Genomic DNA, 72,089 nt, shown 5'->3' on the forward strand with positions numbered 1-72,089 from the left:
AAATCAAATACATATAACCCGAAATCACAATTGCCCTGATGGGCCTTACAGATCAAGAAGAAACATCACAATAGATCCACAACAAAAAAACATCAAATCCACAATTCTACAACATGCCCAGACTTTCCCCAATGAAGATAAGTTACAACTCCCTAAAACCTAGCAATAGGAAAACAAATAACAGGGGGAGAAACCTCAGATGGGCAATTCAAAGGGGATCCCCCATCAGTGGGATGTAGTGACAAAATTTCCAGCAAATGTGTACAAGTTTTTAATTTATATTTGGAAAATAAGTTCCACAAGGTGTATCAACAAGTTTGCAAAAATACAAAAACACAACATCCATTGCGTAACAAAAGGTGACTTTTAAAGAAAATATGTCGTGACGTAGGCATTTTTTCCTCATACATACATACCGTACATGTCATACACTAGGCAGTTGTTATACTTGTCTAAGTCATGCGATCGCCATCTGTGTATGTAACGTTAAAATGCACAAGTCACATGAGTGAGTTAGGCAGATGGGGATTTTTGAACATAACAAGCATTCTGATTGGCTGAGGACATATGTACTAAGCCAGGGCGATGCAGCAGTGTGAGGAGAGTACAGTTAGGCAGAAATCTTCATTTGGCCAAAACATTACTTAGGCAATTATCGTATGAGGCTAACGATATGCATAAACACATATACATACATACATACATACAGTAGTAGCAATAGTATAAGAACATTTTAAAATTAAAACAATAATAGAACTAAGAACAAAAAAGCATAGGAATACAAGCACTGGTATGAACAATAAGATGATGTCTCAAGGTCACTCTCCCCAGGGGGCAGGAGAACAACTCAGATCCAGTTGAAGTAGAGTGGGCATGGTTAGACGCTGTAGGTCAACTGACGAACTGAAATGGAAAACCGAAAATGCTGAGTAGAGTAGAGTAGAGTCGAGTAGGTACCATGCAGTGGAAAAGGGAAAGTCAGCATTCGAGCTCTTCATAACACCATCAATTGAGAAGGATATACTTGAAATGACGAATTTAGAGGGGAGGTGCGCGTATGGGGACAATTGGAAGGAGTTGGATGGGATCCACTTGCAAGCCTACATTGGGTTGCTTATTTTAGCAGGAGTGTACAAATCAAAAGGAGTAGCAACATCAAGCCTTTGGAATGCCGACACTGGACGGGCAATATTTCCAGCCACCATGTCTCTAAAGACATTCCATATTATATCTTGCATCATACGCTTTGATGACAGAGAAATGAGACAGGGCCGATGAGAGCCTGACAAACTCACAGCAAAGATCTTTCTTTATGAGATTTTATGGTTATTTATATATTTTCTTTCGATAATCACATAATAGGTATTCTGGATGTATAATGGGGTGGGTGGGGGGGAAGTGGGGGTGATATTTTATTTAAATCGTTATTTAGGTAGTCAACAAAGAAACCAAGCACCCCGAAACATATTTGGATAACAGTTTTGATTATGATAATTTTCTGGAGGTATAAACTGCTGGGGTCGAAATGACCCAGAGGATAAAGGGTGTAAAGTAAATCTGAGGATAACAGGAGAGTTAAGGGATATGGTGTTTACACATATCAACTCAAGACAAAAATCTTGACAATCCTGAAGAATATTGTTCCGTTGACTTGTGGGAGCCGTCATTATTTCCCCAAGGGGATCAATAAAGGAATATCTTATCTTATCTTATTACTATTAAAAATTGCGAGGGGGCAATTTCTTTCATAAAATAAATTTTTATTTAACCACACAATAGCTTCAGAATGGCTAAATAACACCAACATAAGGCTACCTTTTCAAAATCAAAGAATACATATATTAAATCAGAGCCAGTGTTGGGGAAGCTACTATGAAAGTATAGCTTTACAAGCTATGAATTACTTCCCACTGGAAGGAGTTGAACTACAGCAGAGCATACCTTCAAGAGAGATAGTTTGGTTAACTAAAGCTGCTTAGAAAAAGTAGTTCAAACTATTCCCTTATAATTTGGTGTTAGATTTCATATGTGGATAGTTTTTCACAAACATAATATACTCAATTGAGTTTATGTAAAGTGCATGCTTTACTTTACTTTTATAGGATGTGGATGTCTACCAGTGAGACAAGAAATAACACCAAATAACCCTATCAGGGTTCTTCACAGAAAATAAGTCAATGGAATGTTATGTGCCTTGCACAATCTCAACAGGTAAAACACAATGTTATTGCACCCTTTAGAGTTTAGACCATTTACCAACTTGATCATAACAAATGGTCTGAATTGAAGATTAGACAAAAATGTATCGTCATTATTGTAGCTTCAGTCCTAACCTTTTCGGCCAACTTGTAATTTGTGTGTTGTTGTTTTTTGTACATGCTAAATGGCTCGAAATAAACTTCATTCATTCATTCATTATACAGTACAACAAGTACAATACCACAAAAATAAAAGTTTGGCATCCAACCAGAGTGCAAATGTTACAGTAAAGTGCAATAGTAATATACAATGTACAGGTGATTCTAACTGGGTATACAATATAAATTAGTACTACAGAGTGTAGTGCTGATCAGATGTATGTACAGAGTTGTAATATTAATATGTACAGTGATACAAGTATAAAGACAATAGTAGTCATACTGGCCAGCAGCCTAACTAGTAAGAGTAGATAAGTCAAGTCAAGTCAAGAGTTTTATTTGTCACGGCATACGAGTATACAATGAAATGTGGGTGGTCTTGCCCGCAATGATGTGCATAATACAATAGTAATAACATATAATAGAATCCAATAGAACGACATTGTGCAATAAAACAAGTAAACAGAGTAGGGCATATCGGTATATGTATGTAGCTGGTTTAAGGCCACTCTCTTTAATGTCGGTCGTGTATGTGAAGTGAAGACAGCCATGATCCATTTCAGCATTTATTTCTGTTGGGACATCCAGACAGGCACATATTTAACATTGGCCAGCAGATGGCGTCAACAGCTCACATGCCCTTCCAGCACCCTGACAATCTGGCGTTTAGAATCATCCACTGAAATATCACATTAAAATGAAACAATACAATGAAATAATACAAAATAAACAATAAGACATCTCAAATTACCTGTTAGGACATCCAGACAGGCACATATTTAACATTGGCCAGCAGATGGCGTCAACAGCTCACATGCTGCAATGGGAGAATATCAGGTCACATTTCAGACCGGGCAGCCTCATACACTTTGCTCAGCCATTACTACTAGCTCAACCACATGTGTCCTTACAACAGTTCACCACCACAGCTAAACCACATCACAACAAGTACAGAATTGCTCATTATTAACACAGTTACCATTATATATAACCCGGTTCATTGCCCGGTAACTTATTTACAATATTTTAACCATCATACGTTCTTTTAGACCAGATATATTTACAGACACTGAACGACCATCTTACCCCTTCCAGCACCCAGACAATCTGGCGTGAAGGGGGAAGCGCAAGGGGAAATACGTCACTTCGGCAGGAAGTGACGATTTCAAAATAAAAGACTTTGAGAATAAAAAATAATAAAACAAATTAAAATAAAACGTGAGGGAGGGATTCTTCGTGGAATACATAACAGTATATTTTATATATACCTGCTACATACTCCCCCCCTGAATTCCGCTAAAATCCCGAACCGACAGACATGACACACACTAACAGGGACCTCCAACACTACGTCAGAACCGGCACGGGTTTACATGAAGAAACATATCTCCAGAATCAGCTAGAAGCTACCTGTCACACAGGTTCAGAGAAAACAAAAGGTTGATCAGGCCTGCCACGATAACACATTTTGCTGGGCGATTAATTGCCCCCGAAAATATCGCGATAAGCGATATTATTGCGACCGGTTAGAGATTTTTTTTTTGAGAAATTTATTTCCCAAAACTTTTATTTTGAAGCCCACCGCTCCGTCTTTTCCGGTGTTTTAGACTTTTATTTTGAAGCCCACCGACCGGACCGGAAGTATTGTTGTGATTATCCTAGCAGAACCTATGAGCTGACAACTTGTCTCGTCCGGTTCTGTGTTTTTGAGCTAATGATAAAACAAATATTGAGATTGTTGGTGAACAACTAACTTTAGGTTAGTTTTAACGTTAGCTACTAACGTTAGATGCAGCTACTACAGGCAATCAACGATGAGGAGGAAGCGTCAAAGCAGTATATAATAGAATAGCTGTGGTGCGTAGGCACTGTAGCACGACTCGAAACTACCTACTACGTTATAATAAATGAATTCATGTTTAACTTGTCCCCGTGTCCAGTCCTTTGACTAGCCCCACCCGTTCATTGTAAACAATGATGCATGTAATTGTATTAACGTTATTCTGTGTTGTAGCTATGCTATACGTTGTATTTCGTTTGTTAGCTATTTAGCTAATGTTGTTAGCATTGAATGAGAATCAACACTCGATCTTTCATCTTTATTTAGCAGTCCAGTTTCTCCGGGCAGTAGCGAGTAACTACTTGGGTCTAAAAATAGCTAACGTTACACTATAAATAACGCTACTTGGTTAAAAGGAGCAACACTATTGAGAAATGTAGTTAAGCTATGTGGCGTTGCCCCACGGAGCTCCTGTGCTGTGCTCTGTAGTAAAGCCAGCGGCCCGCCTCCCAACACGGACAGTGACTGACAAGGGGCACTGGTTCCGCCTCATTAAAACAAACGCGCAAATAGCAATTAATCGCGCCCGTCAAAATCATTGCATTAATTTTAATTATCGCGGCAATTAATCGATTTATTGCTTATCGCGGCAGGCCTAATCAGGCCTCTGTTCCTCCTAGAATCGCTTGGTGCCTTATACACCAAACCTACACCCGGCCTATACGAGTCCCCTATCTCATTTGTGAACACATGCAGCAAATACGCTACTTACAGTGACACATCGCAAGATACAAGTGTACACAGACTAAACAAATATGCACTAACTACAGTAACTACAGTATACTGCCCATTGACCACACGGTGTGAGCTAACTGCAGACGCCACAGTACACTGCCCTGCAAAGGCTAACCGCAGTCACTACAGTACACTGCCCCTTGACCACACGGTGTGAGCTAACTGCAGCAACTACGGCAACCCGCCCTGCAACCTAAACACCTAGATACAAACACAGGACGCGAAAATCAAGGAGCGTGAAATCCAAAAAAAAAATTGGCCTCTGCACAAAGCACAGAGTTCCCGTGACATGACCAGGGGTGCAGTGCTGGGCATACGCGGTCAAACGACGTTTGGGCTTCGTCACTGAGGCCGAAGTGCGCGCATCCTATTATTATGCAAAGTCTAGGTGATAAGTGCCTGCGCGACGACACAAAAATGACTCGTCGGCCCGTATACCCCGGCCGCCGGCACTTATCACCTAGACTTTGCATAATAATAGGATACGGACAACCAAATACAAGCCCTGTAGGTGGGGGGGTTGCTTGATCTCCCGACTGGAAGGATGAGACAAGGTGTATCATCTGTTCTGTGCGCAACCGAGGGAACATGTATGCGCGTGCGTGCACGGGCGTTTGGCCTTCGCCCATATTACGACTGCACCAGAGAGTTCCCGACTCTGTATGCTGCAAGGCACCAGCTCTGCACCAAGCAGAGAGTTCCAGTGGTTCGACAATAAAATTCCAGGCTCTGCACCCTGCCATTTTACCACACCACCGCAACTGCTGTCAAACAGCTAACCAAATAACAATCAACAATCCCACATCCCCAATTATACTATTTACATGTATACAAATCACCATCAGAAAAAATTATGAACTCCCCTCTACAACATAGGGATCCATCTTCCTTCTCTCACTACAAAACGAGCTATCAGGAAAGAAGGGAAAAAAATTATATATATTCCACTAATCACAAAAAAAAAAAATCCAAATGCTTCAGCACCTTTAACAAAAACAGAAAAACAAAAACTGACCACCAGTCCTTTCCAACAACTCAACTGTCCTCTTTTTTCAAAAATAACACAATGTCCTCTTTTCTAGAAAGAACACGATGTCCTCCTTTTTTAGAAAGAACACGATGTCCTCTTTTCTCTTCTTTTTAGAAAGAACACGATGTCCTCTCAACTGTGACACAGTCACTTCGACACAAACCTCCCAAGGGAACTTTTTTTTTTCTTTTTCTTCTTCTTCTTCTTCTTCCTCTTCCTCCTCCGACCTCCGATGATCAAGCTGGTCTTGATCCTTATTGCAAAAAAAATGTATAGTGATCACAGCATTTTCTTCTTGGCTATTCTTCGTCGACGACCCTTCCCGGCGACCAAGCTGGTGTTGACACTTGCGTCGTCCTGGTCAACGGCACCAATGTAGCTGGTTTAAGGCCACTCTCTTTAATGTCGGTCGTGTATGTGAAGTGAAGACAGCCGTGATCCATTTCAGCATTTATTTCTGTTGGGACATCCAGACAGGCACATATTTAACATTGGCCAGCAGATGGCGTCAACAGCTCACATGCCCTTCCAGCACCCAGACAATCTGGCGTTTAGAATCATCCACTGAAATATCACATTAAAATGAAACAATACAATGAAATAATACTAAATAAACAATAAGACATCTCAAATTACCTGTTGGGACATCCAGACAGGCACATATTTAACATTGGCCAGCAGATGGCGTCAACAGCTCACATGCTGCAATGGGAGAATATCAGGTCACATTTCAGACCGGGCGGCCTCATACACTTTGCTCAGCCATTACTACTAGCTCAACCACATGTGTCCTTACAACAGTTCGCCACCACAGCTAAACCACATCACAACAAGTACAGAATTGCTCATTATTAACACAGTTACCATTATATATAACCCGGTTCATTGCCCGGTAACTTATTTACAATATTTTAACCATCATACGTTCTTTTAGACCAGATATATTTACAGACACTGAACGACCATCTTACCCCTTCCAGCACCCAGACAATCTGGCGTGAATGGGGAAGCGCAATGGGAAATACGTCACTTCGGCAGGAAGTGACGATTTCAAAATAAAAGACTGAGAATAAAAAATAATAAAACAAATTAAAATAAAACGTGAGGGAGGGATTCTTTGTGGAATACATAACAGTATATTTTATATATACCTGCTACATGTACATAAGTTATTTACAGAGCATGGTAGGACATGCTAGGTCCTGTGGTAGTGTAATACACTGTTAGCTACGGATGAGGCACTGGGTCTTTCTGTACATGCTATATTATACAATCTCAGTTATACTATACTATTCTTAAAGTGACCTTTCCTTAGTGGCCATAAGTGTGGGCGTGTGCAGCATGAGTGTGTGCTTGTGTGTGAGCGTGTACAGTGTGTGTGTCGTGTGTGTGCTCATGTGTGCTTGTGTGTGGAGAGTTCAATGTTCAAGGCTCTGATGGCCTGGGGGAAGAAGCTGAGCCGAAGTCTCTCTGTCCTAGTAGCTGGTGTTCGCAGGCGTCTGCCTGACCTCAGCAGCATGAACAGGCTGTTGTTGGGGTGGTGAGGGTCTTTCATTATTCTGCAGGCTCTGGATTTGCACCTCTTGTTGTATAGAACCTGCAGGGGTGGTAGTGCAATACCCGTGGTACGCTCGGCTGAGCGCACCACTCTCTGTAGGGCCTTCTTGTCCTGTGCCGTGCTGTTTCCATACCAGGCAGTGATGTTTCCAGTCAAGATGCTCTCTACAGCTCCGGAGTAGAAGGACTGGAGTATCTTCCCAGATACTCTGAACTTCCTTAACTGTCTCAGGTGGTAGAGGTGCTGCTTCGCCTTTTTTACGACTGAGTCTATGTGTGTTGTCCATGTCAGATCCTCTGAGATGTGGACCCCCAGGTACTTAAAGCTGCTCACCCTGTCCACGGTAGCCCCGTTTATAAGGGATAAGGGATATGTACAGATAGGATATGCAGATATGTACACAGATGTGGATCGATATACGGTAAGAAAGAATAAATATATACGGTATACAGAATTATTGTACATGCTATCATACAGAGTTATATGCAGGTGTACAAGTAGGTATATAGAAGGATTATATGAGTATAGGCAACAGAGTTCAAAATCGTACAGTATGTTTAACTGAGCCTAGGGTGTAGGCAATAGAGTCAGCATTCAGAGTTGATATGGTATAATGGGGGAGATGACAGCTGAGGGAAATAAGCTGTTGAGTCTGCTTGACTTGGAGTGGAGGTACCTGTAGTGCCTCCCAGAGGGGAGGGGGGAAAACAGTCCATGATTGGGATGAGAGGTGTCCTTGACAATGCTGCATGCCTTCCTCAGACACTGTTTGTGATGGATAGACTCAATTTAATCAATAGTAGGGAGTGATGTACCGGTGATGCGTTGGGCGGTTTTCACCACCCTATGCAGTGCTTTCCGGTCTGAGGCAGTGCAGTTGCCGTACCAGACTGATGCAGTTGGTGATTCTATGTGATTTTATGGCACAGCAGTAAAAGGTGTCATGTGCCTTTAGTAGTGTACAGACTTATCTGTTCATCCACAGCTTCTGATTGGGGAATGTAGTAATCCAACCTCTTAAGCTGCAACGTCCCTCATATGGGAAGTTTTTCGGATTTTTTGCAACCGGCACTTTGGCGACCCCTAGTGGCTCGAGTGTGCATATTTTGTAATACAATATATATATTGAATTGAAGGCTTATTTGTTGCCTGTCGATAGCGACAAAATCCGTTCAGCGGTTCTCGAGTTAGATGCCGGTATTTGAGGCTTGTGCAAAGTACACGCCACGATATTGCGCAAAATACCACTCCCGACTCATGCTGCAGTAGTTCCGTCAATCTAGTTCCGATCTCGAAAATGATTGTGGATCGTTGTAACCAATGAGTGTGGCTTCCAATGATAGCCCACATGGGGATCTAAAAAAAAAGAAAAACGAAAAACACGAAGAAACACAAAAACAGGAAGAGCAAAACAGCCGAATGAATGGAAGTCTATGAGAAAACTGAGTTTTTCTTTGTACACAGTTTACCAAAATCACTCCTCATCACTAATTTCTGAATGGATCTTTATGAAAGGAGGGGTGGGTGGGGGACACTGTACAACTGTACAAGCAAGACTGTACATTGGAATATTGACAAAACCATATTTGGTCATTTACTGTACATTGGAGGGGGTTGGGTTAGGACATTTACAGGGGCCAGTTTCGAATTGCAGTCTCCCGTAGGTGTTCTTTTAAGGGTAGTGACAGTCAAAGTTGGAGATGATGTAATTCACAACGGAGGAGATGTAGGAGTCTGCCCTCTCGGGCCATATTTTGATTGTTCCAACTGAGGGCTTAACAGTTTGATGAGTGGGGTGTACTTGGGTTAAAGGAACAAAAAAAAATTTGATTATCCCAGGCTGGGGGAGGAGAACAGCTTTGTAGGAATGATTCAAATCTCCTGCAACAATAAAAGCCAGACTGTGGGTGCGAGTTCCGTTTGCTGATGGCAGCATGCAGTTCCTTCATTGCTAGCTTCAAATGAGCATCCGGTGGCATGTATGCTGTAGTCACAGTGGTAGCTGCAACTCCCTGGGCTGATATTTAATCATGATTTATTCCACCTCATCAGAGCAGTGACTCACGCTGGTGGTATTATTTGTGCACCAAGTTTTGTTTATATAAAAGCACAAACCTCCACCTCTGCATGCGCCGCCATCTTGGGTCTAGTCAGCTTAGCCGTCAGAGCAGTCCATCAAATTTCTTGTTACTTCCTTTATAGACATTAGGGCTGACCCCGATTAGTCGAATAGTCGATCGAAAGGAGCCGTATTCGACTGCCAACCTCTTAGTCGAATGCAAAAAAATATAATATATAATAATAATAAAAAAAAAATGTATCATTCTTTCCAAAAGCAAAGAGGCCTAGAAGCTTAGCTGACGCTAATGGCGCGCATACCAGCAGAAAATGGGCACAGAAAGAGGTTTTCACCCATCTAATGAACACACTAGACAAATATCAAGATGTATCCATCAGTGGACTAATTGCATGCTTTTGCAGAGGACAAGACGCCTTCAGTTGACTCCTTCAGACATTAAGCACCCCCCACAGCCCAAATAGAACAGGGGGGGGGGGGGGAGTTTTGTCCAATCAAAGTAGTATCTAAATCCTTAGTCGGGGACAGCCCTAATAGACATCACTCAAAATCAACAGGAAGGGGCATAGAAACAATTGCCATTTGCAATTAACCTTCCATCTGAATTGCTACAATGGGGGTAAATGGCATTAGGGCAGAATGGTTTTTTGTTTTTTTTAACCAAAAAAGCAAGCATGGTATGAAACTCAACATTGTTATGCATTGATCTCTGCTCCATTTCAGTGCCAGCCCCTAGAAAACTAGCCCTGCTATTTCGACACGTCAGACCTACAGAACACTATACAAGCTAGCGCCAATGGAGAGCTATCTTGCGTAGTCCGCCGCCATCCGCTTTGCCACCAATGCAGCCTTTAATACACATCACTGTGACCTTTACAAACTGGTTGACTGGCCCTCCCTTCACACCCACCGACTCCAACATTGGTTCCACGGCATTTACAAAGCAAACTCATCAAACTAAACATCCCAAGATCAAAGACCACCTTTTGGCAGAAACTCCTTTAACTTTGCAGCAGCTTATGACTGGAACACTTTTCAAGACACCCTTAAACTTAGAGCTCTTACTTCACTGACTGCCTTCAAGAATATACTCAACACTCTTAGTAGATCCCTCCTGCTCTTGCTGATAGCCCAGTTTCACACTTGCATACACTCACACAACATACAAGCACTCATTCATCCTCATACTCACACCTACAGTAGACACACGCATCGGTTTGCATACACATGCACGCGCACTTTCACCCCCCCCCCCCCCCCCCCCCACTCCTCCCGTTTATTTCTTTATGTGTATGATTCTTAACAGTTTGTTTTATTAATATTGTTGACAGAGTCAGCTATGGGGCGACAATAATATGTTCATGAGGCATGGTTTCTCTCTTTAGCCATTAAACGGCGTGGTTTATTTCACATTGGTACACAGCAGTACATGAGTCCTTCTCTTATGAGAGCGACGGTGGAAGAGACAGAGGGGGAGTCAACATCTCCTTATATACCCTCTACCTGGCAGCATTAACAGCTCCGCCTATAGCGCCCTCTTGTGGAAACAGTTAGACAGTTACTTGCAATCATACATAACCTCTAACTAACAAATATATATTTATATTTGTATTCCTGTTGGTGCCTCTTGGACCAGATTGACATTGTAAATAAGAAACCCGTTCTTAATGTTTTATCTGGCTTAATAAAAAAGGTAAAAAAAAAAACAGGTTGAAATAAATAGAAATTTTACCTCAAAATGCATCGTTATTCTATAATAAAATCACATTTAAATCGTTTTCCTTGAACGCTTTTGTTTTGTAGCAAGTAGTTTTGTTGTTGCCATCTTTAGTATTATCGATTTCTCAATTTAAAACTCCTGCAGTGCTCAGTCTCATTATATAGACAGTCTCACTGATCCTCGTACATGCGAGCATGAGGCAGGGCTTGCTATAGAGCAGGGGTTCCCAAGGTTTTCAGGCCGCGACCCCCAAAATAACGGTGTCAGAGAGCCGTGACCCCCACTATTATAGGAGGTAAAAAAATTATAATTTTTTGTTTATTTTTTTATAAATGGAAATGTATGGTTGAAACACGCAAACGTTCAAACGCACACACACTATTAAGCATTGGAGGCTTTTAACCAGGGCCGGACTGGGGAAATCATTCAAGCCAGGAAATATAGTGCGAAATATAGCCCCAGTCAGGCCACTTTTTAAGCGGGACAATTTTTTAACCAGGAATTTTTTTTTTACAAAGACTTCATTTCCTGCATTCTGGTGTAGGATTTTTTTTATTTGTACCCTTTAAATGCCAGTGTTTGTGATGGCATCACAAATTATTGTTAATTAGCAACAACACTGATTTGATGGATTCTGTTTTTTTGTAATGTCAGATTGAAAAAAATACTCACTCTTACCATAAGGGACTACATTTTATGCCTGGTCCTCTTCAAAAACGCCATAAAAATATTACTATATGTTGAAATACCACTTTTTTTCATAAATCTTTTATTCAACTTCAGCCCTGATCATAACACCACATATTCATTTTATAATTCTAACCCTTTAAATGCCAGTGTGTGTGATGGCATATATTTGCATTATATATAAAGGGAAAGTAGATTTTTCGGGGGGGGGGGGGGGGGGGGGGGGGTATTACAGGCTAGCATGTGTCAATGATTTGCAACACTGATTTTGATGGATTTTTTGTAAGGGTCCCGCCTCCACCAATCACATGCGGCTCCCTTTGTGTGTGTGTGTGTGTGTGTGTGACCGAGAGAGAGCGAGAGATAGTTCTCCAACTTGTGAGAGTTGCAGTGATCTCCTGGTTGTTCCCCACCTAGGTTATCCAACTATTTCGCCGCTGCAACTAGAAACACTGGCCTGGCCTGCTTCTAAGTTCAGTGGCCTGACTGCATTAAAAAAATATTTAAAAAAAAATCTGGTGACCCCCCCCACGGCGGCTCACGACACACTTTGGGAACCACTGCTATAGAGCATGCGTCTTCTATGGGGGAATCAAGGGTTTGAAAAATTTACTTCATGTCGTAGAGAGAAAGTATCAGGTTCATCCTACACTCTTATTACAACAAAGACAGTCTCTAGGACAAATGATGATCCCAGAGTCCGACCACCAATCCATCTCCACAGTAAAGACTACCGTCTACAGTAGCTGTGGGGAAATTAATTACTTTTGGGGGCCCTTTTTGGGCAGGGCCTTTCTATGCTTTTTGGGGCGTATATTGAACTATAATAATCAGTGCAGGAGCTCACTTATCCTTGAAAGACACTTTTATCACACTTAAAAAAGGTCCATACATCTCCACAAATGTTCAGGGGTGAGGGAATAAGTGCTTACCCTACAGACCAAGAAGTGCTGTATATTCTGTATTGTTTAATATAAATGCATTTTCTATTCCAATCCAGATTTGTATTTGAGATTCCCAAATCCATCGGACTTGACTTCTTCCTGTCCCTCAAGTGTACCAGCATTCAACTGTATGCGCCACAGATGTTGGAAGCAGGTATTGCACTGGGAAGTGATGAGTGCTTCAAATAGTTTAGACTTCATGAGTCGACTATTGTTCATTATTGGTTATTAGCATATTTGTACATACAGTAATTTTTTTTTAATAAAGCTGCATAAAAAGGGCACTTTTTTTATTAGGCACAAAAGGGCAGGTGCTCGAGCACCCTTTGGGCTCTATGTGCGCACATGCCCTGGCAACCAGTGTATCTGGCGACCCGTTCTGTGGAGCGAACTGGACTATTGAGAAACGAAAATTCCTCCCAGTCCACGTGACCATTTCTTGCATTTCCATTGGCTATAGTGACAGACATGATAAGATGCAACAACCAATCTACATATTTCAAGATTCTATGCTTTACTTCCGTGCACCGTCAGATAGCCAGTGGGCGACGGAGAGACACTAAATATCTTTGGATCAGTTTGTGAAGACTCATCTAAATTTTATGTTTTGCAAAACATGTGCCCGGCTTTAGAGGGTTAAAAGCCAAATTGTATTTAAAATTTAGTTAATGAATGTCTCATTGTAATTCTTATATACCTAATGTAGCACTTCTTCTTGAAGCGGATTTTACCTTTTTGCTCTGATTTGACATCAGTTTAATAATGGCATCATTACTGTTCACATATATAAGTAGAGATACAATTTGAATGACTTCCTGAACTAGTTTGCTATTTCAGCACCAGGCGCTGTCCAGACTTTATTCATGTTGAGCAAGCGCTACATTGCAACTCGCTGCCTATAGCTTACCTGTTATTAAAGGATAAAACAAAGTATAGTTTCTGTTTGGCCATTATACCTTAAATATAGCCTAGCCTATAGTCTGTCCAATATATATATACACAAAAAACTCAAAATAATCTGACTAGCCAGATATTATTGCTGGCGGGCCGTTTTCGGCCCACCGATGGTCTTTCAACATCTGTTGAAATTTACAACCACTCAAAAGACATGTAGGCTGCTGTTATTACCAACTCCTTGCAGTTATCTACATTAACAAAGATCTACTTTATAGTTTCTAGAAGCATCTTGCTCAGGGGACTGCAGTTGAAAATTGGCTGGCTAAAACGGGTACATTTACATTGTTCCAGCAGCAAATGCATAAATAAAATATATATAGGCAGCTTAATTTCATGACAAGTCATTTATTAAAGTTCAGGAAAACAGGAAGTACAGTCTATATCATGTATCGAAGTTGATGGAGGTAGAAGGGTTACAGTTCATTTCTTATGATAAACACTACAGGATCTGCTGGGCCTAGAGGGGCGGCTTTGGTGGAGAGTCTTCAGAAAACACCTGATCCTGGGAGGAGAAAAGAGAAGCTGCAATTAGATAACCTGACCCATCACATGGTCAGTTACACAGAGCCATCTGGGAAGTTGTCCTTTGAAACTGTGGAATAGGGCCAGCAATATATAAAAAAAGGTAGTTGGTAGCTACTCACAGGGCCAGAGATAAAAGTAGAGCGGCTGCTGACCAAATTTTTTGGTGAAGCACAAATGAAATTATATTTTTAAAACATCCCCAAGGCTGCAACACCCCCATTCCTCCCAGGTGTCAGGCTCCTCATTCGCACATCACCACCCCTCCTGCTCCACTGCCATCACCACCCACCCACTCATGTTGACCACAAAGTCAACGAACCACACTGCGACCTTCCCGGGCCGAACAGACTACTTTCCCCGAAATCGGACTGAAAAACAAACTTCATCCAAGAAGATATTTTTATGAAAAAATATATATAAAAAAATTAAAAACGTTTTTCTGACTTCATTTTTCGGGACCTCCATGTTTTGGGGGTCTTCTCGGATCCGGGATTCAGCTCCAAACAGTCTGGCAAGAACTGCGGGTTTTCAGCCTCTCTCCAGGCTCCTGGACAGAACGAGCCGCGTGATTTCTCCATAGCCTATGTTTGCGAAGAGGCTACGGAAAAAATTTGTGTGGCACGGCGTGAACGCCAATCAGTCTTGTGCGCAAAGTCTCACTAGCCCGCCTACCCTACTTTGATTGGATAATTACAGAGTGATTGACAGCTGGCCATTACTGCAGTTATGATCAGGCCAGATCAGAGAGCTCAGAGCCGTCACTTGGCCAGTTTTGAAGAAATGTCACTGACTTTTTTTACAGAGGATAACATTAAAAAAAATAAATAAAAAATCTTCTTTCTGACTGAGTGAAGTACTGCCTCACATGTTGTCATGGAATAACCTCCACTAAGGAAGAAAAAGCTGAAACTGGGTGTAATGCGTGTGTCAATCTTTTGATAAGTAAACTTTCAATTCATGAAAATAGCCAACATTTCAGATTGTTTAGAGTAGACTAATCAATTTATAGCTACTTTAAAGCAGTTTCTCTTTTTGTCTCTCGATAAGTCTTTTCCACATGCTTGTTCCGATTCTAATGAGACTGTATTCATCTTTGTTCTCCTGATACGTTTGTCTCCTCATCCAACTCTTTTTTTAGGAATTCCTCAAATTAATGTTTATGCTCCTCTTGCACATATATGAAATATATATATTTGTAAACAGCTACCGCTTGAGTGTCGCCTCTTACCGCTAGTATTTCCCCCATGCATGCTTTGTTTTCTGTAACTCTTTGTAAGGGGTGGAGTCTGAGGTGCATCTTCATCTTTGCCGACACACATTTCTCCATCTTATTCAGTCATTTTAGTACCCTCTCCCCTCGTTTCTCAGACACCTGCCATAGTCCTGCGTTGCATTTAATGATTAGTTCAGCTGATCGATGCCACAGCAGCCCTGCTGCTACTGATCCCATTCGATCCTCCTGATCCAACAGTGCAAACAGACCAACACTAACTCAGCCAGTTAACGTTACTGTAAGAGAGGACAAGAGCCCCCCTTTTTTTTTTTTTTTACAGTCTAAGCTTAGTTATGTTTACAGTCTACGCTCATCGTTTTAAAGCATGCACGCTACGGTCATAGACCCTCTTTGCGATTGTAACGTTACTAGAGCTAGCCACTAGCATGCTAGTGAAACTCCTTTTACTGTAGTTCGCAAAGCCAAGATACATAGCATGCTAGTCTGTAACGTTACCACTCTGCTCCGATGCAGTGTTGAAAGGGATAACGTTCACTGTGGCAGCCAAACAAACAACATCTCCCGGAGATACTCTGTATGGAGGACAGGGCGGTCTACATAGACATACCTCTTCATCGTTAGGTTCATAGAGGTCATTAGGGAAAGACTCTTTGTTTGGCCGTTTCAACTGGTCCTTAGGGAAAGACTCTTTCTTTGGCCGTTTCAACTGCAAGAGAACAGATCACAGGGATTTTCCATTAAAATCTGAGCTGTTGACTTGGAATATCTGGTCTGATGGTCAAGAACTTGATGATGATGATGAATAGTTTTATTTTCGGTCTTTGTTTACAGATAAAATCAAAACACACATGTGGACTTTCAAAAAGAAAAATCACAAATGTACATTTTGTTTAACCTTTATTTACCCAGGGTAGGTTCGCTGAGCACAGATGCTTCTTTTCAGCTACGCCCTGCTTCACATCACAGTTCCATTCATACCTGGGAGTTGTCCAGTACAACCACAGTCTGACACCATTGGCCATTGAGCAATTCCACTGGAGCAGTTGGGGGTTAGGTGCCTTGCTCAAGGGCACTTCTTTTCCTGCCGGTCCCGGGGATCGAACCGGCGACCTTCCGGTCACAAACCAGCTTCTCTAACCATTAGGCCACCGCTGCCCCAAATGTACATATTCAAAGTAAGCTCACACAAAATCCAAACTCAATGACCGAAACAAGGAATAGGCTGAAGCACATGCTTATTTTTGCCTATCCTTTACGAAATATACTTTAATATAAGAAAGAAAAATGTACTCCTGAATTATTTTATCCTTCAGGGCCTTTTAAACCCCTGAGAGGTACACAACTTCAACCCGTCACTAAGACTATTCCACAATTTAACTCTCAAAATTGAAACACATCTAGCTTTTACATTAGTTCTTACCTTTTTATATGTTTTAACTTGACAATGACACTTTAGAGAAGCCTTTCATACGTGAATAGTAACACTTGAGACATGGTTACACGCAGATATTCCTGGACTGTATGCTTGCTTTATTAAGAGATTGTGTAATCCTGGTCATATAACAATCAAAGAGGGACACTGACCCGGATATAGAGATGTTAGCTGTTGGACTCTGACCATATTATTTCCCCTGGTGATCCCCCACGTTATGATGGTGGTTTACACACCCCCTCGGCAAACCCGACTGCCCCGTGTGACGTCATCCACGGCGCTATTGCACGTCTCCAAACTAAACACCCGAAGGCTCTAATCCTCATCTCAGGGGATTTCAACCATGTAAAACTGGACAAATCGCTACCAAATTTCACACAGTATGTCAGCTGCCACACCAGGGAAACAAAACCCTGGACCTGCTGTATGCCAACATCAAGGAGGCGTACAGCTCCTCACCACTACCACAGCTGGGCTGAGAAGGTGGTCGGAGGAGGCCCAAGAGTCTCTACAGGGCTGTTTTGAGGTCACAGACTGGCAGGCACTCTGAGCCCCATGGAGAGGACATTGATGGGCTCACTGATGCATCACAGACTATACACTTGTGTGGACTCCAATGTCAAGGACTGTTACCTGCTACCCTAACAAGCCATGGGTCACTAAGGACATCAAAGCCATACTGAATGAAAAGAGGGCTTTCAACACAGGTAACAGAGAGGAGGTCAAAAGAGTTCAGGGGCTTCTGAAAACCAACCTCAGAGAGGCCAAAGACAATTAGAGGAAGTTAGAGGGCAAACTCAAGATTTTATTTTTTTATATTAAATCAGTTTGGACTGGAATGCAGACCATAACCAGCATTAAACCAGCGGGGGGAGGAGTCGATGGAGACATGGACAGGGCTAATGAGCTAAACCTGTTTGACACTGGCCCCGGCTAGTCTCTGGCTCCGCCCCCCCTGACATGACTAGTTGCCCTGTCCACCCTGCGATCTGTGCAGAATTTCCCTTGGGATTTTTAAAGGATTTCTATTCTATACTTTGCCCAATTTCTCTATATACATATCCTCCTGCAATTATAACAAGTGTTTCAGAAAATGCATTCGTGTCGAGACCTATATACATTTGCTATATACACTACAATCAGACATTACACTGGAGCCAAAACGGTCAATATGATTTTGCCATTTATATTTTTTGGGGGAAATATTTGCCGACCTAGAACCGAAATTGCACTGAAAATTACCTAGTGCAAGGAATTGTGGAGCAACTATCCCCTCCATATTTCAAATGTTGGAGCTTATCGTATGCATGCAAAGATTATTTGCATACTAACTGATCACATACTGAAAATAGCATGTAGTATTTAGCATAGACTGTCCTCCATGCTGTGTATGCGTGTGTGTCACGAGACGTACCTCTTCCTCCTCCTCAGATTCATAGAGATCATTAGAGAATGACTCCATGTAGACCGTCCGGTCGTCCATGCTGCTCATCAGGGTCTCCTTCATGTCTTTGTTTCTGTCTGCCCCTTTCCTCCTGCAGGATGTGGTACAGGGGGATTCAGGCTGTGTTATGGTGCTTCTCAGGAACTGGTTAATTTATCACGCAACCAAATCACAATAGTATGTTCAGATACAAAGCAAAAATACATTTAGAGGTTAGGGTTCTAGTCATCAACAGTCAAGCCAACACAAGAGACAATGTCCTTTGTATTGTATCGGAATGTACTGCAAGGCAGCGGTTCTCAACAGGGGTGCCGCGGCACCCTAGGGTGCCGCCAGGGGTGCCTCAAGATATTATTTTTATTTTTAATTCTTTTTAAATTACAGAAAATTATCATTATCTGTTGCAGCTGCACTGTTTTCCATGAAAATACCATATTTGGATAAGTTCGATCATTTCTCAAAATCTGAAATTCATTATTTAATAAAACACAGAAAAGGATCACCAAATTACTGTCTCAATGTAGTCTGTAAAGTTTTTTTTTATCCAAAGCTTCCTGACACATCTCCATCCAAACTCTTGGAAGAACTCATCGAAACTAGTTTCAGAGTGTGGTGCTGAGTACCAAGTATCTCATGATGCAGCAGTTGTTGATACCATTCAGCACCACATATGTGTGAAGCTGGCTTTTCATCCATGACAGCTCTGAAAACAAAATATAGGGCCAAGTTGAGCCTCGAGGATGACATGCGTGTTGCCTTGTCAAACATCTCCCCACGTATAGACCGTATTATTAGCCAGCAGCAGACCTCACATTGAGCTAGAAATGTCCACTGAGTGAACAAGTGCTTATTTTCTGTATTTATTTTTATTTTTTGAGAAATGGTAACTTGGTGATCCTTTTCTGTATTTAAAAAAAAATACATGATTTTCTGTTTGAGATATAGTCAAACTTATCCAAATATGCTATTTTTATGGAGAACAGTGCAGCTGCAACAGATAGCACTTTAGTGACCCTTTTCTGTATTTAAAAAAAATACATGATTTTCAGTTTGAGAAATGGTCACCCTGGTGGGCGGTCGTTAGTGGTTAACATACCGTTGCATTAGTTTGGTGTACTACACAGCCGTTCCGTAAGGTACACACAAACTGTTCGGTACGGATACCTTTACACTCCTACAAGGTACTGCTATTTTTTTTTATCTACATCATTTCATAGTGCTGGAACTAACACAACACAAGCATTCAATGTGCCTGACGACATCACTGGAGGCCATATTCAAACTAAATGAATGTGGGAAAAATGTTTTTGGATGAGTGTGAGATTAATATTATGTGAAAAATAAACCGCATTGTTTTGTTATTTGTGAAGTTCCAACTTTGCCAACAAGTGAAGAACGGTGGCGGTCGAGACACCAAACAACCAACAGAGCGAGCTATAGAGCTGCTGGTTTTAGCAAAAAATTCAAAGAAAAGAAAACATGCTTTCCAGCCTATTGTTTACCTCCTCCTGATAATGAAGAAGCCGGCGGCCACCAATCCAGCGATGAGGCAGAGGATGCCCAGGATGACGGGGGTGTGGCTTCCCTGTGGCCCCGCCCCATCCTGACAAAACCGTCCTGTGTATCCTGTCGTACACTGGCAGCGGGTCACTTTGCCTTCCGTGACACAGTTGCCGTGGCCACTGCAGTCACACGACGCAGAGTCTCTCAGAACCGACGGACCAGAATCCCGAGAGGGGGATTTGAATTTAGCGCCGACCGAGGCCGTGTTTGTGTAGGAACCTAGAGGGTCAAAGAAATGTTAGCAGCAATCTCAGTAATTCTAATTACTGATGTCATTAATACTAGGAACAGACGAGACCAACACTCCTGATGCAACTGTATGGATAGTGATGGAGCCTAAATGGAGGAGTGGCCAGTGAGCTGTGACCTTCAGTCAAGGTCCTTAGAAAAAAGGTCTAGACATTCAGAGCTCCCAGGACACCAGGACTATATTTAAGTGAATGAAAAGTTTAGAATGCTTTTTAGTTTCTGATCTATAATCGCACACGTTTGTCATTTTTACAAGCACCGGTGGCCTTTTCCGCCCCACCTATGGCAAGAATTTATGTAATTTTGTCATTGATACAGCATGTCATTTATCCAATCGGGTGCATTCCACATGGGGAAATGGAAGTAGGGAGTGGACACATGTATACATTTGGACCCGCATTAAACAATATTTTTGGGGAAAAGCAATAATTTTATTCCATACATTTCTAAAAGCTCTGGATGTATCATTATTACTACTACTATTTTTTTTATTAAATGATTACTCTACATACAAATCTCATCTATAGCACCTTTAATGTTTCAATTTAAAAAAGTTAAATTGCTAACCCTAAATGACCAGATGTTGCAGAGAATCTGCACTGATGCTGGTGTCCCCATCTGCAATGTCAAGCTATTTTTGGCTAGCGATTTAAACAGCCACTTCAAAATTCTAAATCCCCTGCTTTAGAGAGAAATGTATTAGAAGGCCTTATTTTCAGGACCACAGCCTGCATGAACCACAGACAAAGCTAGGAGCGATTTATTAATAGTCCATTAACTTTCTTATAGCTGCAGCAAAGGTCGGAGAGATGGGAGCAGCTAGAAATATGTCCCTACGTCAAACAGCGACCTCTAGGAAAACGATGCAAAGTCCAAATATGGTGTGTAATGCATGTTTGTTTGAGAGAGGGGTGGGTAGTTTGAGGGGTAATCATTACCCAATATTATTTTCTAGGTTATTTTCTAAATAACTAATAAAGTGTGTGCTTGTAGAGTTGAACTCACATTCCTGTTCATCAGAGTGGTCCAGACAGTCAAAATGTCCGTCACAGAACTTGGCGCTGGGGAGGCACCTGCTACCGTCCCAGCATGCTTTGCTGCCTGCCGGGCACTGAGGGGAAGGGGCACAGGAAGTGACATTGACAGGGTGGAAGTCCCGCCCACATTTACAGGTGCGTCCGTTGGGATAGGGCAGACAGAGCTGCTCACAGTGCCCGTTCCTGGCCGTGCAGCTACTGGATCCTGGAGGAGAGAAAAGCTTTATTATAGCATGAACATTTCAATAAATTAAACAATACAAAAGTATGATATTCACCGTGGCTGCTTTAACCTTGGCTGCTCTACTGATGCTTGCCAACTATAAGTTATAAAGGCACATGTTGACACTAAATTTGAATATAGAGCCATATGGTAAATGGACTGAATTTATATAGTGCTTTTAAAAAAATTTTGCCTCACATTCACACACACCGATGGCACAGGCAACCATGCAAGATGCCAACCTGCTCATCGGTAGCAGTTAGAAGTTAAGTGTTTTGCTCAAGGATACTTCAGACCCGTTGCTGGGAGGAGCCAGGATCTAACCAGGAACCTTCCGATTACTATATGACTGCTCTACCTCCTGAGCCGCTGTCGCCCCCCCTGCATTTACAAGCATGGTGCAATTTTTAAACCTTCATTTACCCAACGTAGGTTCTGAGCATGGATGCTCCGTTTCTGCAATGCCATGCTCCACACAGAGTTCCACACATTCACACCTGGGAGCCCTCTGCTACAACCACAGTCAACACTGTTTGGGCGTTTAAGTGCCTTGCTCAAGGGCCGAGTTATTCATTCACTTTCCCACCCAGACTCGTTCTGGCCTGTTTGGGGGGGTTGAACCAACAACCTTCCAGTCAGACCCGCTTCTCCAACCCTTAGGCCACTGCTGCCCATAGCAACGTCCATCTTTCCATCAGGTTAGTCTTTGATTACATTTGGCCCCTTCCTCCATCCGTTACAGAAGCAAATATCGTCACCTGGTGCTGGGAGGAATACTGAATATGAAGGTATACTGTATACCGTCATGGATCCATGCAAAGGTATGGTTTTTACCATTAGTTATCCATGATATAGCCACTGTAAAAAAAACGATATTTTGAAGTTAATAAAAAAGATGAACCTTAATCACCTAAAAAAAAGGGAGCACTACAAAGGCCAGAGAAGGCTGGTCGTATTCCTCCCTACGTCATGGTGACGTAGCTCCACTATGAACAGAGCCCTCAGAACCTTGCTGCCTCAGGTCCTATGCGATAGTGGTATACAACAGGTATACCTGGTATAAATCATTAGTCATTTTTAGTTGGGATGCCAAACGAGACACGTTTTACAAACTGGGCAGTACATTAGGTAGGCAGTGTTCCCGACTTCAAAAAGCACAACCAATTAATCAAAGACTAAGATTTTTTTTTTTAGGTCACCCTTATTGATGCCAAAATTATAATAGTGACCCAATATGATTGCCAACTCTAATTTCCCCCATGTAAGCTAGCCAAATATTTTCCCAATGCAAGCAAGCAAAATAACTGCCCCATGCAAGCTAGCTAAATAATTGCCCCACGCAAGCTAGTTAAATTTGTACCACCAGGCAGTTTTGACATTGTTCCAGCAAACCACAGCAGATAGTCCAGAATGTGACCTAAGATCAGTGTAGTGTGGTAGCTTAGCCTGCGTCCTACAGACAGTGTGGCTGTTGAACAGGTTCTGCTATTCTAGACCACGGCACAATGCAGCACTCAGTGGACTGCTTTCAAAAGAAACCCATGTGTGTGAAACCGGTCTCATTGGACATGCCCTGAGTGAGAGTCGAACCCTGGTCTCCCGCACCGCGGGTGACATCGCAGACTACTATACCAAGAGGTGAATTCACTTCTAAGTAATGGGTCTGGATGCCTTTTAAGGAGAGTGAGTTTACTTGCAGTACCGCTACGTGCCACAGTCACTTCACAACACACAAAGTCCATCGTGACTGGATATACTCACAGACCTCAGTTACATGTGCATATGTGAGATATAAGTTTGGGTGCGTGTGTTGGAGACGATTGAATAATGCAATCTGTGTATTGCATGCACATGTGAGGAAGAGTTTATAAGAAATTCAAAGAGAAGACATTGAATCTGAATGCACCATACTGTGCATGCATGAGAGAGGTTGCGAGTCTCTGTGCGCTCCATTCACCTGGTCTCTTGTCTAGTACAGGAGACTAAACAGAGGCTGGTCGTTCACAGCGTGCCAAGCTCCATCCCTCTACTACAGGCATCATTCAGCCACATCAAACCCTCAGTAGGCCTTCTCAGACCAGAGACAGACTACACTGACCAGCCCTGTTCCCCCTGTATACGTTCAGCTGTGGTAGGTCACAACACAGGACATAGCTACCTCCATTAGAAAATTATTAGATTAATTATTTGCCATTAATAAAGCATTCATTCCATTATTTTAATCAATAGGTTGGTAGGATAACCTTATGTCAGGTTAATTTAAAGGAAAATTCCAACATTTTGGGAAATTAGCTTATTTAACATCTTCCCTGGAGTTAAACAAGAAGATGCATACCTTTTTTGTCTCCGTGCATGCATTTAGCTTTGGGAACAGTCGCTCCGTTAGCGTAGCTTAGCTTCATCACTGGAAGTGGGGGAGACAATAGCCTGATGTTCCCTTACAGTGTATACAGTCACCAAATACACTCCAAAACGTTCATGTAAACATGTTGTGACCTGTGTATTTACCACGTGGAGAAATAAAAAATTGAATTAGACAATTACATTTTCTAAGCAAATATGAAATAGAAAACGTAATTGTCTAATTCAATTATTTTTTATTTCTCCACATGGTAAATACACAGGTCACAACATGTTTACATGAACGTTTTGGAGTTGTATTTGGAGTGTATTTGGTGACTGTATACACTGTAAGGGAACGTCAGGCTATTGTTCCCCCCCCCTCCCCCACTTCCAGTGATGAAGCTAAGCTACGCTAACGGAGCGACTGTTCCCAAAGCTAAATGCACGCACAGAGACGAAAAAGGTATGCATCTTCTTGTCTAACTCCAGGGAAGATGTTAAATAAGCTAATTTCCCAAAATGTTGGAGTTTTCCTTTAAAGGATCAAGAGTCTTTCATAATGAGTAAATATTTAGTGGCAGGTAAGTTAGTAGAGTAAAGCTTTGAGTCAGGAACACAGTGGTGTTCTTTATATACTTTGATTAGTGGGCTAAAAAGAAGTGAAGTTCAATTTCCAGCATTTTATTAAAAACCAAAAAGAAAGACGTACAGAACTTGTAAGTCGCTTTGGATAAAAGAGTCAGCTAAATGACTATAAAACAAAAAGCACTCTATACATAATTATAATGCAGGACCTGTTGCAGAGGTCTGCATTTGTTAAAGCAAGTCTGTTTGAAAGGACCCGAACACTTGAATACAAAAAAGTTATTTTATTAAACAGTGGCCAACTATTTTATTAATAGATTAGTTGTCGGTTAGTTATTGCCATCCTAGACTCAACTACATAAATGTCATTAATAAAGGTCGAGTCTACAAAGTGCGCATTCGACATGGTTCAGCAAACTGGCTAGTCTTTTTGACAGCAAATTGACCCCAAACAAACCCGTCTGCCTACATTCCAAAGTTATCAACACACCTTTCAGGCTCGTCTTGTTTTAGGTGCACACACACCTACCTTTCTGACTGTTCTTGCTGTATGCTCTCATTGCTACAATATTAGTTTTGACCTCGAACCACAGTTGTTTGGGCTGGAAACTGTCGCTGATCCAGAGACTGGTCACATCTGTAGACAGAAGGTAAAGATCAAGCTTACATATAGTTAGCCTCATACGATAATTGCCCAAGTAATTTTTTGGCAAAATTGAGATTTCTGCCCAACTGTAATCTCCTCACACTGCTGAAACCCTGAGCAGGTCTGGTGTCTGAAGCCCTGAGCAGGCCTGGTGTACTAATACACGTTCAGTAGTGAGAGAATATCACATGATCAATTCCCATTTCAAAGTTAAGATGTTAATTTAGTTGGTGATGAAAACGCATCTCCAGAAACAAAGTTTTACAGGAATTGAGGAAATGTGATTAGTTAATTTAATAATGGGTTTTGAATGGATGTGATGCCTGCTTTTAATGCTGCGCATGAAACTTGCTCAACACAACAACCATGGAAACCTTCAATTTAAGTAAACCGAAATAAACTTTTAGGTTGTAAAACTACAGGATGTCTCTTTTATGAGTACTCCGTGGGAATAATGCAATACCACATGGTGGGAATAATTCAATAGGACATGGTTTTAATCAGACAGCAGATGGCAAATTCTATAGTATTTGTTTTGATATTAATTATATAGAGCATTTGTTTTGATATTAATTCTAGAGATAGTATTTGTTTTGATATGGCAGCAGTGGAGGATGTTTGAAAATCAAAGTGGTGTCTGATGCTGCCAACTACCCTGCATTGTCTTTGCAATGCCATCTACTGGCTGAAAGGGACAATGACAGCATTGATGGTGGGGTGTTTGTGTGAGAAAACGATACCTCGACATTTATGCTAGAGATGAGTTTGTATGTGAACAGATTTGGCATGGACTTAGTATGCGTGTGTGCATTCATACCTCTGTCGATGGTGACCCAGAGCAGCATATTCTCAGTGCATGTGAAGGACAACAGCAGACCCGACCCGGCCTTGAACTGTTTATATCCAGAACCATCCACTCCGATGGAGCTGATCACTCCTGCACCTAAAGCAGACAAAACAAGCCAGGCCAATCAACAAAGGTGTATTTGCTGCTCTGAGGTGACCCCTAGTGGCCAGGTTCGTGCACAGTTTATGCTGATGGGACTGTTCCCCACTGTATGCCATTAAAGTTGCTGGCAAGGGGGCATTACAAATGCAGGTGGCCAGACAGCATCTAGCATGTATGAACTAGCATGTGTGAACAATAATGTTTGTGCACACATAGTCACCTATATGAGCCCAGTAGAGTAGTACAAACCATATATCAGCCCAGTAGAGTAGTACCAACCATACCTATATCAGCACAGTACCAACCATACAGTAGTACCAAGCATACATCAGCACAGTAGAGGGTAGTAACAACACCTATATTAAACCAGTAGAGGGTAGTACCAAGCATACATCAGCACAGTAACAACCCACCTATATCAGCCCAGTAGAGGGTAGTGCCATTGTTAGAGAAGACTAGGGAGGCGGGCATGGTAGCTTTCCTCCATAGCACCACCCGGTTACGCCCATCCATGTAGGCGCAGTCCACCTGAGGTTGACTCGTCTCCTCTACTGCGCCGAAGGTTGTGAAACAAAGACGCCCTGATGGAGGGTGCAGCGCGATGGATGTGGTGCCCTGGACACAAGAAAAGACCACAGACTGCTCTTAAAAAAGGGAAACTACAAAATCTTAGAATTAAAAGATATTAGTGACCATGAACAACTCTATGCTAATCCCAAAAACCAGACTGCTAAAGCTCAAATGTGTGGTATAAAGTCTGGAGCTGCTCCATAGATAATTAATTCGGAAATATGTTATAGATGACAAGCCTGATGACATTAGAAAACCCAGGGGAATGTTCCGAGTTCATAAAGTTAGTTTGGATATAAAATGAAAACAAACATTCTGTGGGTCCACAATATCCATCTCCCATTCACAGTCTATGGAGCAGTTCCAGATTTTGTACCCGATCACAAAATGACATTGGCTCATGTTTACAAATGACCGACTTTCCAAGGCCATGGGAATAACAATGGTGCAAATAATTTGGTGGCGTTTCCCTTTAACTTTACTGACCAATAAAAACATTGAATAAGTTACACTTCAGTCCATCAACAATTTCTTTTAAATATTGGAGCAAGGAGAGAAACAGATCAATAGAGGTAAATGGGGCTGGGCAATATATCAATGAATATCATCTTGTGGATTCTCTCAAATAATTCTGATACACAATTTTGCTAAATCACTGCTAAAAAGCAAATAGTAAGTTGGATTTCTCAAATAATTATTTGTGAAATTTTTGAGTGTCAACTTAGTTTCAATTGAGCCCATCACACTTGCAGGACAGATATACACATTGGATCAACGCATGCAATACTGAACAATCTGAATATCATGTTTTTTTCTTCAAATGGCCCAGCCCTAGGTGTACAGCAGAAGACCAGGGATCAAAGAGGTTCTGGTCAAAACAAGCGGAGAATTCCAAACCACTAATACAGATATTTGGAGATCATCAAGGCCTACCGCTGATTTCCATGGATATATAACCATGTAGCATGCTGGCTATAGGGCTAGTCCCCAACTCATAGTAGCATGCTGGCTATAGGGCTAATCCCTAACAGATTGAGATTTTTAAGAAGCCCGTCTCTAATGCCAAACTGATAACTCGGGTCATCTTTTTCCAGGAAGAGAACATAATTGATAATTATTTGTGTTTTTTGGGGGGGGGGGGGGGGGGGTAAATAGATTAGAACTAGGTGCAGATTTTCCCTTAAATTATTTGTGTTTTTGGGGGGGGGGGTAAATAGATTAGAACTAGGTGCAGATTTTCCCTTAATGGGGTCTCTTAAGCAGCCTGTGTCTTGCCTGTAGGGTCCCTTGCAGCAGTGAGGTGGTAAAGCCACCATGAGGAGAGGTCACGTAAAGGTCAGGCTGTTTGGCACAGCTCCAGTAGAGGTTGGCGGTCACCCAATCAACTGCCAGCGCCGTCACCGAGTCATCCTGGAGAAACAGTTTGATTTCATGAAAAGGATGTAAAGTAAAAATCTAGCCTAAAACAGAATTCACATGATGTAATCTGTGATCTTAAGACTTCACTCATCATTACCTGTAGTTTGAGGATGTGTCCGTCTGGTACGAGGCCTTGGTTGGAACCAGGTCTTCCTAGTCTCAGGAGCCCCACAGACCCCCGTCCTGCATCAGCTACGTATAGAGAGTGGCCCTGGAGGGCCGCGTCCAGCCCAGAGGCCTCGTTCACACCCGGCAGGGCCAACACGCGATGGACCGGCCACTCCTTCAAACCAACACCTCCATGTATGGAGCGCAAGAAGATCTGATGGAGAGAGAGCGTGCGCGAGAGAGTAAGAACGAGGAGAATAAGACTCATCCGTGTTTAGCTAGCAGCAGTCATGGCTTGTGTTGCTATTCAAAGTGTTATGTCTCGTCTTTCCTACAACAGTAATCAATTGGTCCCAGACACTGCTTGATGTAATTTATTTGGAAGCATCTACTGCTCGTGTGGTTGGGGTGGGACAGACAGGGATTGACTTGTGGACTACGGCAGCCGAGTTGGTCAATAGCTCCATCTAGTGGCGGAGTGGGGGTGGGGTGTTGGTCCTGGGTGATCCGGCAGTCTGGGGAGTGGGGGAGGAATGTCTATGTCTTGTGTCGTTTGTGATGTCTATTATTTTTACTTATTATTTTTATTTGGTATCATTAGTCTTAATTATTTATTTGTTTTATCATTATTGTTGCGTTATTGATATTGATGTTGTAGTTTGTTGAAATTGAAAATACAAAGTGGTTCTCAACCTTGTTCATATTGAGGACCCCCAAGTTAGTGCACATTAGTTCAGATGGTGTGACAAGGCCAATAGGCTTTTCACTTGAGACACTGATCTTGCGCTGAGCGTAGCTTGTTGAAGCGGATTCAGTATCGATAAGAGTGTGTGCTGCAGATCAAGAGTCGACAGCGGGTGAATGCAGGATTGTTGGTAGCGACTATAACCTGAGTTAATGGCCATTATCATATTACTGGAAATTAACCAGGCCCTACAAGGTGGCCGTAGAGATTAATTACGTGTTGACAAAGACGGATGCGCAAAAAATAATGAAGACAGACTTCAGGTTTTAAACTGCGATTTGTGTCATTACCTGCATTGCTTTTACCCTTTTTCTTATTCTCCATTATATTATTGCTATGAAGCACTTGGGCGGGAATTCTTGTATGAAACGGGCTATACAAATATCAAAATCATTTAACAGCAGAAGATCTTTTCTCTGGGACCCCCATAACAAACAATCAAGATTTTGGTAGTTTGATACGATTTAGGACCAGAATTCTATAGCCATCTATACTCTATTCAAGGAGATCAGTGCAGAGAGAGAAACATGAGCAGCTTGTCTACCAAGATGTCTGCCATGACGTCTGCCATGATGTAATGGAATTTATTTAACAATCTTCATTTATATAGCACCTTTCATACACAGAATGCAGCTCAAAGTGCTTAAACCAGAAACCTTCTGGTCAAAAGCTTGCTTCTCTAACTATTAAACCACCACCTCATACTGTACCATTATATACAAAGTGCTTTACGTTACCATGAGTGCATGCATTTTATTTGAGCGGTGGTCCCAATGGGAATGGAACCCGTAACCCTGGCAGTGTTGGTGCCTTGATCTGCCCATTTTGCTACAGGACCACACACACCTGTGTGATGGTGGTAGGCGACAGCAGCAGAAGGAAGGCTGTGTCCAAGGGGGGAGAACAGGTGAGGCCGGCCCCAGACAGCAGCAGCCCTGCTGGGCAGCGACACACGCCAGAGAGCCCATGTCTTCCTGGGGCTCCCTCTCCAGCTACAGGGGTGACTCTAGGAGCTAGGAGGCAGAGGTGGGAGCAATGCAGGTGGTCACAGGGGCTGGAGACGGCAGGCTGGGATAGAGTGTGGATCAGCTGGAGAGGGAGAAGGATGAGGATTAATAAGATCTCTTGTTAAAAAGGGTAATGTCTCTTAGATGCACAGCACCTCACCAGCAATGACACTAACTCACTCAGTCTGCCCAGTTCACATGCCAATTTTACTTATCTTAAGCACGTAATACCAAGTGGGGTTATTTTGCCTAGAGGTCGCAGATTCTCTGCATTACATATTCTACCTTTAAAACAGCGGTTCTCAAACTACGGGTCGCGACCCAAAGTGGGGTCATGGGTAAATGACAGTGGGGTGGCGCATTGGCAGAAAAACAGACAAGCCCAACTCATACTTTTCCACCTGGCAGCTGTGTGTATTTGCCATGTCTTGCCCTTTGATCAATGGAGGCTGACAGTATTCCAATGCACATCTCACTACATCCTGTGGATGTATAATCGGGGGGGGGGTGTCTGGTCTTGTGTGTAACCTGGACTCGCAATGGATAAGTTTGTCAGAAGCGGTGCCGGTTGGCCACGATGATGTGCATAACCAGCTGCTATACCACACTGAAGTTAGGTGGCTCGAGGCAGAGTATTAAATCACCTTTTTGAAGTGCAGATTTTCCTTGCAGACAAAAACCACTCATTGGCAGAGAAATGTGCTGATAATGAATGGCTGGCACACATCTTTGACCACCTCAATGCATTGAATCTGGGACACGGTATTTTGATATTCCTTATTTCCACATTGAAATTACGCTTACATAAGCGCGGGGTCGCCAATAAAATTCCTAAATAAAATGGGATCATGGTATAAAAAAAGTTTGAGAACCCCTGCTTTAAAGCATCGTTTAATTTTTGTTTTTATCTAATTAATCGCATAACCATTTTATGCCTGATATTCTATAATCATATTTCAAATAGCATGTGTCCAGATGGCAGAATTCAGTACTGCATCTACAAAACCATCCGTTTAATCATCTTCCATCTATTAATTTGCTTAGATTTTTCAGGTCTGGTCAATTTGAGCATGGTGTTATTCACAGTCAATAAAACATGTTATTGATATTCTCATTTGGTTCATTACAAGTGACTCAAAATAAAATTCTCATTCAATCAATCACCACGCAGATTGAACATTTTATTAACAGATTGCAGAATGGGTACAATACGGCTCAATACACACAATTGTTAAGGGGATGCAGACCAGAGAAAGACTTTAGTCTTGTTTACATCAGGGTCCCCCATTTTCAATTCATAATGAATTGTAAGGGTGCAACTTGCACCGTGCAATCCATTCTTTGTGGATCTAGCCCACAGTATTTCTGACACTGGGAATACATTCCCTGAGATCATAGATGTCCCTAGAATCAGATACCAAGAACATGCAAATGGACCATATTAAAAAGTCTGTAAATGTGTATTCTACGTTCTTATGGAATGAATGATAAAAAAAAAAAAAAAAAAGCAATTAATTTTGAGTTAATTTTCATAACGCGATAATTAATTAATCTAATTAACACGATAAACTGACAGCCCTAATTTAAACTGATCTATAAGTAAAACGGGACTTACTCTTATTCCGAACGGCTGTCCAGGTCTTTTCAGCAGAACTTTCTGGTTCTTGCCAGTGTTCTTGTCGGCTGAGCGGATGGTTCTTCTCTTGGTGTCGGACCAGTAGACGCGGTCGTTGAAGATGGCCACAGAGAATGGGCTGGGGGTCTCCGCTAACTGGAGCAGCTGGATGGAGAAAAGAAATGTGCGAAATATAGACTGAAGTCAGCAGTCTGATGAACAGATCGAAGTCAGCAGTCTTATGAACAGATTGAAAACAGTATCTTAGATATTCATATTGCAGATGTTGAATATCGTCATATTACAACATTTTACAATAGTGATTAGTATCGTGATATCGTCGTCGTGGGGGCTCTGGTGATTCCCAACCCTAATGACGTTATTCAATATTTTTTATTAGGGATGTCCGATATTATCGGCCGACCGATATTAGCGGCCGATAGGCAGTAAAATGTGATATCGGAAAACATCGGTATCGGTTTAAAAAAAAAAAAAAAAAAATATTTGTTATATATATATCCAGTGAAATTATTAGTTACCTGAAATTCTTCAGTTTTTTGGGGGGGGAAACCCTGCATATATCGGTATCGGTTGATATCGGTATCGGAAATTAAGAGTTGGACAATATCGGAATATCGGTATCTGTAAAAAAGCCAATATCGAGCATCCCTATTTTTTATTCATATTTTTTGCAATGGGGCACACATAATAACTAGCTTCCAGCTGTGCTCTGTATACAGACTGCAACAGGAACAAAAGTTAATTGATTTAAAGTGCATAGAAAATAAAGAAAAGAAAAAACCTGTTACTGCCATCCTTTTCTCCCGTTTAAGTTGAAGCATTCCTTGAGATATTTTGAGATGTTTTGTTGTTTTTACCTTCCTTGAGAAGTTTGTCGTTTTTACCTTGACATCCTCTCCATCCAGTGAGGCCGATCCGATGCAGCGCAGCTTCTCGTCTGTCCAGTAGAGGCGGTCATCCAGGAGGTCAAAGGCCAGACTGACAGGCCAGCTCAAGCCGCGGCTCACCACGACCTTCCTCTGTGACCCGTCCATTCCAGAGCGCTCAATCCGAGGGCTGCTGCCGATCTCAGACCAAAACATCAGCCTACGGAGAGATAAGAGATGAGGGAGTAGAGGCTTGCGTTGTACTTTTACAGTTTAAACATATTTAAATTTTCCCCACGGCGCAGCTTTGAGCATCAAGTGGCGTTTTCAGGTCAGGCCATTAGTCACTCAAGTCATCAAAGCTTCACGAGATGGCCTCTAGACTCATGGTGTATTATTTGATATAAGTTTGCATTGTAGCCTACTCTTGGGAACTCACAAGTCCAATTTCCATTGTACCTATACTTTGGCTTTGTATAATGACATTAATTCAGAGTTAAAAGACTAACTTCTTCAGGGTCATTAAAGACTTTAACTTGTTCAGTCTCACCCTCTGTGTGGCAGCAGCACCAGTGAGCGAGGCTGCTCCAGATCTTCATCCAAAACCACGGTGTAGTTTTGAGGTTTCACTGTGTTGTCACCCAATGGTACCGCCAGAATTTGGCTGGCCAACCCGTCCACCCAGTACAGGTTCCTACCGACCCAGTCCACTGCTATAGAGTCAGAATTCACCCCTATAGAGAAGAGAAAGTTTGAATGCCATGTAAAGTCAGTTACAGTATGTCAAATCTGTTAGCTAATGGATACATACATAGCTATGTAAAGTTAGTTACGTTAGTTATGTAAAGTCTCATCTGTAAGCCATGCATGTGGTCTGTAAGCCATGCATGTGGTTTCTTACTATAAATGGAGCCAAATGTTGCCCGTCCAAAAGAGAAGAGACTTGATGTGTGTAGTCAGTAGACAGCGCCCACATACCCACCGAGCATTCAAGTTAACAAGTAGCCCCTCAACATCAAAACTACGTAGTACTGTATCACAGATAATCAATCCATGTCTCATCCCATTTAAGGAAAATGTTCAGCCAGGTAGCCCATCAGACAACCAGTTAATTAACATTGGCTCAAGAAAAGTGAATCAGTCTTTCGATTTAAACCACCATGTTAGGTGTATACAATAGCCACTTGTTCCGTTTAGGGACCAGCCATACCTTTAACAAGAGTCCCCCGTTTGCGAGTGTCGTTGGTGGTGGCCCATCGGATGCTCTGGTGGTCTGGGCTGAGCCAATAGACTCTGTGCTGCGCCCAGTGGTTGTCCAGAGAGAAGACGGGGTGGCTGGCCGAGGAGAGGAGGCGGAGGTCGGAGCTACGGACCCCCAGCAGCAACAACTCAGACTGAACCGATGCCAACAGCAAGGGCTCATCTAGAGACAGTGACACAAACACAGGCCATCAGTACCAAGCCCTGGTGCACAACATTAGTTAGCACTGTTCACAGCAGGGTAAGAGTGCCTAGGGCAGGGGTGTGTGGGAGATAAGACCCCCTTCCCCCTCTTTTTGATCTACCCAACTGGTGACAGATATGATACTCACCATTGTGTCCTGTATGATAGGGTGGGTTGGCCTTCTCTTGCAGAAAGGTGCAATAAACACTGGTATTTATTTATTTTTAAAGCCCTTATTGGTAAACAACCCGTTTATATCTCCTCACTGTTGGATTGGAATATTGGAACCTATTCAACTCGATCGAATGACTGGATGGTTCTTAGGGTCCCTCAAGTTTGTTCCGAGCTAGGGAAGTCAGCCTTTTTCTTTGATGCCTCTAACTCATGGAATGTCCTTCAACTCACGCTAAAATTGGAGGTTCTCCCTTCCCTTGGAATGTTTAAATGTATGATTTCAGACCATTGTGTGACTACCTGTAACCGTTTGTTGATATTTTAAAATGATTTTTTAAACGTTTTTAATTTGTTTTACTCTGGTGTTTACATTTCTGTGAATATTGTTTTTATTATGTACTGTACAATCGTCGTTTCTGTAAATGAGGGAAACCTCAGATGCTAACGATTTTAAATAAAGGTTGAAATGAAAATCTTTCCTTCCTACCACAATCCCCCCCCCCCCCCCCCCCCCAATTCCTTCTTCCACACCTTTCCATAATATGGATATTATCATGCATGTATTATGTACATATGTGCCCAAATATATCACATTCCTTTGACCCCCACCCTTTACAGTTTGTATGTATAAAGATGGTTCAAGACCCAGTGGGGAGTCTCTCATCCCGGGTGTCCTAGCTAAACACTTATGTTGAGTCATCCAGTCTGACTATTTTGTATTGATACTTTCCGTATTAACCCTTTGTCGTGTGGCAGTCAAATGGTTAACCTTCCGTATTGTCGCAGTGAAAGGGATAACCAGGTCTCTTTCGACTTATTAGCTTCGGCTATTTTCCACCACAGGTGTCAAACTCGATTACTAAGTGGGCTGACATTTTTTTATACAGATGGGTTGGACACATAATACCTAAAAAAGGTGCATTTACCCGAGGTCACTAGCTTAAATTGGTAATTTTGTTTATATATTCAGTTTGTGCATACCACCTCATTATGTTGTTGTAAATGCACTTCTGTTAATTCTCTTGTGCCTGATGGGTGTTTAAAGGTAGGTAAGGAGGCATTATTTATGGATAATTGGCATATATATTTTTTATATAGATTGAAATGACATTAGGATAGGCTAAACTGGTCCTGGACTGGACTATTGGAAAACAAACACTTCACTGGTCTCGTGCGAAACTATTACTTCCACAGAGTAGTCTGTGAAATTAAGATAATTATGCATTTGTAAGTATTATGAATTTGTAAGTTAATAGCTATTAAGTTTCAATTAGTTATTCACCCACACTAGTTTGTAAGATTAGTAATTCTAGGTTAAACTTGTCCTGGACTTTGAGAACTAAGTGGAACAGACGGCAAAAATCTCATCTCAGCATCTTTCTACTGTAGCTTTCACTTTTCTTATGCAAAAAAAAAAATGTCCACAGATTTCACAGTAGGTATGTGAAAGTGAGTGAAAACGGAAAGTAAATAAAACACAAGGTCGCCTACAACTGAAGGCTAAAAACGGTGTCAACGGTCGACAAAAGCAGATATCTTTTTGTATTCAATAAAAACACGAGTTTGCTTGAATTCGCGTGAGGTGCGCTTGATTTCTAGCACAGGCCAGTTTGTGCCTAGGCAGTGGGCCAAAATGGATAAGCAAATTCAGTCCGGGGGCCGGATGAAAATGCCAGCAGTCAAGTTACCTGGAGTCTTGCAGCTTCGGTTGTCGGGCTCCAGCAGGTATCCTGGGTGGCAGTGACAGAGGTAGGAGCCCCGTGTGTTCAGACAGGAGTGTTTACATGCTGCAGGTTTCATCTCGCTGCACTCATCTATGTCCACACAAGACACGCCGCTGGGCCGGAGCCTGAAGCCTGCCGAACAGCCACACCGCTGGGATAGAAGGAGATTTTGCATTGATATCATAAAGGTCTTAGAAATTAAGGTATGCGTTTAAGGTCTGGTTAAAATAAAGGATGAATCAAAAGGCATCCTGGTGGCTTAAAGGGCTGAGGAACACACCACATAATGTCAGCATTATGCCGTTTAAAGCTGCACTATGCAGTTTGGGGAAAACATTGTTTACATTTGCATAATAGAACATAATTCTACATGTATAGTAAGTATTCTTACATGTATAGTAAGTATTCTTTATTAGATGTAAAGCATTATTTTACATGATGCAACATATTGCTATACATGTAAATAATTTGATATTATGTCACCATATTATACATGTAAGGGTTTGAGAATGTACAGACCGCTCCGTGTGGGGTGTTGATGCAGTGATGTTCACAGCGTGGGGCGGAGGAGCTGGAGCAGTTCTGCTGGAGACAGCCTGGACCCTCGTCTGACCCGTCCACACAGTTGGTGATGCGGTTACACACCAGAGCAGGATCCACACACTGCCCGCTACCACACTGGAACAGCTGGGGAGCACAGCTGGACCGGCCACCTGGAGATGCACAACACTTTTCACAAAACTGTTCTATTCCATTTCGCTGTAGTGATAATGGGACAAAACATGGCTGCCTTATTCACCATTATGTTAGAACATATATTCCACTATTATGTTAGACCATATTATTTCACTGCCGTTTTAACTAAAAACATGCAATCACACTTTTATTTCCATGACACAGGGCAGGACAAAAAACACAACATCCCTACTGCACAGTAGGAGCAAATCTTTGACCTACTGAACAATCGATTCTAAAAGAATAAGAGTGTGGGTAGTAGGGTTAGTAGTTTCTCTCCCGACTGTAGAACAGTGGCTCGGGAGGTAGAGCAGTCGCCTGGCAATCCGGAGGTTCCCGGTTCTATTCCCGCTCCTCCCGGGCAGCGTGTCGATGTGTCCTTGAGCAAGACACTTAACCCCCAATTGCTCCAGATGAGCAGGTTGGCACCTTGCATGGTTGCCTCCGGTGTGTGAATGAAGGGTAAAATGTGAGTAACAAATTGTAAAGCGCTTTGGATAAAAGCGCTATATACAAAAGCAGCCATTTACCATATAGAAGCTTTTAAATCCTTGCTTAAGACCCATCTTTACCCGCTCCTTCAACCTACCCTGATCTCACCTGGTCGGGGACTTACCCCTAGTTTAATCCGTCAAATTTAGTTAGGATGTCTGTTATCTGCAGACATGATTTTTTTAACCCGTCTCTGAATATATCGATACATTCCAGTGAACTTCTACCTCATTCTGCAAATGAGCACCACCGGTCCCATGGAACAGCTTCATACCACCTTCGGTCTGACCTGCAGCGTCGAACCATACCTGCCTCTACCTATTCCGAGTAGTTTCTCCTGCCCCCCGGGGCATATGGCCCTGAGCCATAGTCTTATCCAGCCTGTATACATACGCTTGCAGTAGTTCTTAATTCTATTTAATTTCACAATTCTCTTCACATAATGCTTACTACATGCATCTATTGCCATGTCCGCGCATCACAAACACGCAAACTGTCTAACGCCTGTCCCCGTCTCCCTGTGAGTGGTGGACGTCTGGTGATGGCCAAGAGGATACAATCCTCTCTACATCGCCCCCGGAATATGACTGATATTTTGAGCTCCGACATTCATTTGAGCAGTTATCCGTTTCCCTATGCTTTTTCTTTTGTTGTTGCCACTCTTACATACCAACTGTTTCGCCCGTTTTATTCTCCACCCATTGATCATCCATAGCAACACTACCATCACCGACATCATCTCAGTAAGAAGGGAGATCCCCCTTGAATGGCCCTTCTAAGGCTTCTCCCCTCCACATTACCTGTGGTGCTTTTTCCTATCGCTAGGTTTTTAGTGAGTTTTTCCTTACCTTCGCTGGGGTATATCCGAGTGTGTTGCCATGAAATCCAAACTAAAATGTTAAATAAATGCATTTTCTTGATTTATTGTGATGTTATTGTGATGTTTCTTCTTGATTCGCTTAAAGAAGATGTGTCCGGCCCATGGGGATATAAGACGTGGCTGGAAGGAATGTTGCCAGCCAGTCAAAACAAACTCCGGACGACTCACCAAGGATGAACCAGAGAGCTGCTGATAAGACTTTGCAGTGAGACTCCCACTCCCCTCCCCTTGTGTTGTCTGGCCTTACAAATACATTTGATTTAAATACCGAGGGTAGTAGGGTTAATAGCTTCTGTCAGATTATGTAAATACTGAGGGATTTCAGATGTGTGCGAGTGCATGAGTGAGAGTGGATCAGTGTCAAACCTACATCCAGCCTCGTCGCTCCCGTCATGGCAGTCCATCTGTCCATCACACCTCCAGGACAGAGGGACACACTGGCTCCTGGAGACACAGGACCACTGGTACTCCCCACACTTCACTACAGACACTGGACAGGCCTGGACAGAATAATTCAACAGAACACAACCCAGTCACCCATTTATCCATCTAATTCTTCCATAATCACCTTAAAAAAATGGAATGCATTCCATAGTAAACAAGCCCCTACACTAGGATCTGTGTTGGTTGAATATGAACGGATCTTCTACAATTCCCTTTACAAATGTTCTCACCTGCTGTTCAAATTATGTTAATTTAACATGCAAGGGCCCACATGTGGGCCCTCTTGACTGAGGACGATTTTCCCACTGGCACTTTGGCAACCCCTAGCGGCTCGGGTGTGCATATTTTTTAATACAATATATATCGAATTAAAGCCCCATTTGTTGCCCGTCGATAGCCGTTTCAGGTGACAAATTCCAATCAGCGGTTCTCGAGTTACATGCCGATATGTGAGGCGTGCGCCGAAGTACACTTATGCTATTTCTATATACCTTCTCGTCTGAGCCATCTTTGCAGTCTTCATCTCCGTCACAGAACCATTCCTTCACCAGACACTCATGGCTGCGTGGGCAGCGGAGTTCGACGAGGCAGTGTGGTGGCTTGGGACAGCCGACCTCGTCAGAGTGGTCCCTGCAGTCCACGTGGCCGTCGCAGTGCAGACCCTCCGACACACACTGCCCAGAGGCACACCGGTACTGACCAGTCGCACAGGGCTCAAGACCTGCAGAGACGCGTGGAAGAGGGGGGGGGGATTCCGCGCATGTCAGTGTTATTTCTGTAGCAGGGAAGGGCTTATTAGAGATGAGTATCAACATTGCTGGTTTTGGCTACGCTTTGCTCGCTCCATTTTATATCACAGCTGGGCAAATTAACAGACTGAAATTACCTTTAGATCTCCCAGGCGACGGTGCAGTGGTCAGGTAACAATAGTATTCATGCAACAACAGTGCAGTGATCAGCTAATAGTGATGTAACAGTGAAGTGATCTTCTAACAATAGTGATCATGTAACAATGCATTGAATCTAAGGTGACTATTAAAAAAAAAATAGAATCAGTTTTATTGACCTATAGTCCATTCATGCTGAGTGAATCAGTTCAAATGAAGAGATTTCATGATGCATTGAATCGTTGCCTGAAGAACCGTAATCGAATTGAAGTGGGGTCAAATATTTACACCCCTATGTAACAGTGAGCAGGCAACAGCAGTGCAGCGTTCATGCAACAGTGCAGTAATCAGAAACCATAGTGATCATGTAACAGTGAAGTGATCAGGTAATGGCAGTGCAGTGATCATGTAACGACGGCCTTCCTACCACACGTCTTCTCATCTGAACCATCGGCACAGTCCTTCTCCCCATCACACAGGAAGGTCTCTGGGATGCAGCGGGTGTTGTTGTCACAGCGATGGGGGCAGTCCTTGGTGGGTTTCCAGCAGTCCAGCTCATCAGAGTGGTCCCCACACTGAGGTGTCCCATCACACACCTGCTGCTGAGGGATGCACCTCTTCCGATGAGCACACTGGAACTCACCTGGGAGGGCGGGTGTGAGGAGACAAAACAGTTTACATTTGCACACAAACTAAAAATGGCACCAGGTAGTTTTAAGAAAAATATCACCTCTACAAAAACGAATTACAAATATCGTAGCTTGAATATAGTGTATAATCTCAAAACAAATCTACTTTACTATGCAACACGTTGTACAACGATTACTCCCCGCTTCCGTGTCTCAGGTTTTAAAGATTGTGGCTCACTCGTAAACTCTTTCCACCCAAGCAGTTTACCAAAATATGTTTGACATTTTAGGCGAGAAATGGAAAATCTTTATGAGTGACCCGGAGGTGCTGCACACGCCTGTACATAAAAACATGCAAATGTTTGTAAATGTAAATATTAAACTGGCATAATATTTGCTCTTAAAATGTTAATTAGCTAAATTACATGAGCGACAACGCAGTTTTATTTATTTATCCCAACACTAGTTTGTGAGAGTTTCCTATTTGATAAATAAAGAAGTTTCTTCTGCAAGCCCCACCCCCTAGACTATGCCTAAAATAAAGAGCTAAGACAAAGGTAAAAAGAAACTCAACTCTGTAATAGTAGTAATGAAGATAAAAATCACAAATACCCCCATATATACACTAGGGCTGACCTCGACTAGTCGAATAATAGATCGAAAGTAGCCGTATAGTCGACTGCCAATCTCAGTCAGTTTAAGTTAAATCAGACATTTAATGATAAAATAATTTTATTAAAAAAATTGCCCAATCAAAGTCAACTATACAGATCCTTAGTCGGGGCAGGGGTGTAAAAAGTACCCAGAAATTATACTTAAGTGAAAGTATGGGTACAGTCTCAAAATCTGACTCAAGTTTAGCCAGATACTCCGACTTTTACTTGAGTAAAAGTAAAAAAGTCCTACTCCAAGGGATAGACCAGGGGTCTCAAACTCATTCCATCATGGGCCAAGTTCTCATTTTATCTACACATTGCACCAGGTGAGTTAGTTGAAGAGGTGAGCCAATTAGTGAAATCATCAGCTGCTGTTTAGGCAAGGCTGGAATGAAACCAAGCAGACACTCTGCCCACAATGGAATGTGTTCTGCGATAGACAATGCTGAAATGAAAGAACAGAGGACACTTTTTTTGCATTACAATTATTTAATGCACTTCTCCATTGAAGGTAAACTAACATGGACGGCATTCACATCACAGCATGAATAATATCACAATATTAAAGACCGAATACTGTAGTATCCTGAATAATATGACATTAAAAACAGAATGGTGTATCCTGAATAATATCACAATATTAACCACAGCATACTGGATTATCCTGAATAATATCACAATATTAAAAGCAGAATACTGGAGTACCCTGAATAATATCACAATATTAAAGACAGAATACTGGAGTACCCTGAATAATATCACAATATTAACCACAGCATAATGCGGATCTGACTGTCTATTCTTCTGATAGCAGGTGTTTAACACTTTGATCGCCGGGGTTAAATTCATAATTTACCATCCCTCGCCAGCCCTATTTAACATGGAGAAGTTCCCCTTCTTTGCAGGGCTATAACTTTTTAAATTGTATTGCTAAATTGACATTACCATGGCCCATTCAAAGTCCTATATCTATTGTTCAGGGTGTAGCAACGTTATACTTTTCACATATTCATACTAAAATACGGTCTAAAGTATAAGTACCGGTATGTTTTTATCGTTTTCTGCAGCTTTCTCCAGAATGTGATTTATAGCCCTAAATGCATTATATTGATGATTGTATACAGTTTGATAGCAATCTGCGCGAGATAAAACATTTCAACTGCACGTACTTCTAGAAGTTACTACGTATGATCTGATGTTGACCGGATGGGCGGGGGGTCGTTTATAATTCCGTGGGCAACGTTATATCATTCATCTAGTGTGGGTGATATGATCATTAGAGCAGTTAGTATAGAAGACATTACAAAATAACGCTGAAACTCACCGTAGCTTCCTCTCGCCGTTGGGAGATGAGCGTGGAACAGAATTTTTTCTATTATGGGATGTAGAAATACCCGATCCATTTCCAGGTTGTATAATAGTATATACGTCCAAATCATGTTGTTTATAGAGTTATTGGCAACGGATCGATATCCATTGTGTCGAGCTCGAGTCCCGGGACCTATAGCGAGTGATCGGACCAAATTGAAATGAGCACCAGCTTCCACTTCCCTGTTTCTTCCCTGGGCGATCGGCCGATCGGCCACCAGATGGCGCTCTTGAACCGTTAGAGAGTTGACAGGGGCTCACTAGTACATATAATGTCTCCGGGGGAGAAATATGATTTCGATCAGATTTTTGAAATATTGATATCAAAGACGCTGTCCAGCGTCATCGGCAGAATCAGCATGGCGGGGAATGACGTGTTCCAGTGTCAACGATTAAAGTGTTAATCAAAGATCCCCGCTTTCTAGTGTTGCACAAGGACCAATCAGCATGGGTATGGGCGGGTTAATTTTCGATTGATGGGGATTTTATTGGCCGTTTACCTACGGTCGCAGGATTAATAACGTTAACGTTAGTTCGGCCAGATAAACAATTCAAATATACTAATTAAAATTGTTAGACCTGAGAGATTTGTACTTTGTAGGTCTGCATTTGAAATGTAAGGAGTAAAAAGTATGTTTTTCTTCTCTGAAATGTAATAGAGTAAAAGTACAAAGTATACGAACCTAATAATACTTGAGTAAAGTACAAATCCCCCAAAACAGTACTTGAGTAATTGTACTTAGTTACAATTACTCAAGTACTTTACACCCCTGAGTCGGGGACAGGCCTAATATACACAGAGTAAACAGATGATCAATATTACTTTTAATTAACAGATTGTGATTATTCTTGCCCCAAGGCCAGATTTCCCCAGCTGGTACTGGGATTCAAACTAAATCATCAACTGGTAACAAACCCATTTGCCCAACATCCAGACTACTAAAACCTCATCAAGTAAACCAACCTGATTTACAGTGTGAAGCACATCCCTCTTCATCCGAGCCGTCCTGACAGTCAGTCTCTCCGTCACACACGTGGCTGTGGACAACACACTCGCTGCCGTCCTTACAGGGCATGGAGCCCAGACGACACTTCACAGGGGCTGGTGTGACTGCTCTGGAATAACCTGCCCCGTCAGAGGCTGGAACATTATAGTAACATCATGTTAGATGTAAGGATGCACAGATACTGGGATCGATATAGGTTATTCAATATAGAACAGCTTTTTTTAAGCTCACAGCATTGTCTTTCATCTGTGCGGTCTTTGCAATCTCTCCTGCCATCACAGATCTGTTCGTCAGTCAGACAGACAGACCCCTGGTCACAGCTGAGGCGACAGGAAGCAGGCGGGGCTTCAGACGGACATTGCCTCTCGTCCGAACCATCGGGACAGTGGGAGCGACCGTCACACACCTGCACTCTGGGAATGCACTTCCTCCCGTCTCTACACAGGAAGTCAGCTGAGACATGAAGGAAGGAGATAATGGGTCCATTATGAATATAATCATATTTAAGCAGATTTGCACAAGGCAATTGAAATTTGTCCTTCCGACATATTCCTCCTAGATACTTTAGAAAATAGGATGTGTTGTCCTTCACTAAATAAATAGACGCATTACTAGTCTATATGGCTTACACATCTGTATGAGTTTAGTTAAAGGACCAACCAGTCTCGACATGTGGGTTCCAAGTCATTCATACCAGTCAAGTCTGAACTGCCAAGTCTGCTAACATCTTAGGTGCCTTCATATTCCTGAATGGCTTTGTAATTTCCCTTGAAAAGCTGCTCTATTGTGCATTAATACAGAGTCTAAAAAGAAAAAGTATTCCTCAGACACTGAATTATGACAAGGCAAGAATCTTCATAAAAAAGTGAGATGTTGCATGGCATTGTAGTTGGGATGTAGTGATTTTCATGGCTTTGTGGTGTTTAACCCATTAAGCCCGGCAGGCCCTGTACCGGGCCGAGATTTATTTCACGCCATAGATATGTTGAGTTTCTTTTTTAAATGTAGCCAAGAGTAAAGACCCTCTTGGCTACATTATATGGTTATCTCGAAGCATACCCCACATTTTGCATAAAACGCCTGACGATTGCATACCCAAAGTAATTTGCAATTTATTATACTTTATACTTATAGCACAGTTTGTTGTATTCATGAAATAAAAAAAAAAAATTACATTTTATTGCCGTTTTTACCCGTTATAATAAGGAAAACATCAAACTCTTATGGATAAAAAAGACTGGGGGTTTATTTCAAAGTAGGTCTACAGATGCCACAGAACTATGCAGCTCTATTAGAGTCCTTCCCTTATTTCTGGATATTTTGTACCAATGATTTTAAGTGTCATTAGTAGGGATGCTCGATATTGGCTTTTTTACCGATATTGTCCAACTCTTAATTTCCGATACCGATATCAACCGATATATGCAGGGTTTCCCCCCCCAAAAAACTGAATAATTTCAGGTAACTAATAATTTCACTGGATATATATATAACAAGTATTGTTATTTTTTTTTTTTTTTTTTTTGCCGATACCGATATTTTCCGATATCACATTTTACTGCCGATATCGGCCGATAATATCGGTCGGCCGATAATATCGGACATCCCTAGTCATTAGCGAAATATGAGATATTCATAAATATCTCTGCGCATTCCGGTGGAAACTGGATGAATTAGACCGCTGAATTGGCGACGCAGATGGTGAATTGAAGCCAGATTGTAAAATGATTCCTTCCACACATTTCATTTCACTTAATGCGACGTGACAAATCAACCCGACTGACCCACAGCCCCCTCCCCGGCAAGTAGGCTGTTGTCTTCCACCTTGTTACTCTGCTCTTCCCCCCTCAGTCCTGCTAAATCAGTTAGGTTCCCGGTGAGTTAACAGTCACTCCCTTTCATCGCCAAAGCGCCAGACCCAAAAGTGTTCCGCCCTCTTCCCTCGACAGCCTGCAACCCCCCCCCCCCCCCCCCCCCCCCCCGCTGCACCCTTATTCCTGTTTTTTTGCCTTCATCATTCTTCTTCCTTCCCCCAATTTAGTCTGTATGCCAATTCCATTCCTGGTCATTGTGTGCATTGCCCTACTGTCGGTCTGGGAGGTGTATACTATCACATGCCTCCTCCAATACATGCGGAGTCGCCAGCTGTTTTTCACACCATTTCCACCAGATCCCCTCCCTGCTGAACAGGTGCCCCCGACCGACCAGTAAATTATGCGTTTGCATTAGTTTGTAGAGATTCACCACTGTTTTCACACTGGTCCACACAGCTCTGTTCATCAAAGCCATCCGGGCAGTCAATCTGTCCATCGCAGAGCTGAGCCTGGGAGACGCACAGGGATGAACTAGGACACAGGATTGAAGGACTGAGACAGGCCGGCTGGGTGGGGGGTGTGGTCCGTTCATCTGGATCTGCTGCTCCTGGTGGACATGGCAAAGCAAAGCATGGGCATTACAGGGATGAACTCAGGAGACTGGATTTTTCAGAAGTGCACAGTCTAGACATCTGTGCCACATGAGTTGATGCCATTTGAGCCAGATCCTCTTCTACATTGTGTATAGGGAGAATTGACCATTTGCATGTGTATACCGCCACCTAGAGGCCATCACTTATTCTGTAATAAGATAACTGACACCCATCACTCTTTCCACCAAGTTCAGATGCAGCGTCTTCTGGGTTTTCTGAATTGGTGTGGCATAAGTAGGAACACTGACTGTACTGTGTGGATAAGTGCACACTAGTGTTCCATCTCCAACTCTTGTAGGTTAGATGCAGAGAAGCAGCAGGAGAATACTAAGTACTATTCGTTGAAATAAAATAATTACAACAGTGAATCAAAGTTGCTGAGAAACTTCTAACAACAAAGTTTTAGGCTGGATATTGACAAACGACCAGAATCACTCGGTGTAGTTGTTTCGTTTTTATCACAAGGATAATTCCTAATTATTTGGTCAATAACACCTGACCCATTTACGTTTGAGCCATGGAAACCTTGCATTAGACCAAGCATGTACTTTGCAATGATAAAAATTGAATATGCAAATCAGTGAATGAGGTCGACTCAAGTCATTGGTAACTTATACATGCATTCAGAGTGCAGATAAAAAAAAAGCCCTACCATAATGCTGCGTTCCATTCAAAGTCGGATATTAGAAGTTCCCCAGTTGGGAAGTTGGAATTACGCGTAACGCATGTTCCAATGTCCAGCTCGGAGATAAAGAAACTATAGATATGCTACTTGATTGAAAACTTTATTAACAGATTGCAGAATGGGTACAATACAGTACAGCTCAATACACACAATTGTTAAGGGGATGCAGACCAGAGAAAGACTTTCGTCTTGTTTACACCAGGGTCCCCCATTTTCAATTCATCAGGACATATATGACATACATGACATACAGATAGTCAGTACTGCTACATCTATACATTTATGACATACCAGATTTGCAAATACAGTACCGTTTGTGATACAGAAGGAGTCAAGAAAAGGGAGTATATACATTTGACGTAGAAACTGTACATTGGAGGTTGGGTGGGGGGGGTTGGGTACACTGGGATATTGACAACCATACTGGGTAATTTACATTGGAGGTGGTGGGGGGGGGGGGGGGGGGGGGCACACTGTATAAGCAAGCAAAACTGTACATTGAGGGGGGGGAGACTCTGTACAAACAAACACAATTGTACATTGGACTATTGACAAAACCATACTAGGTAAATGACTGTACATTGGAGGGGGTTGGGTTAGGATATTTACAGGGGCCAGTGTTGAATTGCAGTCTCCCGTAGGTGTCTCTTGAGAGGTTTTGAAAGTGGGTAGTGATCCACATTCCTTTACAGCTTTGGGTAGGGCGTTCCACATTGATGTGGCATAATTGCGAAACGTGTTTAGTCCCTTATTTGAGCCGAATCTGGGTTTAACATGATTTGTGGAGCTCCCTCTGGTGTTGTGATCGTGGTATTCACTGACCTTTGGGAAGTATTTTGCCATGTACATGGGTACCTTGGTCGTGTAGTGTATCTTGTAGACCAGGCCCATTGCAAGTTGCTGTACTCTGTCATCTACTCTAAGCCATCCTAGGTTGTCAAAGTGGGCAGGGGTGAGGTGGGTTCTAGGAGTAAGGTCAAGCAGTAGTCTGACCAGTTTGTTTTGAGATGTTTGTAATTTTGTTTTTAGCGCCTTTGAGGTGCTTTGGTACCATGAGGTGCAAGCATAGTCGTAGTACCCCTGAATGAGTGCTCCTGCCAGAGTCTTCAGGGTATTCTTGTTTACCAGAGAGGAGATCCGGTACAAGAATCGAGTTCGTTGGTTGACTTTTTTTATTACATTGGATGCCATTTTGTCACAGGAGAGATTAGCCTCTAGGATGGAACCCAGGTAGGTAATTTCATCTTTCCTTGTGACAATATTGTCACCCACTGTAACTGAGAAGCCGTCGGTCTTGCCGAGTTTGTTATTTGAACCGAAGAGAATGGACTCTGTTTTGCCCATGTGTAATGATAGTTTGTTATCAGCGAGCCATATGCAGATTCTGCCTAGTTCCGAGCTGAGGGTTTTTTCAACCTGTAACTTGTTCTTGTCAGAGACCAGCAGGGCTGAGTCGTCCGCAAACAGGAACAAGTTGCAGTCACAAGCTGACGACATGTCATTTGCATAAATTAGGAACAGTAGCGGTCCTAGTATGCTTCCTTGTGGAACACCACAGCTCACTGTGAGGGGGGGGGATAGGGTACCGTTTACCTCCACCATCTGTTCCCTCCCCTCAAGGTAGGATTGCATCCAGCTCACTGATTGCTTTTAGCTTGTCAATCAGAATGGAGTGATTGACCGTGTCAAAGGCCTTTTGTAGGTCCAGCATGACCATGCCGCAGTATTTGCCTGCGTCCACCTCTTGTTTGATGTGGTCATTCAAATAGAGAAGGCATGCGTCAGTGGAGTGGGATGTTCTGAAGCCAGATTGGAATTCGTAGATTAGATTTTTTTCCGCTAGGTACTTTTCGACCTGTTCGTAGACTATTTTTTCCATGACTTTCGAGATGGAGGTGAGAATAGAAACAGGGCGGTAGTTGCCTGGGTCTAATTTGCTGCCCTTTTTGTGCAGAGGGGTCACCCTCGCAATTTTGAAGTCCTTGGGGACGTGTCCCTGTTTTATGGAGAGGTTTATTATGTGTGTGATGATTGGGGTGATGGCGGCTGCTGAGTCTGAGGAATTTGGAGGGGATGTTGTCATGGCCAGTGGCCTTGTTAGGTTGGAGGGCGCTCAGTTTATTGAGTACCTCATCTGTTGTTACCATTTCCAGCTTGAAGTCGTCCTTGCGGACCCCTAGGTTTTTGTAGTAAGCTACTATGTGTTCTACCCCATAAAGCCCTGAGTGGGAGGGTAGTTTGTTTACCAGTGTTGTGGCTATGTTTGTGAAGAAAATGTTTAAGTAATTGGCTACATCCAGCTTGTCTGTGATGAGCGTGTTGTCCGTTTTTATGTTTATGTTTGAGAATCTGGTTTTAAGTTTTTTACTGCATCCTAGTTGATTATTGAGTAATTTCCAAAGTTCACGTGGTTTGTTTTTGTTTTCCTCAGTTTTGTCATTGATGAAATTCTTTTTTGCAGTTTTGATCATGGAGTTTACGTCGTTTCTTAGTCTGTTTCTTTCTAGTTTGACTGTACAGTAGATATCCATCTCTGCCAGAGGCTGGCGTTTGGCCGATTTCTGAGCACTAAAAAACTAAAAAGTTGCTTACCGTTTGTAAAACTTGTATGGTAGTTTGGAATTCCAACATCAAGGGCCATTTCATTGCATTTTTCATAGTAGGAATTCGGAACTTCTAACCTCCGACTGACCCCAGCATAAAACTAGATTAGAAGCCAGGGAAACCCCGACTAGAACGCAAAAGCCTCCAAATTAGAAGCCAGGGAAACTGACTGGAAAGCAAGTTGCGCAACATAAGATTCTACAGGGCTTTTCTTAAAAGGAATAGGGGCACAGCACCACTATGACAACACGCCACCATGCATTTAAAACAATCTAATATTTTACTTAGTTAAGCATGAGAAATTGCAGTGAACTTGGTGCCATCTTAGAAACCGATGCATCATTGTCCAATATGCGATTGCGCTGGCCTCTGTATGTGTGGGCATGCGTGTGCGTTTCCGTTAACTATTGTGCAACCTTATTTACATACTGTACTTAAATTAAAAAAAAACGTACCCTTGTTTACCATTTTATTGAAATTGTTTTTAAGTTAAGGAAATTACAGCAAATGGCTCAATTACATTTTGGTTCTCTTCCCAGACATGGGACTGTCAAGGGATTCACACAAGTGTGCAGGAGGAAAAGAAATTTCAAAATAAAGGGGAAAACACACACAACCCCCGTCCAGACCACCACCTAGTTGAGAAAAGAATCACCTAGTTTGAAAATCCTGGGGAAAACCCCATCTCTAGATTAGAAGCCAGGTAATCCAGACTCACCACAGTCCTTCTCATCAGTCCCATCAAAGCAGTCCTTCTCTCCATCACACAGGAAGGTGGGAGGGACGCAGCGCTTGTCGTCGTCACATCTGTGCTGGCAGCTCTCCGTGGGTTTCCAGCAGTCCAGCTCATCAGAGCGGTCCTGACACTGAGCCGTCCCATCACACACCTGCTGCTGAGGGATGCACCTCTTCCCATGCGCACACTGGAACTCACCTGGCAGGACAGAGGGAGGCAGACCTTTAAGAAGGGGGTGGGGTCCTGTCCGGATAAGATTTCACATGTTGAATATGGACAATAGTTTCATCAACCCTGCACGCAACTGCTGCTGTAGGCTATACGTGGCAAATGGTTGATAACCACCTGTCTAGAGAAAGCACGGCACAGAAAGCAAAGAATCCAGATTTCTTGAACAAGCGGCTATGGAAACACTTGCTGGTGCTCTTGTTCAATGTAATTTTGACATAACAAAACAAGCTAGTCAGGATTTGTATGAAGGTTCCCAGCAGGTAACCACCTTGGGCCCAGTCAATAAGAGTCTGAGATGAGCCGCAGCAGCCTAGGTCCATTAATTCGTGCTAAATAGGCTAGCATGCAGCCGGATAGCCTTCTACAGAGAATTTTTCCATCTTTCTTCTTCCATTTTCTTGTCCTTCCGTAAGTTAATTTACCCTAATGCTGGTGCATTCCTTTTAGGGATGGGAATTTTTTTTAATTATTACTTGTATATGTTCACGCAAATATAATTGTATCTATTTTCTAGGGCTGACCTTCGATTTTTTTGGCAATCGAAGCTTCGGGGCCGAGCTTCGATTTTAATTCGAAGCTTCGAATTAAAAAAAAATCCTACAATTTTTTTTTTTTTATATATCTTATGTTGTGGGACTTTTACAGCACTTTGGTAAACTCTTGTTTTTAAATGTGCTCTATAAATAAAGTGGATTGGATTAATGAATTAAGTAGCCCCTTTCGTGACTGACGCAGCCAACACGGCTGTGTGATTTAATTCAAGGTGGATCGCTGTTGTCGTTTGAGCAACTTCAGATTTCATGGGAACTACCAATCCCCCAAATCAAGAATGTTTAAGATGAATGAAGTAAGATTTTGATTATTTGAAATATGGCCCGTGTAGACTAAACTATGCACAGAATTATGTCAGTCTACAAGGTCCGGCAATGTAGACCTTGTAGACTCCACTACAGACCAATCAGTGAATGTTCATGCATTTTTTAAGAAGGGCTACTTCCACAAAAAAAACAAAGAACTCACCAAAACATCTCAGTAGCACCTTATCTAAATGTTCCATTTCATATATGGATACATATTTATTTATGTATTGCATGCATTTCTACATTTTATTTCCTATTTTGTTTATTCATCCCAGTATCTTTCTTTCTTATGTGTGGAATTCTACAAGACATTTACATTTAGTCATTTAGCTGACGCTTTTATCCAAAGCGACTTTCCCTTGTTTTTATCGGCACCTACACTTTGTAGCGTATTGAGGGGACCAAATCAAGTAATCAAATAGTTCCCAGTGACTATCGAGAGATTTGCCCATCCCTAGTTAGCTAATATTTCCTTAAAGGTGTGCAAATTGCAACTATTTTTTTCTCCCAGTGTGTTAACCAACTAAAAGTTGGAGTTTACAGATTTGTGAAAATATATAGTATGATACTAGTAATCACATTCTAAAAAGATCCTTAGGTTAGTCATTCTAAAAGATGGCATATACTAATCGCATTCTAAAGCAGGGTTTCTCAATAAATATCGGGACCCGAAAGCAGGTTAAGATTTCAACAACTTCGAGATAATGAATATGGACCTTCTTTACAGGTCTGCAGACATCCTTCTTCATCCGAGCCATCCTGACAGTCGGTCTCTCCATCACACACATGGCTGTGGATAACGCACTCTCTGCCGTCCTTACAGAGCTTGGAGCCCAGACGACACTTCAGGGCTGCTGCCTGGGATGTAGGAGCAGCTATGGTCGCACAGCTAACCTCATCCGAGCCATCATGGCAATGAGAGCGACCGTCACAAACCAGAGTCCTGGACACACAACTCCTACGGTCCTTACAGCGGAAGTCAGCTGGACAACAAACACATTGGAGAGAATGGAGAGAATAGTGATTGAAGGGCAAACTTGTAACCATGGAAACTAATGTGACTATGACCAGGGTGACACATGTTGATACACAATTGTCCCCCTACTTGCATATTTCCCATTTGTATAATTACTTTTCCCATACATTTAACTTTTTTATATGTTATATATAATCATTCCACAGTATTTAATCTTTCCCTTTAAATAATTTTTTTTTTATCCACTTTTTCTCCCATTTTCTATATTTTCTCCCATCCCAATTTCGTATCATCCAATTCAACCCTCCCCTGTCACGAACGCCGTTTCTTGCCTCCCACAAGCCGGCTGCAATGTGGACTAAGTCATACATAGCACAAGTCCCCTCCGGTACTTGAGGTAACAGCAGTCGCATCTTTTCACCTGCGCAGCTCGATCTCTGTGGCGAGGAGTAACGCGTGGGTGGCTCATGCTGCCCCCGACACTTCCTGATTCTACTGCGCAGGCGCACCAACCGACCTGTGGGAGTCGCTGTCCACAACGCCCGATCCCCACCCATCAGTTTCCCACCCTCTAATACTGCCAATTGTATTAGTACGGACGACCAGCCAAACTGAAAACAATGTGGAGAGCTGGATTCGAACACGCAAACCCAGCGTCTCCACATTGGTGGCGAGTGCCTTGCCCACTACACCACCTAGCCGCCCCCCTTTAAATAAATTATATTAACCTCCAACTGCTCTCTAGCAGGTTGGCAGCTTTCATGGTTGCCTCGGCCGTCTGTGTGACGCGCTTTGGATGAAAGCACCATATAAATGCAGTCCATTCTACTTATCCAATCTCTTGACTTTCCATCTACTCTGATCTGGCTGCAGGAAGGGAACCCACTGAAAATCAGTAGGTCTACAGTAGCGCTTAAACAATTTTTAAACGTCATATTTGTATTTTGGAAGTGTTTTTCATGTATAAATAAAATAGTCTGTATTGGGCAGTAATGCAATACTGTAAAGTAAAATAATAAGAAAGTGTTTTACAACTTCTGCCTCTCATTCAGGTTCACCAACACACAGGCTGCCATGTAAGGCACCAACCTGCTCATCGGGAGCAGTTGGTGGTTAAGTGTCTTGCTCAAGGACACTTTGACACGCTGCCAGGAGGAGCCGTGATTGAACTGGGAAGCTTCAGATTACCAGACGACCGTTCCTGAACCACTGCCACCCCAAAAGGTGTACTAGGCGGTCAATTAAATTCAAAGTCATAATGTTCATTTTACTGAAGTCCACTACTCACTTGTGTAAGGACATCTTTTGACGCAGTTCCGTTCATCAAAGCCATCGGGACAGTCTGTCCGTCCATCACAGAACTGAGTCTGAGAGATGCACAGAGATGAACCAGGACACAGGACTGAAGGACTGAGACAGGCTGGCTGGGTGGGGGCAGATATACTGCCTCCTATTGGAGGAGTTGTCGTCTTGGGAGCATCTAGAAATTAAAGATTCAGTACAATTGAAATCTTGTTGCATTTTTAATAGAAGGTATGTTGACCTAACATTTTGGCAAATTCTATAACCGTTGTGTAAATGATACCAAAGCCCTTTGATGTCAATCCTCCTGGATATCAACAAAATCAAGCCATTTCATATATCTAATCTACTTCCTTTGAAATATTGAATAGACACGAGTTACTCCGATTGGCCCATTAGTCAGTCAGCGAAAATATTCTTCCAAGACAACTCACCACACCCCTCTTCATCCGAGCCGTCCCGACAGTCCATCTCTCCGTCACACACATGGCTGCGGCTAACGCACCCTCTGCCGTCCTTACAGGGCTTGGTGCCCAGGAGACAGTTCAGGGCTGCTGCCTGGGATGTAGGAGCAGCTATGGTCGCACAGTCAACCTCATCTGAGCCGTCGTTGCAATGAGAGCGACCGTCACAAACCAGAGTCTTGGGCACACATCTCGTACGGTCCTTACAGCGGAAGTGAGCTGGACGACAAGAGAATGTATCAGACAGCGGAAGAAGTACCCCAATTGTTTATTAAAAAGGTGCCATGTTGAATGATTTAAAATGTCTTAATTAATACACAGGTGGCCGTTAAGTGAACTACAGTCAGTATCCTGTTGCTCGCAAGTGAGCAATGGTGGGAGAGATGACCTTAAGTACAGTGAAATTAAAACTTAACACATACGGTAGTCAAGTCATGAGTTTACCACCAAAGGGAAGTTAGGGAATCAGTGCAGGATTTTACTGTACAGTCATGGCTCGATACATTTTGCAGTTACTCACATGTGCTTTTCCTGACTCAACTAAAATATTGCGACCAATATAACCATTTCTACTCTCAATTCCTGCACCGTTCCCGCTTTCCAGAGTGTAAGCTCACAAAATCAATGGCTACAGGAAAACGACCAAACTCAGAAATGTAAAATCCTTCCTAGCTTACAAGAGTTTCCTCTTCCAGCAAATGGCACTCTGCCTCAGTTATTGAATCTGTATTTTAAGTTTTACCTTAGCAGTTATTACGTGATCCATTAATTTCCTTGTTGAGCTGTGCAAGAGAGGCAAGGCACTTGGGAGCAACATAATCATATATTTAGGATTTCTGGTAAAACCTTTACATGTAAATCAGTCCATAAGCCGCTACAAGCAACCCAGGAAGTATAAATCCTCTTAATAAGCATTTTTGAACTTGAACTTGAGGACTGCATACTTTTTTTACAAACCAAAACACACTTTATACTTATAGCACATGCATGAGCCTGGTCTCTTCTGAAAGATGATATTCTGAAGTTTCTGATTCCAGAAGAGAAATGCACTTTTAGTGCTAAAAGTAATAGAGTTACATAGGTCTGAACTAGTCGTCCAGAGGTAGTATTTCCCCAGAATATGGTATGGCTTACAAATCCAGACGGAGCCATAGCCTGAAGCCTTGTGTAGTACATATCCAAATTTCATAAAGATCCATTCATAAATGAGTGATTAGGAGTGATTTTGGTAAACTGTACAAAGAAAAAGAGTTCTCATAGACTTCAATTCATTCGGCTGTTTTGCTCTTCCCGTTTGTGTTTTAAATTTTTTTAGATCCGCATGTGGGGTATCATTGGAAAGCCACACTCATTGGTTACAACGATCCACAATCATTTTCCAGATCGGATCTAGATTGACGGAACTACTGCAGCCTGAGTCAGGAGTGGTATTTTGCGCAATACCGTGTACTTTGCACAAGCCTCAAATACCGGCATGTAACTCGAGAACCGCTGAACGGATTTTGTTATCAACAGGCAACAAATAAGCCTTAAATTCGATCTATATTGTATTACAAAATATGCACACCCGAGCCACTAGGGGTCACCAAAATGCCGGTTGCAAAAAATCCGAAAAACGTCCCATATGAGGGACGTTGCAGCTTAAGGGGTTTTAAGGTCTAAGTTACAATCCGTTCACACTAGGGCTGAGCCCAAACGTTCTGACCTTTGTTTGTTACGTTGGCACTCAAATCTCAATGGGTTCAAACCCCTTTCCTTTCTATTATTTTATTTATCTCACACTAAATATATATTTCAGAATTTTACAGTACCATGTTGTGTTTTACAATCATTTAAAAGTTTCGAAAGTCATGCACGAACACAGACACAACAGTCTAGTCGAGATGAGGGGTCAGTCATATAGGGCTGACCCCTATTAGTAGACTAATCGGTCGAAAGGAGCCGTAGTCAACTGCCAACCTCTTAGTCGCCTAGAAGCGTGGTTAACGCTAATGGCACGCATAACAGAGGCTAACTGCCTACGAAAACGGGCACAGAGGCACTGAAAGAGGATTTCACCCATCTAATGAACACACTAGACTAGACAAATATCAAGATGTATCCATCAGTGGACCAATTGCATGCTTTTGCAGACGACAAGAAGCCTTCAGTCGACTCCTTCAGACATTAAGCACCCCCCACAGCCCAAATGGAATGATAAATCTTTTTTTTTTGGACTAATAGTCGACTAACGGCAAATTTTGGCCAATCATAGTAGACTATCTAAATCCTTAGTCGGGGACAGCCCTACCGTCATACATTATCAGGAAATGAATCAATCCTGCAAAAAAGGAGACTCACCCGTCTTATTTCATAATTAGGGCTGTCAGTTTATCGCGTTAATTAGATTAATTACACAGCAAATTATCGCGTTATGAAAATTAACTCACAATTAATTACAATTTTTTTTTTTGTATCTCATTCATTCCATAAGAATGTAGAATACACATTTACAGACTTTTTTCTTTTTTAATATGGTCCATTTGCATGTTCTTGGTATCTGATTCTAGGGACATCTATGAATCTCAGGGAATGTATTCCCAGTGTCAGAAATACTGTGGGCTAGATCCACAAAGAATGGATTGCACGGTGCAAGTTGCACCCTTACTTACAATTAATTATGAATTGAAAATGGGGGACCCTGATGTAAACAAGACGACAGTCTTTCTCTGGTCTGCATCCCCTTAACAATTGTGTGCCGTACTGTATTGTACCCATTCTGCAATCTGTTAATAACATTTTCATTCAATCAATCAATCTGCGTGGTGATTGAATGAAAATTTTATTTTGAGTAAATTGTAATGAACCAAATGAGAATATATACATTTTTTTGTATCTTTGACTGTGAATAACACCATGCTCAAATTGACCAGACCTGAAAAATCTAAGCAAATTAATAGATGGAAGATGATTAAACAGAAGGTTTTGTAGATACAGTACTGAATTCTGCCATCCGGACACATGCAATTTGAAATATTATAAAATATAGAATATCAGGCATAAAATGGTTATGCGATTAAAATGAGATTAATTAGATTAATTAATTACAAATCCTGTAATTAATTAGATTAATTTTTTTAATCGCCTGACGGCACTATTCATAATACGTTTACGAATGGACATTAGGATTAAACCAAGTGTATATGCAGTGATTCTGAACTTTCCCAGTGGAACACAAGTTACTTAACGTTACACAGGTATGTTATGCACGTTAAGCTATGCACGTTTAGATACTGTAGTAGGAGCCGTCGGCCAACAAAGATTTTTCAACAAATGTATTCACAAAATAGATTACCATCCAAATGTTATTGAAGACTCCTGTGACCAGTAAGTAGGTACTACTACTTTTAATTTAAACCATTTGACCGCAGCAATATGCGCACATGTTCTATGTTATATGCGTAAATGTGTGCCATGTGCCTAAAGTCAAGAATCTACAGTACTGAACCAGAAAAATGGAGCAATTTCTTTGCATGATTAAAAGCTATGGTTCAAACATCCGATCGAAAAACCCTGCTGAAGTTCGAATCCCAAAAACAGGCTTTGGGGACAGCTCTAATTCACACATGGCAATAGAAAGCCATTAATCCATGTAAATTGCTTCACATACACCCATTAGTATTAGATATAGAATTTACTCAAGTATCAAAATTGACTGGGCTTGTTCAATGTTATAATAATAATAATGGCTTGGATTTATATAGCGCTCTTCATGACACCCAGAGTGCTTCACAGAGTCCATTATTCGTTCATACACAGTCATACCGGTGGTGGTAAGCTACAATTGCAGCCAGAGCTGCCCTGAGGCAGATTTCTAAATGAAGATGCATTACAGATGTAGTGGAGTAAATATTTGCTTCTGAATATAGTGGCATAAAAGTATTAAGTGCCCTCAAGTGAAAATACTGAAGTACACACTCAAGTAAATGAGTAGGATGCATCATATTAGTTAAAAACGTTTATATCGAAAGAGCAATACAAGTTTGAGGATTAATACAAACTAAGTGCAATTAATTGAACCAAGGATTGAGCCCTGGGGCAATCATGCGTGAGTAGAGCTGGCCAAAATATAATCACCAATAGAAATAGGAAGTTGTATCCAAAACTCACTTCTGTAAGGACATATTTTGACGCAGTTCTGTTCATCAAAGCCATCAGGACAGTCTGTCCGTCGATCACAGAACTGAGTCTGAGAGATACACAGAGATGAACCAGGACACAGGACTGAAGGACTGAGACAGGCTGGCTGGGTGGGGGCAGGGGTGTCAGGCAGGGCAGGAGGAGAGTAGTTATATGATGTGAAGTCAACTGGTGCCGGAGCCACTGAAGTCACTTCAGGAGAATCTAGAAATAGGACATAATCAAACTAGAACACTCGGCTTGGTACAACTCCTGTCTGATGAATATATTAGCAACTTCACTGGAGGAAACTCCCTCTCTGCTGAGTGCCAATCTCAGACATCTGGGACTAGAAGTGCCAGTTTTATTTTGTTGGTACATTTCTCACCACATCCCTCTTCATCCGAGCCGTCCTGACAGTCCATCTCTCCGTCACACACATGGCTGCGGCTAACGCACTCTCTGCCATCCTTACAGGGCTTGGTGCCCAGGAGACACTTCAGGGCTGCTGCCTGGGATGTAGGAGCAGCTATGGTCGCACAGCCAACCTCATCCGAGCCGTCGTGGCAATGAGAGCGACCGTCACAAACCAGAGTCTTGGGCACACAACTCCTACGGTCCTTACAGCGGAAGTCAGCTGGACGACAAGAGAATGTATCAGACAGTGGAGGAAGAAGTACCCCAATTGTTTATTAAAAGGTGCCATGTGGAATGATTTAAAATGTCTTCATTAATGACACAGGTGGCAGTGGTCAGTATCCTGTTGCTCGCATGTGAGCAATGGTGGAGAGCTGTCCTTAAGTACAGTGAAATTAAAACTTTAAATACATAGTCAAGTCATGAGTTTACCACCAAAGGGAAGTTAGGGCATCAGTGCAGGATTTTACTGTACAGTCATGGCTTGATACATTTTGCAGTTACTCGCATGTGCTTTTCCTGACTAAATTACAAAATATTGCGACCAATATAACCATTGCTACTCTCAATTACTGCACTGTTCCTGCTTTCCAGAGTGTAAGCTCACAAAATCAATGGCTACAGGAAAACGACCAAACTCAGAAATGTAATACCAATCTTAGCTTACAAGCATTTCCTCTTCCACCAAATGGTACTCAGAATACAGATTCAATAACTGAGGCAAAGTTTTAACTTAGAAGTTATTACGTGATCCATTCATTTCCTTGAGCTGTGCGAGAGGCAAGGCACTTGGGAGCAACATAAACAAACGTTTTTGGTAAAACATTTACATGGAAATCAGTCCATAGGCTGCTACGGGCAACCCAGGAAGTATAAGGTCTAATTTCTTAAGTTACAATCCGTTCACACTAGGGCTGAGCCCAAACGTTCGGACCTTCGTTGTTATGTTGGCACTCGAATCTCAATTAATGGGTTCAAACCCCTTTCCTTTTATATCAGAATATTACAGTACTATGTTGTTTACAATAATTAAAAAGTTACGAAAGTCACACACGAACACAGACACAACAGTCTAGTCGAGATGACGGTCACAGTCATACATTATCAGGAAATTAATCAATCATGCAAAAAAGAGGGGGAGACTCACTCACCCATCTTATTTCATAATACAACGTTTCCGAATAGACATTAGAATTAAACCAAGTGTATGCAGTGATGCTGAACTTTCCCAGCGGAACACAAGCTACTTAACGTTACACAGGTATGTTATGCACGTTTAGCTTGCCAACGTTAAGATACTGTAGTAGGAGCAGTCGGCCAACAAAGATGTTTCAACAAATGGATTCACAAAATGGATTACCATCCAAACGTTATTGAAGACTCATTAAAAGTAGTACCTACTTACTGGTCACATAACCATTTTTGACCGCAGCAATATGCGCATATGTTCTACGTTATATGCCTAAAGTCAAGACTAGACCGTACTGAACCTGAAAAATTAGGAGCACATTTTTGCATGATTAAAAACGATACGTTCGAAAAACCCTGCTGAAGTTCGAATCCCAAAAACAGGCTTCAGGGACAGCTCTAGTTCACACATGGCAATAGAAAGCCATTAATCCATGTACATTTCACATAGCACCTTTAAGTATTAGATATTGAATCTACTCAAAATGTACTGTGCTTGTTCAACATTATGTCCTCATTTCTAAATGAAGCTGCATTACAGATTTAGTGGAGTAAATATTTGCTTCCGAATATAGTGGCATAAAATTATTAAGTCCCCTCAAGTGAAAATACTGAAGTACATACTCAAGTACAAACACCTCAACTTCCAAGTCACCTCAACTTCCAAGTCATGTAGGTTAAATGAGTAGGAGCTGTGCATCATAAGATAGTAGTCTTAATCCTCAAACTTTTATTGCTCCTCCTTCGATATACAAAGAGTTTTTAACTAAGTGCAATTAATTGAACCAAGGATTAAGCCCTGGGACACTCATGTGCGAGTAGAGCTGGCCAAAATAGAAATCAAATAGAAACAGGAAGTTATATCCCAAACTCACTTCTGTAAGGACATCTTGTGACGCAGCTCTGTTCATCAAAGCCATCAGGACAGTCTGTCTGTCGATCACAGAACTGAGTCTGAGAGATACACAGAGATGAACCAGGACACAGGACTGAAGGACTGAGACAGGCTGGCTGGGTGGGGGCAGGGGTGTCAGGCAGGGCAGGAGGAGAGTAGTTATATGATGTGAAGTCAACTGGTGCTGGAGCCAATGAAGTCACTTCAGGAGAATCTAGAAATAGGACATAATCAAACTACTCAGATATTCACCCGACAGGAGTTGTACCAAGCATAGCAGCTTCGCTGGAGGAAACTCCCTCTGCCGAGTGCCAATCACAGACATCTGGGACTAGGATTGCCAGTTACATTTTGTTGGTACATTTCTCACCACATCCCTCTTCATCCGAGCCATCCCGACAGTCCATCTCTCCGTCACACACATGGCTGCGGCTAACGCACTCTCTGCCGTCCTTACAGGGCTTGGTGCCCAGAAGACACTTCAGGGCTGCTGCCTGGGATGTAGGAGCAGCTATGGTCGCACAGTCAACCTCATCTGAGCCGTCGTGGCAATGAGAGCGACCGTCACAAACCCGAGTCCTGGACACACAACTCCTACGGTCCTTACACAGGAAGTCAGCTGGACGACAAGAGAATGCATCAGACAGTGCAGGAAGAAGTACCCCAATTGTTTACTTCTTACCTTGCAAGGGCCCACATGTGGGCCCTCTTGAGGACGATTTGCCCACCGGCACTTTGGCAACCTCTAGTAGCTTGGGTGTGCATATTTCTCGAATCGAATTAAAGCCCCATTTGTTGCCTGTCGATAGCCCTTTCAGGTGACAAAATCCGTTCAGCGGTTCTCGAGTTACATGCCGATATTTGAGGCTTGCGCAAAGTACACGGTATTGCGCAAATACTACTCCCGACTCTTGGGGCTCTAGTTCAGTCAATCATTTGGTGATCTCGAAAATGGACAGGGTTGTAGCCAATGAGTGTGGCTTTTCAATGATGCCCCACCTGGGGATGTACGAATCAGGGATCTAGGTGAAAAGTTACGAGCGAAAACAGGAAGAGAAAAACCGCCGAATGAATTGAAGTCTGAGAAAACTGAGCTTTTCTTTTGTACAGTTTACCAAAATCACTCCTAATTTGGAGGATCTTGGAGTTTTAAGTCATACGAATTTCTGGGGAAATACTTCTGGACTACAGAAAACTGTGAGTAGCAAGTTTTTCTACAACTCAAGTTCAGACCTATGTTACACTATTTCATTAGCACTAAAAGTGAATTCTTTATTGTATCAGAAACTTCAGAATGTCATCTTTCAAAAGAGACCAGGCTCATGCATGTGGTATAAGTATAGAGTATAGTATTTGTTTGCAAAAAAAGTATGCAGTCCTCAAACGAAAATGGCCAATTTTGGGGGGCCTGTTAAGAGGTTAAAAGGTGCCATGTGGAATGATTAAAAATGTCTTCATTAATGACACAGGTGGCTGTTAAGTGAACTACAGTCAGTATCCTGTTGCTCACTTGCGAGCAACAGTGGGAGAGATGTCCTTAAGTACAGTGAAATTAAAACTTTAAATACATAGTCAAGTCATGAGTTTACCACCAAAGGGAAGTTAGGGCATCAGTGCAGGATTTTACTGTACAGTCATGGCTTGATACATTTTGCAGTTACTCGCATGTGCTTTTCCTGACTCAAAATAACAAAAGCGACCAATATAACCATTGCTACTCTCAATTCCTGCACTGTTCATGCTTTCCAAAGTGTAAGCTCACAAAATCAATGGCTACAGGAAAATGACCAAACTCAGAAATGTAATGTATTATCCTTCCTAGCTTACAAGAGTTTCCTCTTCCAGCAAATGGCACTCTGCCTCAGTTATTTTTAACTTAAGTTGGCAGTTATTGAGTGATCCATTAATTTCCTTGTTGAGCTGTGCAAGAGAGGCAAGGCACTTGGGAGCAACATAAACATAAGTTTCTGGTAAAACATTTACATGGAAATCAGTCTAGGCTGCTACAGGCAACCCAGGAACTATAAGGTCTAATTTCTTAAGTTACTGTATGTTACAATCCGTTCACATGGCAATGGATGAATGTAAATTGCTTCACATAGCACCTAAGTACCAAAATGTACCAACTGTTCGCCTGTTTTATTGCAACACTATTATCACCGACATCTAAGGAGGGAGATCCCCCCCCTTGAATGGCCCTTCTAAGGTTTCTCTCCTCCACATTGCCTGTGGTGCATTTCTTTCCTATTGCTAGGTTTTAGTGAGTTTTTCCTTACCTTCGCATGGGGTATGTCTGAGAGTGTTGCATTTATTTATTTAGCATTCATAATTTTTTTTTTTTACTTTATGGTGTTCTTCTTGACTTGTTTAAAGAAGACGCGTCAGGCCCATGGGGACATTAACGTGTGTCGTCGGGCCTTACAAATAAATTTTATTTGATACTGGGCTTGTTCAACATTATGGCCTCATTTTTTCTAAATGAAGATTCATTACAGATGTAGTAGAGTAAATATTTGCTTCTGAATATAGTGGCATGAAAGTATCCCCTCAAGTGAAAATACTGATACTCAAGTACGAACACCTCATGTAGGTTAAATGAGTAGGAGCTGTGCATGTATATCAACAGGAGCAATAAAAGTTTGAGGATTAATACAAACTAAGTGCAATTAATTGAACCAAGGATTGAGCACTGGGACACTCATGTGAGAGTATTGCTGGCCAAAATATAATCACCAATAGAAATACGAAGTTATATCCAAAACTCACTTCTGTAAGAACATCTTTTGATGCAGTTCTGTTCATCAAAGCCATCGGGACAGTCTGTCCGTCCATCACAGAACTGAGTCCGAGAGATACACAGAGATGAACCAGGACACAGGACTGAAGGACTGAGACAGGCTGGCTGGGTGGGGGCAGGGGTGTCAGGCAGGGCAGGAGGAGAGTAGTTATATGATGTGAAGTCAACTGGTGCTGGAGCCACTGAAGTCACTTCAGGAACATCTAGAAATAGAGGACATAATCAAACTAGCACTCAGATATTCTCCCAACAGGAGTTGTACCAAGCTTAGCAACTTCGCTGGAGGAAACTCCCTCTGCCGAGTGCCAATCACAGACATCTGGGACTAGGATTGCCAGTTTTATTTTTTGGTACATTTCTCACCACATCCCTCTTCATCCGAGCCATCCCGACAGTCCATATCTCCATCACACACATGGCTGCGGCTAACGCACTCTCTACCGTCCTTACAGGGCTTTGTGCCCAGGAGACACGTCAGGGCTGCTGCCTGGGATGTAGGAGCAGCTATGGTCGCACAGTCAACCTCATCTGAGCCGTCGTGGCAATCAGAGCGACCGTCGCAAACCCGACTCCTGGACACACAACTCCTACGGTCCTTACAGTGGAAGTCAGCTGCAATGAAAATGGATGATCAGTAGAAAATGAGAATACTTAAAAAAAAGGACTTTAAGTCCTGGCTCCTTGTTTTTTAGTCAGCAATGAGAAAAGCATTCAGCTCACCACACGATAACATTGTCATATTTCAACTTTAGCAAGACTGCCATGCTTTTACAGGTTTTGAAATGTTCCATAGCAACATAAACCGTGACTCAAATCTGCTGTGCACGAGCTAAAGAAAGGAGCTGCTTTGTGAACACTGAACACAGGGCCTTGATGTACAGAAATATTGTGAAAGCCTGATAACAAAACATCACGTAACGTCATCCATTTTACTCACGGAAATATCACATAATGCCAGCAGTGCCATCTATTTTACCTATGTTGGGACATTTTCGGAAACAACCTTCTTCATCAAATCCATCGGGACAGTCTTTCCGTCCATCACACAACCGAGTTGGGGGAATGCAGAGCGATGAACCAGGACAGAGCAGTGAAGGGCTGTAACAGATTGGCTGGGTAGTGGTTAGAGCAGGAGGCTGGGTAGGAGGGGGCCTGTATGATGAAGGGATGTTTGGTACCAGTGCTCTAGTGATGGAACCTGTAACACAAAGTTCAGGAATGAGCAGTGAAAACATTACACTAAATATTTTGGTGCCATTATATCTTGACCATAACCCTTTAAAAAGAACACGAACATTTGGGGAAATTAGCTCAGTCTTCTCCAGAGAGACAAGATAGATAAGTTTCCTCTGTGCGTTCAGTAGAAAGCTATTTGGCTGCATGTTAGCCTAGCACAATGAAGAAGCGGACATGACCAGTTAGAGTTAGGTTGGACAATGCCTAACCGGTCATGTTCGCTTCAGTCATTCAATTTAATTAAGCATAGTAACAGACAATATTTCTGACAGTCCATAGATGTCCCTAGATACCAAGAATCCTTGTAGAAGTGGAGCAATCTTCCATTTTACTTGGGTATGTACTTTTAGGCAAATTTCTGAAAATATGGCTAGGGCTTAAGAGGTAACATTTATTTATAGTAAACACCAAACCTTGTACAACCCTCAGGGCTGAAACTGCCCTTCCCTAGTGTGTAATCCTTCCCAACCATTAAAAAAGAAAGGGCATCCCAGTGTTTCCCCTAGGATCTTTTTCAGGGGGGGGGGGGTGGTAGGTCCCCAAAACTACTAGTGTTTTCGCGGGGCGTGCGTGTCACGGATACGTGGTGTCAACAGTGCCGTCATAGACGCGCGCAGTAAGGCGGTTGTTAGTATCGGTGCATTTCTCTACACTGAGCTGAAATGAAACGATTGCACATATTAACAGATTGCAGAATGGGTACAGTACAGCTCAATACACACAATTGTTAAGGGGATGCAGACCAGAGAAAGACTCATCTTGTTTACATCAGGGTCCCCCATTTTCAATTCATAAGGAATTGTAAGTAAGGGTGCAATTAGCACCGTGCAATCCATTCTTTGTGGATCTAGCCCCGAGACTCGTTAAGCGCGATGCTAGTCAGTCTCGGAATGGATTTGGTAGGATTTTTCTGCGTCTCCGTAGATGTCTTAGTGAAGATTGATTTATGTATAATTTAGCAACATTTAGCAATGTTGGTGATTAAAGCAAACTTTAATAAAAGAAATAAAATACACATATAGCCTAGGCCTATATAATTTTTTTTTACACTTTTTTTTTTATTATATTTTTTTCTGGAGGGGCGGGGCGTCCTGTTAGTCAATGGTAGGGGAAACACTGCATCCTATGGAGTTCTCTTGTAAACAATTCAATCTTGTCATCTCATCACTTGTGAGTGTTGGAAGAACACAATTTACGGGGAGCGCCTTTTCTACTACCGTGTGCTATAGTGGCAATTTTGTCAACTAGTGGTCAAACTCCATGAGATACCTTTAATTGGAATAACCAAAATGGTTCAAATGCAATGCATGTTAAATTGCCAATATTTAAAATACTGGAAGAAACTTAAAACTATAGACCCATTTGTTTACCAACATTGTTGGGTGTTCGTGCAGACTGGGGGGCAATAGAATATATTGATGAGTCAGTTAATGCAGGTGTAATCACTGAGCAACACTGTATAGTTTAAAGTGGACATATTGTGCATCTTTCCAACAATTTTATACAGCTTCCTTGAATTAGTTTTAATTAGGGATGCTAGATATTGGCTTTTTTACAGATACCGATATTGTCCAACTCTTAATTTCCGATATATGCAGGGTTTCCCCCCCCAAAAAACGGAATAATTTCAGGTAATTAACATTACATATCTCTTGTTGTGGAATTGCATACTTTTGACAATAAATAAAATCAGAATTTGTTCTTACTTGCTTGGGTAAATAAAGGTTATAGAAATTTAAAGATTTTTTTAAACTAATACTTTCCGATATCACATTTTAATAACAATATCGGCCGATAATATCGGTCATCGCTATTTTAATTATTCATTTTAGTAAATTCATTTATTTTATTAATTATTCCCTTCCTGGCTACCCCACACCCAAGAGTAAAGGCATTTTTACTGTAGGTAAGCAGTGTTCCTGGCTCGAAAGCACAGCTTTTTAACAAAGCCAATTAATTGCTTATGTTCCCATTGTGACATCATAAAGGGGAAGCAATTCTGAAAAGCTTGTTTAGACTCGTTAACCTGAATACTTCAAACACTGGTCAAATGGCAAGAAGTACATGTCATTTGTCCCCAGTGCCTAAACAACATTCAGACAGACAAGCCATTTCCATATCATTGTCCCCATTAAAAAGGTCTCCAATGGGCGGTCAGGTGGCGTAGCGGAGATTGTGCTCGTCACCAATGCAAGAGGCTGCGGTCTCGACTCCCGGAGAGTCAGCATTGCCTTGGCTCGGGCTGATCGCTATACTAACTCGTTTGGCTGAGTTAGGGGGAGGGAGCCGTGGGTGGGTCCTGGGCGTTGTGGACAGCGACCCCTACAGTTCGGTCGGGGCGCCTGCTCAGCGAAGGTAGGATCTGGTGAGAATCTGCGCGGCCACTCCGGCCAGGCTGGCTGCACATGCGTCGGAGGAAAGCATGAGACAGTCTCCGGCCTCTCGGACCAACAGTAGGGGAAAGTGCGCAACAACCAGGAAGGGGGTTGGGAATTGGCATAACGACTAACAGTGGGATGGGAGAAAAAGAAAAAGAAAAAAGGTCTCTAATGGAGTTTTTGACCACTAGTTGATGAAATTGCCGCTATAGAGCACAGGAGAAACTGGAATGTGTATAAACAAGTCTGCAGTTTACCAAGAATACTTCATTAGATAGCTTTAAATCTTGTTCATGATTTACCATCACTTTGCTGCCATTTTGAGTTCCGATGATGTAACTCACCACACTCCTTTTCATCAGAGCCGTCCAGGCAGTCACTCTCCCCATCACAGATAAAGGTCTCTGGGATGCAGCGTTTTTCGTCACAGCGATGGTGGCAGCCCTCCGTGGGTTTCCAGCAGTCCAGTTCATCAGAGCGGTCCTGACACTGAACCTCCCCATCACACACCTGCTGCAGGGAGATGCACTTCTGACCGTGGGCACACTGGAACTCACCTGCAGAACAAAGTCAAGAGTCAATGTTGAGGAACAGTTTGCAGTTTGCTTTACACCCAAAAAGGGAGAACGGCTTATAGCAGACTTAATGATTTTATAATATTTCAGCCAATGAAGTCAAATATTTAAATGGTAAATGGCTGCATTTATATAGCGCTTTTATCCAAAGCGCTTTACAATTCGTTCCTCACATTTAGCCGATTCACTCACATTATTCACACAGACTGCGGACACAACCATGCAAGGTGCCAACCTGCTCATCAGGAGGAGTTAAGGGTTAAGCATCTTGCTCAAGGACACTTCGACACTGAACCTCCAGATTACCAGACGACTGCTCTACCTCCAGAGCCACTGTCGCCCCCATTTATGATCATCAAATACCCAGTTTGTTTTTATAGTACTGTAGGTTCCGAAATGTGCCACCAATTGATCCAACTGCATTGAACACCTTTCCATCAAGTCATGAACAATGACACCAACCAAAACAAAATGATAACTTCTCACCCTTCTTGCAGGCCTGCTCACATCCCTCTTCATCCGAGCCGTCCCGACAGTCCGTCTCGCCATCACACACGTGGCTGTTAAGAACACACCCTCTGCCGTCCTTACAGGGCTTGGAGCCCAGAAGACACTTCAGGGCTGCTGCCTGGGATGTAGGAGCAGCTATGGTCGCACAGCCAACCTCATCTGAGCCGTCGTGGCAATGAGAACGACCGTCACAAACCAGAGTCCTGGACACACAACTCCTACGGTCTTTACAGCGGAAGTCAGCTGTAAAGGGGAATAGAAAAGAGGGATAAATCAAGAAAGATTATCCTATTCTCATTCATCAAGTTAATCGTTTCTAGGCAGTAGATATGGTAAGCATGTTTTCTAAAGCCATATGTGACTCAACACGGACTGTTCAGTGTAGAGCAGTGTCCTGGACTGCCGTCTGAGAGCCGTGTCCTGGACGGACGTCTGTATTCTCATTGAGAGCTGTGTCCTGGCCAAGTTTTACAAGGAAAGATACTCATGTAGCATGGAGGTGATCCCTACAATTAAAGTGCCTAGAATTTGTACTGAACTTCTGTGTCTCTGTATACCCTGCAGAATACATTGATATTAGGTACTCTAGTGTCTGAATAAATTTAAAACCTGGTGATGTTGTAAGGGGCCCTGGCTACACATTTTAATATCGTGTGAAAAGAAAAACCTTCATACCAGTTAGTATCAAAAGCGCACTGAAAGACATCCTGAAGGCTGTTCTGACCTAGAACCCACTCCACTGTATAATAATCATGCTGGTCTATACTGTGCTCAGAGCTGAGCTGTGTTCGCCATCTGAACTCTGAACCATGTTCTCCAGTCTACTTGGAACCTTGTTCTCCGAGTGAGTCCACAGCAGATTGTTGTGACCCGCTCCGAACAAAATACTATATTATTAATTAATACTTTATTAGCGTCATGCCACTGACCCATCTCATATGAGATTATAAGATACATTTACCAAAATCTTTTAAAATTTTGCAAATAATGTCACACCAAAAAAAACGTAGTCATTAATAGTAAATTAATTTGAATGGTCACCAGTTTTGTGATTGGGGGCATGACAAGCTCAATGAAATGAAAAATAACGGCAATAGCTTGTTTTATAGGAACTGCCATCTCATAATTTTATTGAGCTGTAATTAACACAATGATTCAATGTCCCTAATGACATCACATGGCTAAATTCAAATAAATTAGCATTGTTCTTTGGTAAAGTCTCACTTTAAGCCTTGGCGGAGGTCTGGAAACTACGGAGTGCATTCTTTTAGTTAAGTTGTTATTCCTCATATGTCAAATATGAAACTAACAAAACTGGTCACAGTAATTGCTTATTCACTAAACGCCACTGAAGCGGAAGATAATAAATCCATCATTCATCTGTAGATGAGACAAAATAGTAAAGTTGAAAAGATTATCTACAATATTCAGGGCATCTTCTAACACAGCGTTCCTCATCAAAGCCATCTGGACAGTCCATTCTGCCGTCACACAGCTGGGCCTGGGACACGCAGAGGGCAGACTGGGGACACATCACTGAAGGACTGTTACAGACAGACACTGTGGGGTTAAGAAAGAAAATCATTTGTTGGGAACAGACATTTTCCTTCTTTTAGATTAGCTTAAAATGCATCATTGTTCATTTGAAAAAACGGAAATAAATTCTAACCAGAAGGCATCTAACCAGAGTGCAAGGAAACAGTAAAGTGCATTAACAATATATAGTGTAGAAGTGATTAAATGGGATATATATAAAAAGATAAAGTAAATATGCTAAACTGATGTGTATGGTGATATAGGTACAAATGCACCATGGCAGTAAGCCGCTGGCCAGTGGTATAACTAGTAGGCATAAGATGCACGTATAGTGTAATGTATATACCGGTATGTAAACAGCAATATATGCAGATCTATTCAAACAGATTTAGATAATATATAGTAATATATTGATCTACATCTGGAATATAACATCTGCAATATGGGAATTTGGCCAGGAACGTCAGGAAACATCTTAATCTTTGTGATGGACGCTCTGGTTTCTTTAATTAACAACCAAATTCAGTCAAGACCTTATTAACACTGACCGGCTTTGAGATCCTTGAGAGCTACGATCACTCCGACCACACCACTCCCCACTGGAAGATCTCGGACACGACTCCCATCCCGGCGGTCCCACACAGTTATGATATCATTAGAAAGAGACACTAGGAAGGGCTCGAAGGCGGCCATGACAGTTCCAGGGAAGTTCAATCCACTCACGGCCTGGTGGGTTCTCCGCTGAAGCAGGCTCATCGATGACAGACCTGGATAGAGAAATATCTTAATGAAAATGATAGCAATCTCTTTATTAAAGGATAGGAGCTGTGCGATTGGTTGAACTGCTGAGCAACAGCACCAGTCTGGCCTGCTATTTTTCCCCAGCATGTGAGGAAACCTGATGTGACAAAATCCCATATGAATCCTCAGCTTCCTCATGCTCAGGTTTTGATCAGGGATATGATCCTCTCACATTAGTTGAAGTTGCAAGACAAAGTTGAAAACTTGAATTCTGACCAAGACATTGCAACTAGAGGCAAACTTGGTTAAGATCCACAAAAGATCCACTGGTGTAACTGAAGTGTGAATGACATCAGGAATCAATATTTTTTTATTGGATCATTAGAGTTCCACCAACCTGTTTTTCCATTGGTCCAAAGCAGACTATTGGATCTTAAGTCCAGGGCACCATCCTCGATGACACCTCCCTCTAAATCCAGCACTTCCTTGGCACTGCCTCCCGATAGGCTCATGGTGAGGATGCGTCCCTCTTCGAACCAGTAAAGCATGCCCCTCAGCCAATCCAGATAAATGTCGTTGATGACCTTACTTCCTGCACGATAAAGTACCCGAGGATAACTGCGGTCTGCCACCATTACACCAATGGTGGTGTGGTCCCATGACAACCAGTAGAAGTTTCCCGTCCGTTGGTCCAACTTCACTACACATGCTGGGGGCATGGGTGACGGGGGAAACATAAAAAAAAAAAAAGGATTGAGATACAAGATTAAATAAAGGTTAGTCTAGATGCTGAAAACTGATAAAGTACCAGTTGAGACAGCATTGAAGAGATAATTGATACAAGTTGAAAATATATTAATACAAGTCGAAAAGATCATTGATATACTAAGGATGTGCAAGGATATCCGGTTAGCCAGTTAAGCTTTAAATTAACTGAATATTCACAATGGTTAATTAACTTTTTGCACATGTTTTGGAAGAGTGTATGTCAGTCATCATTTTCAGTCTCAGTTCGCATGTCCACACTACTGTGCAACCCCCGGATTTTGCAAACAAGACTGTACTGTAGCCTACTGTGGACATGAGTTCAGTCAGTTGTACAAGTGTTTCTACTAATGAGTAAATCAGTTACCATGCAGGCACTATCATTTTGTAGTTAGCTAATGTTATGAACTACCAAGCATCATTGTGTGACGAGCATGATCACTGTGTGTAGCCCATGTTATACGAATGTCGGCTGGTAACGTTAGATAAGTGTTTTGTCGTGTCGAGGGATATAATTAGAATGTGAAACGGACTACTTGGCACCACCTAGTAAAAAGAAAAACACTGCCAACAGGTTTCATCCGGTTAATGATGGCAGATCGCTGGCTAAAACAACAGTTATGTACATCCCTAATTGACCATTTCATGATTTTCTAGTACATAGTTTAGTTGTTGCCACCAGCTTCAGTACTATGGAATTCCCCAAAACCAGAATGATCTGCCTCATTATTCTTTTTATACAATAACCTTATTGTGTGTGCACCACCCCATTCACACTAGTTACATGGCTGTGGTTTTCTATAGAAAGCAGGAAGAAAAGAAGCTAAGGATTCATTCAAGTCTTCAGTTGATCATTAGAACGGGAAAAACAAGGTGTAATATCGTCATAGATGCCAGGATGCTAAATCAAATGCAACTATAGGGTTGCAACCATCATAAGCAGTTTTGTTCCACATAATGTAAAATAATTTACATAGATATCGCATACAGTAAAGCACAGACAACGCATGGAACGTTGAAATATCATGTACCTGGTTTGAGCATAGAGACCGTTTGAGTCGTGGGCTGGGCAAGACTGATGTGTTTGACCTGGCCGGTGCCGTTAGCCCAGTAGATCCGATCTCTGTACCAGTCCACGTCAAAGGACACGATTTTATCACCAGGAGAAAACACCTCAGTCCTAATCAGCTCACTGCCTTTCAGCTCCAGCAGACTGATGGTGGAGGAGGTGGCGAAAGCAAACCTGGGATCTGTCAAAACACATCAAACACCAATCAGGCTTACATTCAGAGCGGAAAGCAACATTTTACCCATGGCTGCTGCTGGATTACAAAGATCACCTGCTACGATCAATTTTACATGGCGGACTGAATTATGGAAAATAACCTTCCAAATTATAGTTAGTGCCCTGGTTGGTCATCAAAGATGTACCAAAACTGCTGTAGCAAAACAGTCAACACAACATGGAAATAAAAATAATCAATGTGCCAAGTTACAGACGGCACACATCTTACGTTACTATAGTACATCTACGTGGTGAACCTACATTCACACGTGCCATCAGGCATGAGGAGCTTAGTGTCTGGACAGGTGCAGGTGAATCCAGCTGGGTTGTCTCTAGTCAGCAGGCAGAGCTGGCACG

At 42.2% G+C, this 72,089-nt stretch overlaps 1 protein-coding gene across 1 annotated transcript; it reads right to left on the minus strand.

The window, feature by feature from the left end:
• Nucleotides 1-14,275: 14,275 nt before the first annotated feature.
• On the minus strand, nucleotides 14,276-26,695 carry LOC311236860 (low-density lipoprotein receptor-related protein 6-like). The gene is made up of 8 exons (XM_084324646.1): nucleotides 26,549-26,695; nucleotides 26,004-26,129; nucleotides 25,070-25,177; nucleotides 21,358-21,594; nucleotides 20,043-20,322; nucleotides 18,511-18,631; nucleotides 16,272-16,370; nucleotides 14,276-14,407 (listed from the first exon to the last, which is right to left on the minus strand). The coding sequence occupies exons 1-8, from the start codon at nucleotides 26,646-26,648 to the stop codon at nucleotides 14,363-14,365; spliced, it is 1,116 nt and encodes a 371-aa protein (XP_084180772.1). The 5' UTR covers nucleotides 26,649-26,695; the 3' UTR covers nucleotides 14,276-14,362.
• Nucleotides 26,696-72,089: the final 45,394 nt, after the last annotated feature.

The sequence above is a fragment of the Notolepis coatsorum genome (genome assembly GCF_963971535.1).
Source record: "Notolepis coatsorum genome assembly, chromosome: 11".
Classification (NCBI taxonomy): Eukaryota; Metazoa; Chordata; class Actinopteri; order Aulopiformes; family Paralepididae; genus Notolepis; species Notolepis coatsorum.

What these genes read in the sequence shown, in the direction of transcription:
- LOC311236860 (XM_084324646.1), bottom strand. Translation starts at nt 26,648, where the DNA reads ATGGATGGGCGTAACCGGGTGGTGCTATGGAGGAAAGCTACCATGCCC. An exon ending in AATCTGAGGAGGAGGAAGAG is followed by an intron (nt 16,371 to 18,510) that starts GTACGTCTCGTG and finishes GTTCTCTTGCAG; the next exon opens with TTGAAACGGCCAAAGAAAGA. An exon ending in ATGAACCTAACGATGAAGAG is followed by an intron (nt 14,408 to 16,271) that starts GTATGTCTATGT and finishes TTCTCCTCCCAG; the next exon opens with GATCAGGTGTTTTCTGAAGA.